We start from the raw sequence: 70,779 nt of genomic DNA on the forward strand, positions 1-70,779 counted from the left end.
AGCAATGACATCATTATCTGGTTGGTGTCATAGGGCAGGTGACATTTTCCTTCTACCTCCATTTTTTTTTTTTACTTTAAGAATTAAATTGACCTAAGAGAGATAGACAGGAGGAAAGCATATATCTGTTTAATACAAGTGTTGTGTGGCATCCAAGCCTTCGTAAGGACATGAAAAACAAATACACATACATAGTACATACATAGTACACAGAGTTGAACACATAGGTACTGAGTTAGACAAAGAGGGGTCGATTATGAAAATGTGACAAGGCAAAGGGTTTTGGGCTAGGATAGTGAACCGGGTGGAGAAGTTAGCAGAGTAAGGGTTAGTTTAAGAAGTCTGCTGGGGCCGGCGCCATGGCTCACTTGGTTAATCCTCCACCTGCGGCGCTGGCATCCCATATGGGTGCGGGGTTCTAGTCCTGGTTGCTCCTCTTCCAGTCCAGTTCTCTGCTGTGGCCCGGGAAGGCAGTGGAGGATGGCCCAAGTGCATGGGCCCCAGCACCCGCGTGGGAGACCAAGAGGAAGCACCTGGCTCCTGGCTTCGGATCGGCGCAGCGCCGGCCATAGTGGACATTTGGGGATTGAACCAACGGAAGGAAGACCTTTCTCTCTGTCTCTCTCTCCGTCTATAACTCCACCTGTCAAATAAAATGAATGATACTTTATGGGTGGGGCATTTGGCCTAGCAGTGAGGGCACTGGTTAAGGTGCCAGAGTCTTGTCTTCCACACGAAAAGAATTTCGGGTGTGCGGCAGAGACCGTGGTAAGCAAGGTAGCAGGATTAGCGAGGGAATGCAGCCTTCCGATGGATGGGGCACGTCTCCAGACGGACCTGGAGCAGTGAGTGAGGCAGCCAAGCTCAATGGAGAGAACACCCGGACAGGTGAGGTGGGCGTCTCAGCACGGAACACCCAGCTTACATTCAGACCGGAGCTGAAGGCAGTGAGGTACGGGTCCACTCCTCCACACCACTCCTCCTTCCCCTGATGCTGCTCACCCGGACAGAGGGCTTCCCGGTGTGACTGCCGACATTCCTCCAAAGGTGTCGTTCCAGTGTTGTCGGACTGGGGTGCCTGCTTGGCGCTGGGCAGAGAGGACTCTCCTGGGGTGCTTTGCCTGGGGGGAAGCTGAGACCACCTATAAGGTTGTCGGGAGCGTGGACAGGACTTCATTGTGTGAACTGCTGGGCTGCTTCCAAGGAATGCATCTGAGGCTGCTCCACTCCTTTCTGCAGGGGCTTTGCTTTCCCTAGGACCCTCTCACCCCACCAGGCTAATTTCTCTCTTCCTGCCTAACAGCTCCTCCCTGGCTCCAGCCCTCTGCTAACGCAGAGCCTAGGGGGCAGCAGGGACGGCGCCCGTGGTTGGGTTTCTATCACCCACATGGGAGAAGTATGAGTTCCCAAAACTTGGATTTGGCTTGGCCCAGCCCCAGCTGTGGCGGGCGTTTGGGACGTGAGTCAGTGAAAGGGACCTGTGTGTGTGTGTGTGTGTGTGTGTAGCTTCGTCTCTCTTTCAAGTAAATTAAAGACAATGGCATTTTTCTTCTGCTGTAGGAAGAAATTTCATCTCTCGCTTTGAAGGAGATGGAAGGCCTCCGTGTCCTTTCTGAACCTAATGCTTGTTTTAAGGATTTATTTATTTATTTGAGAGACAGAGTGTCAGAGAGAGAGGGAGTGACAAAGTCAGGAAGCCCGATGGGTAGTGGAGCAACCGCGACTGGAGCTGGCCCTTCAGTATGAATGCCAGTGTTCCAGGCAGCAGGTTAACCTGCTGCACCACGAAGCTGGCCCTGCACACAGTGTTTTTGAAGGGTCTGCAATATGCCAGAGTGTATATTGTGGGTGGCGAGTTCTGAAACCCTTTTAATATCAAACTGAATTCAGCTCATTAATGATGGACGTGGGATGTAGTTGACAAAAATGCAGTCAAGAAGTGGGTGGAGCCTTCCAGGGAGGACCACGCTCAGCTGTGTCAGTCAATGGCCCTGTGTCTTATCTTTGGCCTCTTAGGATTTATTTTTACTTATTTGAAAGGCAGAGACAGAGACAGCGACAGGCAGGCATAGAGAGAGGTCTTCCATCCACTGTTTCACTCCCCAGATGCCCACAGCAGCCAGTTCCGGGCCAGAGAGCTCAACCTGGGTCTCCCATGTGGGCAGCAGGAACCCAAATACTTGATCCATCACCTACTGCCTCCCAGAGGGCACATTGGCAGGAAGGTGGATTTGGAAATGGATTTGGGATTCAATGTGGGATGCAGGCCTGACAAGTGGAGGCTTAACTCACTGCTCCATGCCAGGTCCCCTGGAACCAGTTTCTGCAGCACAGCTGTCCCGAGCATCCCTCTGGACTGTTGCGCCTCTCAGGAACAGTGGCCTGCACTTTCCGACCCCAACCAGGTGCTTGCTGGGAGCATTGGCCTGGGCTCTCCACGCTCTAAGCTTTCTGAACTCACCTAGCACGGTATACAATGCACTCACTTGGGGCTTTGGCCTGGGCTTTGCATGCCACACCCGACCCCGAGTACCTCTCCCTGGCTGGAGGCTGGTCCCAGGGTTGCTGTGCTGCGCTTCCCACAGAAGCTGCCAGGTTTCTCTGTCCTCGCAAGGTTACTGATCTGCTGCTCATTTGCAGCGGCAGCCTGGGCTTCCTGTACCCAGCCTGTACCCCAGGCTCAGCAAGCAGCGCCTGGAGAGTGGCCAGGACTTCTTGTTCTGTTGTCGCAGAGCCAACGTCACTTCCACGGACCCGGCCACTGTCTCAGACAGTATCTGTCTGAGAGACCCACCTCCTCCACTCAGCATTAGAGCCATTCTGGTGGTTGGGAGTCCTTGAAGCTACCCGACTCCCAAAGCCAATGCTGCTCCCAGATCTCCAGCTCCTGGCTGGGCTATTGGCCGGGAGTCTGTGTGCCAAGATTACCTGTTGCACCAGGAGAGCCTGCTATCAACACCTGAAACTTTGAGCCCCTTCCTTGGGAGATGGCTGAGGACCCCAGTGATGGGGATCCCAGTGACTACACGAGCCACAGGAGCACCCCAGATCTCTACCAGTGCTGCTCTCTACCATAGCACACAAAGGTGTTGGGAGACTACCATAGACTCCAACTGCACCTAACGCCAACGTCCTCTGACAAACTGATACTTAAAAGCACAAAGAGGGCTTCATTTCCTGACGACCTTCCTCTGAGAGTGATAGGGATAACTGATCCCCAGATGCACAGAAACAGCATAGGAACACAAGAAATATGAGGAAACAAGGCGATATGACACCCCAAAAGGAACAAATAAGGCATTAGTATCAGACAATGAAGAAAGGGAGATTGATGAAATGCCTGCAGAAGAATTCAAAAGAAAGATTGTAAGGTTACTCAGAGAGGTGAAAGAGCAACCACAGAAACAGCTGAATGGAATTAGGAAATCAGAGTATGACAGAAACGAGGAGTTCAGCAAAGAGATGGAGATGTTGAGAAAGAACCAGGCGGAAATATCAGAACGAAGAACTCGGTAATGCAAGTGAAAAATACAGTGGCAAACCTTCACAGTCTAAACTAGATCTAAACTAAACGAACTAGATCTAAACGAACTAGTCTAAACTAACTAGTCTAAATTAACTAGTATAAACTAGATTTAGTCTAAACTAACAGGATGTATCCAGTTGCAAACCTTCACGGTAGATCAGCAGAAGGAAGGCTGTCTGACCCTGAACACAGTTGTTTGAAGTCCCTCAGTCAGATAAAAGAATGAGAGGAAGAACAAGAAGGAGGAGGAGAATTGAAAAACAGCAAACACAGTGCTTGGGATCTCTGGAGTACCAGCAAATGAACCAATATTTGAATTTTGGGAACTTCTGAAGAAATGGAAAAAAGGAAAATCTATTCAATGGAATAATAGCCAAAAAGCCCCCAATTTGTAGAGAGAGATGTTTATCCAAATGCAGGAATTTCATAGAGCCCCAAATAGACTCAGAAAAGAACCTCACAATTAAATCAAAGTTTCAGAATCAGAACACAAAGCAAATACTGTTAAATTTCTAAGAAAAAAAATGCCAGATCACTTAAAAAAATAAACCTCCCATTATATTGAGTGAAGATTTCCCAGTAGAAACCTTACAGGCTGTGAGAGAGTGGCGAGGTACATTCCAAATTATGAAAGAAAGAAACTGCCACCCAGACACCTTACCAAGTGACGCTGTCTTCCACAGGGGCATGTAGAATACTCGCCAAGACAAGCAAAAGCTGAAAGAATCCATCACCACCCGGCCAGCCTTACAAATGACCCTTGAGGACGTACTACATCCGGGAACAGAGAAAGGTGATCAGCATCATGAAAGAGTGAAAGTACAAAACTGAGAAGGAGCGACGTGCATTCAAAGCAAACGGGAGACATTCTAAAGGGAAAATGGCGGAACCATCACCAGGATGCAGCTGAATAAGGAATATAGACTCCTGACCGTGGGAAGCCCAGGACCAGATGGCTTCGCTGTGGAATTCCACCACACTTTAAAAATGATTTAATTAATTTGTTTGAAAGGCAGAGTGACAAAGAGATAAGTAGAGACAAAATGAGGAAGGTCTTCAGTCTGCTGGTTCACTCCCCAAATGGCTACAATGGGTGGGCCCAGCCAAGTATAGCAGCCAGGAACTCCAGCTGGTCTCCTGAGTGAGTGGCAGGGCCCACATACTTGGGCCATTTTCCACTGCTTTCCCAAGTGCATTAGTGGGGCGCTGGATCAGAAGTGGAACAGTCAGGACTCGAACTCATGCTCTGATATGGAGTACCAGCATCACAGGTGGCTATAGTGCCATGACACCAGTCCCTCTACCAAATTAAGGAAGTGCCGACACCAATTCCTCTGAAGTTACTCCAAACAATTGAAAAGGAGGGAACCCCTTCAGGCTCATTTTTGAGGCCAGCAATGCCTTAATTCCAAAACCAGACAAGGATATAACAACAAAAGAAAACTATAGACCAGCATCCCTGATAAGCACAGATGCAAAAATCCCCAACAAAATGCTAGCAAGTTGATTACAACATCACATCAAAAAGATCGTCCACCCTGACCAAGTGGGATTTGTCCCAGGAATGCAGAGGCGGTTCAATGCAAAGCATAAAGGTGATATACTACATCCACAGAATGAAGGCTAAAAATCATATAATTATCTAAGTGGAGGCAGAGAAAACATCTGATAAGATACAACATCCTTTCACAATAAAAACAAATGAAGTGTGGAAGGAACACATCTCAACACAGTAAAGGCTGTGTATGAGGAGCTCACAGCCAACAACACATTTCCACCACGATCTGGGAGCCGAAAGCATGTCCTCTCTTGCCACTACTATTTAATATAGTTTTGGAAGTTTTGTCCAGAGCCACTAGGCAATAGAAAGGTATAAAATGTATACAAATCAGAAAGGAGGAAGTCAAGTTACCCCTGTTGGCAGATGACATAATTCTGCATAAAGAGGAACCAAACAACTCTACCAGAGACCATCAGAACCAATAAGAAAATTTAGCACAGTGTAGGATACAAAATCGACACCCAAAAGCCGGTAGCAATTATACACACCAACATGGTCTTGCTGAGAGAACTTACAAGAACAGCATCACTCACAATAGCAAAAAGTTAAATAACTTGGGATAAGTTTAACCCTGGGTGTGAAAGACCTCTACAAGAAAATTACAAAACATTATTGAAAGAAATCAAAGAGGGTCCGTGTGCATGTAAGAGACCTCTACTGCTCATAGATTGGAAAAATTAATTTGATCAAAATGTCCATACTACCCAAAGCTATTTACAGATTCAACCTAATCCCCATCAAAATACCAATGGCACAAAATTAGGGAAAAATACTAAAATTCACATGGAGACACAAAAGACCCCAAATAGCCAGAACAATCCTGAACAATAAAAACGAAGCAGGAGGCATCACAATACCAGATTTCAAGATGTAATTCATGGCCATTAGAACCCAAGCAGCATGGTACTGGCAAACAAATCAACACATACACAAACCAATAGAATGGAATAAAAAAACCAGAAATAAACCCTTGTATCTATAAACAACTTATCTATTTTTTTTTAAAGATTTACTTATTTATTTGAAAGGCAGAGTTACAGAGAGGCAGAGGCAGAGCGAGAGAGAGGTCTTCCACCTGCTGATTCTCTACCCAAATGGCCGCAATGGCTGGAGCTGGGCCCCTTGAACTGAATCCAGGAGCCAGGAGCTTCTTCTGGGTCTCCTGTGCTGGTGCGGGGGTCCAAGCACTTGGGCCATCTTCTACTGCTTTCCCAGGCCAGAGAGCTGGATCGGAAGTGGAGCAGGCAGGACTCAAACTGGCGCCCATATGGGATGCTGGCACTTACAGGCAGTGGCTTTACCTGCTATGCCACAGTGCCAGCCCCCAAAAAGCTTATCTTTGACATTTTCTGGAGAAAGGATAGTCTCTTCAATAAACGGTGTTAGGAAAACTGGATTTCCACACGTAGAAGTGTGACCCAAGACTCCTACCTTACATCCTATGCAAAAATCAACTACAAATGGATCAGGACTCTAAAGTAAGATCTCAAACCAGGAACCTACCGGAGGAAATCCTAGAGGAAAACATAAGGTAAACATCTAAGGCACTGGCACAGGCAGTGACTTTTTGGATAAGACCCAAAGCACCAGTAATACAAGCAGAAATAGACAGACGGGAGTGTATCATAAGAAGAAGTTTCTGCACAGGAAAAGAAACCGTCAACAGAGAGAAGAGACGACTGACAGGATGGGAGAAAATATTTGCAAACTATGCATCTGACAGAGAATTAATAACCAATTGAGAAATGGATAGACAGCGGGGCCGGCTCCGTGGCACAGTAGGTTAATCCTCTGCCTGCGGCACCGGCATCCCGTATGGGCGCCGGTCTAGTCCCGGCTGCTCTACTTCCAGTCCAGCTCTCTGCTATGGTCTGGGAAAGCAGTGGAGGATGGCCCAAGTGCTTGGACGCCTGCACCTGCATGGGAGACCTGGAAGAAGCACCTGGCTCCTGGCTCCGGATCAGCGCAGCTCCAGCAATTGCGGCCATCTGGGGAGTGAACCAACTGAAGGAAGACCCTTTTCTCTGTCTTTCCCTCTTACTAGCTATAACTCTACCTCTCAAATAAAATAAATAAAATCTAAAAAAAAAGAAATTGATAGACATCTTATAAAAAAGGAAATACACATGACCAGCAAACACCTGGAAAAGTGCTGGGTATCACTAGCCATCAGGGAAAGGCAAATAAAAACCACAGTAAGGCACCACCTCCCACCAGTTTGCATGGCTATTAGACAGTGGTCAAAAGATAACAAATTCTGATGAGGATGTGAAGAAAAGGGAACGCTGTTGGTGGGAATGTGAATCAGTACAACCCAATCAAAGGCTCTCCCTCTGAACACCATAATCGTAGCACAAGTCCATCCTCTTGCTACCAAGAACCTAAGACTTTGGGGGTTAAACTCTTGAGCTCTGGGGGCAAGCAATCAAAACACGATAGTGAGCTTATATGGTTGATAACTAAAGTCTTGGTCCAGACCAGCCTACTGGAACCACAGAGGTGAATGTTCATCGGCTCCTGAGTGCAACTCCAGTGCCTTGCAGCGTGTCCTGTTGTGAGCAAACATTGTTCTAGATGTGAGATATGGATTATCTCTGATAGAATAGCAAGTATTTGGAAACATGGAGAAAAGGAGGTGGGATTCTTTCTACTGCTGATTCCTTTACCAGTAACTTTTAATTCTCTTGCATTACAAGGAGTCTAAAGGGAGGCTGTCCAGGGAGAGTGCAGGGGCCCGGTGGTCTGCTGAGCTGCTGTCCCTCTTTCTCTTTTTGCTGCCCACTTGCTCTGCCGTCTTCAGTGTGAGAGCTTGTCGTTTCCAGGCTACCAGTTGGCTGCTGGAGCTCCAGGCCCCAGGGCTGTGTTCAAGACACCCAAAGGACCAGAGCCATCTGCATCTTCTCCGTGGGTCAGGAAAACTAGAGCTCCCCCTAGCACTTCTGGAACAGTCTCCTTACCCTCATTGTCCACCGTTGGGCACACGGCAACTCCAGCTTTTTAAGGATGCTCAGAAGGTATGTGTTTGGCAACACAGGGCAGGAATGAAATGATAGGGGGAGGCCAAGCAGCCATGCTTAAGGCTGGGGCATTGCTGCTACAAATACAGTTGGGATTCTGGGTCTGAGAGCAGGAAGCTAGGGGAGACAGCTGTGGTGTGGGCCTCTAAGAGTGATTTCCATTTTGACCTTGTGGAAGGGAGAGCCCAGGAAGCACAGGAGACTCTTCCGACTGGAGGGAAACATGGATGGGTGAGCAGCAGCCAAGGGAGGTGGATGTGGAATGATAGCCTAAGAGTGAGCCATGCAGTCCTGAACTTGGGATTGGAGCTCAGTCCAGTAGTAACTGGGAAATAAATGGGGACTGAACCAAGGCGTTGTGATGTGGGACGCAGGCATCCTAACCGCTGGAGTAGATGCCCACTCCCCAACCACTAGGGTGCTCCCATTCTAGACATGTGTTGGCATACAGTCAACCAGAAAGAAGTTCTCCCAGCTCTTAGCTCTCTGCTTTTCCCTGCACAAACAGAGCATGGGCAATTTTTCGATTCAGTTCATCAGTCACTTATTGAGAGTGTGCTATAGATTAGGTACCCTCTCGGGAAAGGAAAGGAGGAGGGAGGAGATGAGAGGGTTCATGGAGAAGGCCAGCCACTAAAACAAATGAGTAGAGATTATAAACTTCAACTGACGCTTCTCTTCAGAGTTGGGGTGACTATATGGGAGAGAGGGGACTGTGGCAAACTGGGGAGTATATGCTTGTCTGAGAGTCCATTAGCTATTCACATCCAACTGGTTGCTAACATACAAAAACTGCAACTTAAGAGTTGTAGCTCACAGCACTGGCATTGTGGCATAGCAGGTTAAGCCACTGCCTGCAATGCTGGAATCACCCATGGCCCCTGGTTCAAGCCCTGGCTAATTCACTTCCAATCCAGCTCACTGGTAATGCACCCAGCAAATCAGCAGAAGATGACCCAAGTACTTGGGCTGTGGCACTCACATGGAAGACCCAGATGAAGTTCCTGGCTCCTGGCTTCAGCCCAGCTCACTTCTGGCTGTTGTGGCCATTTGGGGAGTGAATCAGCAGATGGAAGATTCTCCCTCTCTCTCTCTCTCTGTAACTCTACCTTTCAAATAAATAAATATATTTTTTAAAAAAGAATTGTAGCTCTTTCCGACTCTTCAAAGAGAAATCAAGAGTGCAGATTTTTATGTAAAATTTCTGAATTTCCCAATGTTAATGGATAATTTTAGAGTCAAACATGAGATCAACAGGAAAAAACAATAGATCTTCAAGTCCCCTGCAGCCTGTTGGTATTGCTGCCTACTGGAGCAAATAAATCAGGTGTCTTGCTCCGCCCCACCCCTGGGAAAGTCCTACCTGGCTCGGGTGTCCCCTCTTGGCTCCACAGCCTACCCTTCCCCCACTGCTCACCCTCCGTGGTTAAGTGTTGCTGTGGATTCGTTCCTGAGAGGATAAGCGTGGTGGGGGCGAGAGGTGCGGAGTCGCCACACAGACCCCAGGAGCCGGGTGAAAGCAGGCCTGAGGCAAGCAGCCTGCAGACTCATTTATTTCAGTTGGTACAGTAGCTTATATAGCCAAGGCAGCCAATCCGGTCAAGGGGCAGTCTATGTCCTAACCAATCACAGCCTGTTGCCAGGCAGGCTCTGCTGTCATATGGTTTCTGAAACCATCCAATCACAGACTGTTGCCAGGCAGTTTCTGTTGCCAGCGGCCATCTTGGCATGGCCTTCTCATTCCACCACAGTTAAGAGTCGGTCAGTGGTCCTCGGGGAATCTGGGGTCTGTACTTGGTTTCAGTCATCAGGGCAGAGAGAGCTGGCTGAGAGCCTGTGGGCGGAGGGTGGTCCAGGCTCCTGGTGGCTGGCCAGGAAGAGGACAACCTGCCGCACTGTGGCAGTGAGAGGAGACCGAGACTGAAGGTACCTGGGAGACTTTCTCCTCCCGATCCCATCACCCCCAGCCCCCAAGCTTAGGGCTTAAAGCTCCCGGTTGCTCTTTTGAACACCTATAGACTCTGACATCCAAGGTCCCCCAGCTCCCACTCTGTGAGTCCCTTGAGTGTGGAGGCCTCCTCTGTGTTTCTTCAGCCAGGGGTTCTCTCTCATGGAGGCTGAAGGAGGGGCACGCTTTCTGCACCTGCCATTGTCACTAAGGAATCTGCCAAAGGGGCACTTGGTTATGCACAGCTACTGACGTTTGTTGCTGGTGCTTCCTCAGGCCTCGAGTAGAATGGGGTGGCTCATACCACGTGAGGGGGAGCATACTCTGTGTGGCCTGTCTTCCCGGGGGAAGGAGGAAGGCATTCCTCACAAGGGGAGACGTTGGGAGAAGTGGAACAAGGATGGAGACGTTTATTGCAAGAGGACGTGCTGGCCCAGAGGGGCTTCAGCTTGACCCTGGACACCCCCAGCATGGTGGGGAAACCTACAACGACAGCTTGATAGCTGAGGGTCCTACAGGGATGGAACAGGAGGCAGCACCTCTAAGGGACCAAGACAAAAACCCAGCTTCCTTATGGCTCATCAGGTGAACCGAAAAGCAAGTAGAAGTGTGGCTGCCTAAACAAGGTCCCCAGAGAAGGCCAAGAGTCGAGTTGCATCGTGCCCAGTCACCTGAGGGCACCCTGGGGCTCTAGCCTGCGGTCAGAGACCATGCTGAGCCTATAGGCCTTCTATGGACATCAATGGGAGATGATACAGGGCCAGGAAGCTCGTGAGAAATGCAAATTATGAAAAAACCATGCAATATTTTTTTCTCCAAAATAAATCTTTAATCTCATTTTCCATGAGCTTTTTGAAGTTTCCTCATGTTGGGTATGATTTCTTTTATCTTTCACTGTCAGAGCTACGTAGTTCTAACAAAGATCCTATTGTCTATGAAGCCTAAAATATTTACTACACGGCCTTGTCCAGCAAAAGTTTGCTGACCCACGTGCCGGAGCCATGTTGGGTTGGAGCCAGCACACCTGGCTTCAAATCCTGGTACCGGCTTCTGTTCGCTGCAGTGGGAAGGGAGCCACGTTGGACTTAGTTTCCACATCCATGGAGCAGGGCTAATAACCCCTCGGCAGCACACAGCTTATGCAGATCATGGCAGATAATACGCGCTAAAGCCATTTGCAAACTGCAGACTGTGCCCCGGTGTGAGGAGCTGCCATGTCTTCCTCTGCTGTGAGTCCCTTGCGTTACTCCAATGTCATTCTCTTTGGTTGCTTCTGCGACCATGACTGGAGCTATTAAAACCTGCAATTTGCAGACAGAGTTAATGCTAATTTTCTAGTCAACCTACGTTAGTAAATGGTGGAATGACAAGGATAGTTTTAAATAAGCATGGATTATGGAAAAAAATTGGCTCATGAATGAAACCCACCATTACATATTTTACTCCAAAGGTTGAACACAATTCCGGCTTATATGGTGTTTGTTCAAGGAAGAAATTGCACCTGACTGGTAACTGCGTTTAGATGCTCCACGTCAACTTCTTTGGCCAAATATCCCACCGGGTTATAGCAGCAATTCTGTGCGTGCATTCAGGAGGGAAGGCCCTGAGGACTGGCACGAGGGTGTGCTGACTTGCATCATTACTCAGACGCCGGGTGTGCTGGCTGCTCCACAGCTGAGCTGGTGAAAAATAAGCAACAGGGGAAGTGATGTGGCAGAGGGGGGCCTCCAAGCTTCCCTAGGGGTTGGGAGGAACAAATAGTGTAGATTAGGGGGTGCAAAGGAAAGTCACGTGTGCAGGCTTCATTTAGGGCACGGCTGCTCCCCGCGGGGCTGAGTGATTGGTACAAGCAGCAGACATTGCTGCAGGCAGCACACTGGCGGCTCTCGGGGCAGAAGGAAGCCTGCAGACCCCCGTGGTTGGGGCTGCTTCACGGGGTGTGCGTGGTTTTATACGTCGTGTGCAGATGCCCCTACTAGCTCAGCTCCTGGTGCACACGCTCTCCAACACATTGTGGAGAGGTGGTTGGCCTCCTGAGTGGTCTGGGTTTGCAACACTTCACTGAGCAAGCATAGTCTTTGTGGTCAAATCAAATACACAAGGTGGTACCTTCAGAGCCAGCAAGTTGCTGCAAACCTATGGTAGATAACCCAGCCCGTTTTTTCCCTATTCACTGGGCAAGGGATTTTTTAAATTTATATTTATTTGAAAGGCAGAGTTACAGAGAGAGAGAGAGAAGAGAGAGATATCTTCCCTCCCCAAATGGCTATAATATCTGGGGCTAAGCCAGGCCAAAGCCAGAAGCCCAGAACTCCATCCAGGGAGTGAGTGGGTTGGCAGGGACCCAAGCACTTGGGCCATCTTCTGCGGCTTTCCCAAGAGCACGAGCAGGGAGCTGGATTGGACGTGGAGCAGAGCTCATAGGGGATGCTGGTGTCACGGGTGGGGGCCTCCAACAGGAGGTGGTTGTTACCACTGGGTAAGGAATCAGGGCTCCAGATAAGGGGACAGAGGTTCAGGTAGGGCTGTAACTGCTGTACAGGGACCAGAGCATGGCTGGGAAGGTGAAGAAATTCTAGATGGCTAGAAGGAGCTACAGGGTAAGAGGAAAGTGTGGTGCCTTTTTAAGGGTCCAGAGCTAGTCTCCGAGGCACGCTGGGCGATGCACTGGGGCAGGACCCTTCCTTCCACATTGTACCTGCTCCCGGACCTGGCCTGCTGCCTCGGGCTACGCCCGGGGGGAGCTTGGGAATTCTGCAAGGTGGAGTCTGTTCCCTCAGCTGAGAGGCGTGGAGGTTTGCAAACTGGGGAGAGAGGATTGCACTGTGCTGGGGACTTATTGTCCCTTTCCTTCCCTGGTCTGTAAAATGTCTGTGTGTGTGTGTGTGTGTGTATACGCCAAGGGGGAAGGCCAAGCCCACGCTCACTTATCATCTGCAGGCCACTGAGCTTGCGACCTGAGCAGCCCCTCACCTCTGGAGACAGCGGCCCCTCCTTGGCTGTCGCTGACAGCACTGGGTTGGTAATGAACGCGGGAGTCCATAACCTTTTCTGTTCCCTGAACGCCTTCAGCGGGAGAAATTTATGAAGCTCTGCTCTGACTTGAGGTTTCTGAATGCAGAAAAGACAGTGTATAGGGTTATAAAGCAAACCAGTGCTGAGACAATGACTGAAATGCCATTCTTCCATTAGACACGGTGACGTGGATTTTGCTAATAATAAATACCTGTGTTTTAAGGAATCATGCAAATGCTAGTTTGAAAATACCTGCACCAACTGCAGTGTGATATGAAAATATTTGTGATTGCTCTTCCTGACAAAGCCGTTTGCAATTCTGCTACTGCTGTGGTTCATGATCTACACTCATAATCGAAGAAGGAGTGACATTTCTGTTGGCGAATGGTGGAAATAAGATGCCATTTCTCCTGCCTGGCTAACGTGTGGATTAATAAGCATGATTAAGGATCTTTGCCCGTGATTTGTCACCAGGTAAAAATGCCAGCTGGAGGCTGCAGTATGTTCAAGAAATTTCCCTCCATTTTTATTTTACTGACTTTGTTAAGACGAGTTTTGAGTTTTCTTGCCGGTATCTATGGAGATGACATGATTTTTCTCACCAGCTCTATGAATAGGATGAGCTAGATTAATAGGTTTCCTAGTATTTAACTCTTCATCCCAAGATCCCGCTTCCCCAATCGCCTTTCCTGGGAAAATCGCAATCTGTTGGGCTGCTGTTGTAGCCTAGCGGGATAAGCTGCCACTTAACGACTCTGGTGTCCCGTACGAGTGCTGGTTCAAGTCCCGGCTGCTCTTCTTCCCGTCCATCTGTCTGCTAATGCACCTGGGAGAGCAGTGGATGATGGCCCAGGTGCTTGGACCCCTGCCTCCCACATGGGAGATCAGGATGGAGTTCCTGGCTCCTGGCTTCAGTCTGTCCCAGTTCCCACTGTTGCAGCCATGTGGGGAGTGAACCAGTGGATAGAAGATTCTTACTCTCTCTGTCTGTCACATCAATAAATAAATCTTTTTTAAAATATGGCTCTTTCTCCCCTGTTAGCCCAAGCATTTCTGTCCTGAACCCTTTGTGGTCCACTCTTAGCAGTTTCTGCTCAGGGTTGGGCTTGGTCCACCCTCATCCCTTCAGAATGTTCAGCATAACCCTGGGGCAACTTCCCCCAAGTACAGCTTGAGGACTCCCTCCAGTGTATTATTCTTTACAAGCTGAAAATAATTGATGTATTTGAAAGAGAGAAAGAGAGAGAGAGAGAGAGAGGGAGAGAACTCGTAGCAGGTGCACTAGAGGCCCCAGGACCTGGAAGGTCTTAGTGAGCCCTACCCATGCTTCTGTGTTGCTCTCCAATTTCTGATTCATTAAGATGTTTCTTTATTAGTAGTGGGGCAATTTTAGCATTAAACGTTGCATTGGTTTAGAGAAAACAGGTGCATTTTGTGTCTTAAAATCTGAATTCACAGCATCATCATGAACAGAACTTAAAACTTGGACGTTTCCATGACCCAGCCATTCAGAAATGGAAAGTTCAGGAAATTTTCCTAAGGACACATTTGGATAATATGATGTCCATCAGCAAGGGATTCAATAATTTATGTGCGTTAATACATTATGGAGTTGCGATTCTGCAGAATAACTCTCCTGGCCCCAGAGACCCTACCTGGGCAGATGGCTCCCTCACTTGCCGCTGCTCTCTGTCTCACTTCTAAGAGTCTTTCCTTAGGGGAAGACAAGGACTTCTATTCCAGCCGCCTCTGCATGGGCTGCTGCTGTGGCCACCAGGAGCTGGGCCAGCAGAGGACTTGGCTGGCAATGGCAGGTGCAACACAGAGGGAAGCCTAACCTGGGGCAGGCTCTGGGATGGGTGACTCCATGTCCCACTGCCCGTGCTCTCTGCTGTCTGCTCTCCACCATCCCCCACAGTGCATCGATGGATATTCAGACTGGTTCCTCTTCTGGTGACAAAGGTGGTGGCCAGTGGTGTTCAGGGTAACATGTGTCCTTCCTGGTCCATACCCGGCTGCAGAGTTTGCAAGAAGAGGTCTCCCTGCACCGTGGAAGGTTCTTGCTTTCTTCCAGTGTGCTGAGCTGGGCCGAGGCCCAGTGTTGCACCTGCTCTAGGGCTGACGTCTCGCTTAGCTTAGACCAGGGGGCCTCAGTGTTGGCCCAAGGTAACAACCACCTGCTGGAGTCATAAAATTCAGCTTCCCAGGCCTGGTGAGTCTCCGTTGCTAGGGACAGAGCCCAGGCAAGCACATTTCAGTGAGCAATCAGACGAGGCTGCTGCCAAGGGAAACGCTGTGCTTGGCCGAATCGGAGCCCTCCCTGGAGGCTAACGTGAGGTTGACCAGCAAGGCTCAGAGAAGCAGCACCCTCTGCAGGAAGCTGAAGGCCCCAGATCCTGAGATGCACCAGGCAGGGGAACAACTAAGCAGGGCAGAGCCTTCATTCATTCATTCCCACACGCCTTCATTCATTCCATCAGAATGTTCCGGGGGACACGTCCCAAAGCACTCTGCTACGGTGCGGTGGGGCAGGCAGGCAAAGACGGGAAGGCAGGGGCCTGGCCCTGTGTGCCCCCAACGCAGGGCTGACGGTGTCTGGGAGGGAGGGGGGACATCACCAGTGCACCCTTGGTGTACTCTTGCATGGCTGAAGCACCCTCCAGGGCACAAAGAGTTAATGAACTTGACCATCCTCCAGCTGCTCTGTCTTCTGCTTTCCAAAGAACCGGTGAGCAGGAGGCAGAAAAGCCAACAATTTTATCATTGTCCTTGGGGGTGGGGGAGTCTCAGGGCAGGTCCCTGGCTGGGGGCGGTGGTGGGGAGATGTGAGAGCATGGGGTTAAACGCTGTGCCAACCAGGCATGGCCGACAGGAGCGTCCCACGGACGCGGGGCATCGAGCGTTCCTAACAAAGGACATCCGTCTTGCCCAGCCCCGCGGTCTGACTCATGAGCTGTGGATGACAAATACAGAGGAGAGACGCCAGCTGTGTGTTAAACACATTTCTCATTCACCTCCGGTCCGAGAGCGTCCTCCCAAAGACAGACGGGCAGTGCGACTGATGGAGCCACGGCGGTCACCGCAATCATGACACCTCATGGCTCCCGAGTGCTTGATGCCTTCCAAGGCTGATGGACAAATGAGCTCATGTGTCTGGAAGCCGCTGGACTCCGCTTCCTCCCGTGCGGACTCTCTGCCGCCTCCTGGCGATGGAAAAAAAGCCAGGGTCCCCTCCGGCTCGGCCCCTCCTCACCCACAGGCGTCCATCCCCTCCCCTCCCCCACGGCTGCCGTTTTGTTTTAAAAATAACGTCTTCAAGCAATCAACTCAGACAATCTGTTTCTAACATTGTCTCCTCGGCTGATTTCCCTTGACAATTTCAATACCATGTCGAATTCATCGCGGGCTAGAAATGTATGAACTGGGGATATATTTAATATGAAAAGAGACTTGGGGCGTAACGCACCTGCTCGGGCTAAAAATCAGTTTATTGGATGATGTTTGACAAGAGGGAAAGAGAGGAGTGGATGCCTCGCGTCCTCCCAACAGCCTGCTCTCATGGAAGGCGCTTGGATCTGCCTCCTTTAGGGCGTCAAGTCTCCTGGGAGATGAGGCGAGGACTGCGTCCTGGGCCTCCCCGGGTGAGGACTTGCAGGATGCACTGCTTACCATCTCCAACCCAGCCAGCTTGGTTTTCCCATAGAAACTGCGGCACCGACACTGAAGACTTCCAAGACTTATCTTCCATCCCAGCTGGTACCTGCAAAACGGCCCACGGACCTGCGAGCCAGGTGAGGGGGCAGGACAGGTGCGTGGAGGACGTGATGCTGCAGGCCCAGGAAGCCAGAGGTTCAGCGGAGCGGGGGACATGAAGTCGTGGGTTGAAATCTCAGCCCTTGGAGCCCGCACTGTGGTGCCGAAGGTTAAGTATCCACTTGTAGTGCGGTCTTCCCACATGGGTGCCGGTTGCAGACCCGGCTGCTCCTCTTCTGATCCAGCTCTCTGCTACAGCCTGGGAAAGCAGTAGAAGATGGCCCAAGTCCTTGGGCCCCTGCACCTGCATGGGAGACCCGGAAGAAGCTCCTGGCTCCTGGCTTCGGATTGGCTCAGCTCCGACCATTGCAGCCAATTGGGGAGTGAACCAGCAGACGGAAGACCTCTCTCTCTCTCTCTCTCTCTCTCTCTCTCCACTTCTCTCTCTGTATCTCTGTCTTTCAAATAAATAAATACATCCTTTAAAAAAAGGAAGGAAGGGAGGGAGGGAGGGAGGGAGGGAGGGAGGGAGGGAGGAAGGAAGGAAGGAAGGGAGGGAGGGAGGGAGGGAGGGAGGGAGGGAGGGATCTCAGCCCTCCACGAATGAGCCGAGGGACTTTCGGCGACTTACACAGCCCCTCTGAGCTGCTGTGTGCGGTTAGGTCATGGTTGATGCTGTTGTCTGCATCACAAGCCTACAGTCCCTGGGTGCATGGAGAGAGAGGTTGGGAGAAGAAGCCGAGTGAATCGCTGTCCAGGCTGTCCGCAGGCCGGAGCGCTCACACAGAGCGCACTGGGCTGCGACGCCCCGCTGTTGCCCGCTCCAAGTTTCCCTCATGTTATGGCCCTGCTTCGCCAGCTGGGAGGCCCCTTGTCTTGATGCTCGTTGTCCACTACCCGCGAGGAGCTTGTAGCACCCCAAAACTCTGAACAAATCTCATTGGATTGTGTTTGCACCCGAGAACGCAACTTGCTCCGCCCCCCGACAAAGGTCTCTCCTGGGAGTCTCACGGCTGGCCCCAGGCCCGGAGCACCGCCCCGGGCTCCCCAGCTCCCTGTCACAGTGGTATGGAGCCCAATCTCGTTGAGACAGTCCCACGTGGGGCTCACCCCAGGTGCTCACTCCACCTGCCCTGTTGTGTAAAAACACTCAGACACTTAGCTCCTGCCAGCCGGCAAAGAAGCCAGCTACTGTGTGTGTGTGTGTGTGTGTGTCTGATGTGTTTTAGTGTAACCCTGTTGCTTCACTTCAGTCCACACTTCCAATACATGAATTGACCCGGAACCCATCAATAGCTCTTTCTTTTAAAGATTTTATTTATTTATCTGAGAGGTAGAGTTACACAGAGAGAGGGGGAGATGGAGAGAAAGGTCTTCCATCTGCTGGTTCATTCCCCAAATGGTTGCAGTGATCTGAAGCCAGGAGCCAGGAGCTTCTTCTGGCTCTCCTACAGGTGTAGGGGCCCAAGCACTTGGGCCATCTTCCACTGCCTTTCCAGGCCATAGCAGAGAGCTGGATTGGAAGTGGAGCAGCTGGGACACAAACTGGCATCCATATGGGATGCCAGGGTCACAGGTGGAGGCTTAGTCCACTACACCACAGCACTGGTCCCTATCAGTAGCTTTTGTTGTGTGTTTTCCTCCTCCTGAATAGTAATACTCCCTAAGTCGTAAACTTGCAGTGTGTGTGTTTAAATAAGATCATGGGGCCAGGGCTGTAGCACAGTGCTGCCTGTGGTGCCAGGATCCTATATCAGAGTGTGGGTTCGAGTCCCGGCTGCTCCACTTCCGATCCAGCTCTCTGCTATGGCCTGGGAAAGCAGTGGAAGATGGCCCAAGTGCTTGGGCCCCTGTACCCACGTGGGAGACCTGGATGGAGTTCTTGGCCCTGGTCACTGCGGCCATTTGGGGAATGAACCAAGAGATGGACAATCTCTCTTTCTCTCTATCTCTCTTTCAATCACTCTGCCTTTCTAATACATGAATAAGTTTGTTTTTGAAAAAAGAGAGAATAGGGGTTGGCGCTGTGGTACAGTGGGTTAAAGCCCCGGCCTGTGCACCAGCATCCCATATGGGTGCTGGTTTGAGCCCTGGCTGCTCCACTTCTGATCCAGCTCTCTGCTATGGGAAAGCAGTAAAAGATGGCCCAAGCCCTTGGGCCACTGCACCCGTGTGGGAGACCTGGAAGAAGCTCTTGGCTTCTGGCTTCGGATCAACTCAGTTCTGGCTGTTGCAGTCATTTGGGGAGTGAACCAGCAGATGGAAGACCTCTCTCTCTCTCTGGCTCCACCTCTCTCTGTAACTCTGTCTTTCAAATAAATAAATAAAATAAATCTTTAGAAAAAAAGAGAGAGGAGAGATCATGTGCATAAATCCCTTAACGTGGAGGCTGGAGCCTTCACAGCGCCGTCTCGGGGGTGGGCTGTCCTCAGCATCGGGACCCCCAGAGCCACTCTGGATGTGGGCTCTGGATGCCCTGCTAGAGGGCCTTAGTTTTGAGAACACAAAGCCCTTCCCGAGTGCCGATTCCCAACCTGCCGACTGGAAGCCGTCACCAGCTTGTCTCTAACTTAAATTGAATTTCTAAAAACATTACATTTGTGGTATTTTTTTTTCCAAACCTAACATTCACAGCTTAGAATTCTTCTTTACTAGAGCACTACAAGGAACCTTAATAGAATCATCTACGTAGTGAGGTTTTTTGTTTGTTTGTTTGTTTTTAAGATTTTACAGAGAGAGAGGAGAGGCAGAGAGAGAGACAGAGGTCTTCCATCTTCTGGTTCACTCCCACAAATGGCTGCAACTGCTGGAGCTGTGCTGATCCGGAGCCAGGAGCCAGGAGCTTCTTCCAGGTTTCCCACACAGGTGCAGAGAGCTAGATCGGAAGTGGAGCGGCCAGGACTAGAACTGGCGCCCAAATGGGATGTCGGCACTGCAGGCGGCCGCTTTGCCCACTATGCCACAGCACCCACCCCCATAGTGACTTTTAAAAGTAGTTGTACCAGCCATTCCCCGATTTGTTTAATCATTGAAGAGGCAGAGAGAGAGAGAGGGAGAGAGAGAGAGAGAGAGAGAAAGAGACCCTATTGGCTGGTTCACTCCTCGGATGCCTGCAATGGCTGATATCAGGCAGAGACAAAGTTGGGCGGCAGGAACTCAACCCAGGTCTCCCACGTGGGGGCAGGGATCCAGCCATTTGAGCCACCACCACTGCTCCCCCCCCCCCCCAGGGTGCACATTAGCAGGAGGATGGGACTGGGTGTGGAGCTGGGACTTAAACCAAGCACTGCAACAGGGGACCTGGGCCTTCCCACTCGTAGCTTCACTGCTAGGCCACATGCCCACTCTAATTCTTTTTTTTTTTTTTTAATTATTTAAACAGAGAGCTATGAAGCTCTGCCAAGAACGTATTCAGTGACGTGTGGGTTAGGACACGGAGGTTTGGAGCCAAGCGGGCCTTTAATAAAATTCAAGATCCATTGCTGATAAAAGCTTTTGATAACTGTCAAAGAGAAGGGGGCAGGGGAGCTTTGTTAACACGGTGTACCGTATTTCAAACAAAGAATCGATTTTATAAATAACGGTAAAAGATGATGAAAATCAGGTATCAGGACATTGACGACCATTTTTGATTTAATTTTCTAGCCAAAGCACTAACTGTAGAATAAATAAAAGGGATAACACTGGGAAGTCAGAGATAAGGTGCTTATTCTGTATAGATGTCTTGTTTTGTTTGTCTCCCTAGGAGGTCAAATGTAGGTACCTGGAGAACTGTCAGGACTTGGTGATGCCGCTATAAAATAAGCATACAAAAATGATTTCCCTCTACGCTTAGCCAACTAATTTAATAAAAATAGAATACAAAAGAATTCAATCTCCCTTAGTAAAAGACACAATAAAACATCAACTATAAAGATATTTAACACCAAATGTATAGGACCCATAGGAGGGCACTTCACCAAGTTTGTGGAAAATAAGAGTGAAAAGGTAAGTTCATTTTGGTGCAAAAAAGTTCAAATTCATGCCTACAAGTCTTTAAAAAGTTCCTGGAAAATGCATGTTATGAAAAAATTATGGCCGGTGCTGCGGCTCAATAGGTTAATCCTCCGCCTGCGGCGCCAGCACACCGGGTTCTAGTCCCGGTCGGGGCGCCGGATTCTGTCCCGGTTGCCCCTCTTCCATTCTAGCTCTCTGCTGTGGCCCGGGAGTGCAGTGGAGGATGGCCCAAGTGCTTGGGCCCTGCACCCCATGGGAGACCAGGAGAAGCACCTGGCTCCTGGCTTCGGATCAGCACAATGTGCCGGCCGCAATGGCCATTGGAGGGTGAACCAACGGCAAAGGAAGACCTTTCTCTCTGTCTCTCTCTCTCACTGTCCACTCTGCCTGTCAAAAAATTTAAAAAAAAAGAAAAAATTATGCATGGATTTAAAATCTTTTGCACCCAAACTTACCTTCTAATTCCCTTTCTCACAAGCTTTTGGGGGTCACTTGCATAAAGACAACGGCAAAAATGCCACGGGAGAACCTAAGCGATGCTCAGAAGATAGACAAGCTGTGTTCCCCGAGAAGTCTTTATCAAGATATGTCAGTCCTCACTGAATACATTTATGAATTGACTGCGTTTCCAATCTAAGTCTTAAAGAATTGTGGGGGCGGGGAGATGAGAATTATTCTGAAATTCCTTGGAAGATGGGACAAATGACAGCAGGCAAGAAGAGTTTTAAAATAATAAATGTGGGGGGGCACTGGTGCTGTGGCACAGCTGGTAAAGCTGCTGCCTGCAGTGCTGGCATCCCATGTGGGCACCGGTTCGAGACCCGGCTGCTCCACTTCCAATCCGGCTCTCTGCTATGGCCTGGGAAAGCAGTAGAAGATGGCCCAAGTCCTTGGGCCCCTGCCCCCACGTGGGAGACCTGGAAGAAACTCCTGGCTTCTGGCTTCAGATAGGTGCAGCTCCGACCATTGTGGCCAACTGGGGAGTGAACCAGCAAATGGAAGACCTCTCTCTCTCTCTCTCTCTCTCTCTCTCTGCCTCTGTAACTCTGACTTTCAAATAAATAAACAAATAAATCTGTAATAAAATAAAATAATAAGTGGGAATGCAAGGCTCTTGCATGGCGAATGTTGAAATCTACAGTCAAGAACTGTGAATAATTTTAGAATTCACCCCACCTACAAGATAGTGAATTAACCTACCAAAGCTTCCTGGATTTGTTACTTGTGGCACAGCAAGCAGCGTGGGTAGCATGCTCGTGCTGGTCCCCTTGTTTCCCAGGTGCCACCTGGGGCAGTGCGGGGTGGTCCAGGTGGATGCTGGGTGTTTAGCTGGTTTTCGTCACAGATGAGGACCCCCAGCCTTAGAGAACCTGAATCTTTTATAGCAGACAGTAAGCCAGCCCGCCTGAGCTCTGCCCCATGGGGAGACTTACTCTTCGTCATAGTGGAGTATAGCCAAGATGCCCTTGTGACCCAGAGGGACGTGCTCTGTGTGTCCCTCCTCGAACAATCAGGCCTGTGTTCACAGTGCTTCCATTCTGCAGAAATGCAAGAAACTGCAGAGAATCGCACACATCAAAAACCCAACCCTCATTTCTAAACGCTCTTGCCTTCTGGCAAGTTTGCCCATGAAAATACCATTCCTTCCACTGCTCTGATTAATATGACCAAGAGGAACTGGTACCAAATCTATTCAAGTTTTTTCACATGACATTTAATTAAGGCTACTGTCATCCGGACTCTAAGCATCAGGCTGAGGCCAACTTGCAGGAATGACCTTCATTAAATCCCTCAGATACCAGACACCACCAGCTGAACGGATCCCACAAGCCATCAGCAGCACCTTACAAAACCAGTTTGTCTTCTGAGGTTTCTGTGTTCATCTTTCCACTTGACCAGGCTTTCATTCATTTGTGGCTGTTCTATTAGTGGTTGCAGGGACTCCATCTTGGCACTCAAGAGGAAGTCTAGGGAGTTTTTTTTTTTAATTATTATTATTTTTATTTAGTTGGGAGGTAGAGCTACAGAGAGAGAGAGAGGGAGAGACAGAATGAAAGGCCTTCCATCCTCTGGTTCACTACCCAAATGGCTGCAGTGGCCAGAGCTGGGCCAATCCGAAGCCAGGAGCCAGGAGCTTCTTCCAGGTCCCCCACATGGGTGCAGGGGCCCAAGCACTTGGGCCATCTTCTACTGCTTCCCCAGGCCACAGCAGAGAGCTGGATCAGAAGAGGAGCAGCTGGGACTTGAACCGGGGCCCATATGGGATGTTGGCACTGCAGGTGGAGGCTCAGCCCACTGTGCCATCGCACCAGCCCCTCTAGGAAGATTTTATTATCCATAATGAAGCTGGCAAGTGAGTTGGGGTCAAGTTGACTGGGCGCAGCAATCCAAGAAGAGAACCCGAGGCTGCACAAGAGGCCTGAATTCCGTGGAGCCCCTCGTGGCTGGGTTACCATCAGGAGTGGCCAGAGTGGAATCATGGATATTATTATTATTTTTTTTTGACAGGCAGAGTGGACAGTGAGAGAGAGAGAGATAGAGAGAAAGGTCTTCCTTTTGCCGTTGGTTCACCCTCCAATGGCCGCCGCGGTAGCGAACTGCGGCCGGCGCACCGCGCTGATCCGATGGCAGGAGCCAGGTGCTTCTCCTGGTCTCCCATGGGGTGCAGGGCCCAAGCACTTGGGCCATCCTCCACTGCCTTCCCAGGCCATAGCAGAGAGCTGGCCTGGAAGAGGGGCAACCGGGACAGGATCGGTGCCCCGACCGGGACTAGAACCCGGTGTGCCGGTGCCGCAAGGCGGAGGATTAGCCTAGTGAGCCGCGGCGCCGGCCGGAATCATGAATTTTTAAGATAGGTCTCTGTAATTCCCACTCCTTTTGTTCTGACCATTATCTTGGAAGTGGCCTCCTCTACCAGGAGGCCATTGTGTCTGGTGGCCAAATGGACTTACTAAGGCCTATGGACGGAGAGAAGATGAAGGGAATGAATGGTCAGAAATCTTCCAGATTGATTGAAAACTCTTTTTATTTAAAAAAAAAAAAAGATTTACTTGAGGGGAGAGATAGAGAGAATCCCATCCACTGCTTCACTCCCTCAAATGCCCATAAGAGCCAGGGCTGGGCTGAGCTGGGCTAGGCTAAAGCCAGGAGCCAGAATCCAATCCAGGTCTCCCATGTGAGTAGTACCTACTACTTGAGCCAACATCAGAGTGAGGAGCCAGAGCAGGACTGAACTCCAGGTGCTCTGATATGAGACGTAGATGTCTTAGCTGGTGTCTTAGATGCTCAGTCAAACACTCACTCCTCTAGCTAGTCTTTTTTTTTTTTTAAGATCTTATTTATTTATTTGAGAGGTAGAATTATAGACCGAGAGAGGGAGAGACAGAGAGAAAGGTCTTCCATCTGCTGGTTCCCAAAATGGCTGCAGTGGCTGGAGCTGAGCAGATCCGAAGCCAGGAGCCAGTAGCTTCCCACAGAGTCTCCCACACAGGTGCAGGGGGCCACGCACTTGGGTCATCTTCCAGTGCTTTCCCAGGCAGAGAGCTGGATGAGAAGAGGAGCAGCTGGGACACAGAGCAGCATCCACTTGGGATTCCAGTACCATAGGCAGAGGCTTAACCTACTGCGCCACAGCGTTGGCCCCCAGTCCATTTTTGAATAGCGTCCACTGGGCACCATTGCCAGGGAGCAGTAGGCTGGAAAGCTGGCTCCATGATACAGATTAACCCCAGAGGCCCCAGTGGGCCCCAGCGGATCGGGCAGGCCCAGCCAAACTGAAACCTGGGAAAGTGTCAGTGGTGCTGAGACACCAAAGTCAAAGACCCTCTTGGTCAGTCTTCCGGAAGCAGGCAAGGCCATGGCCCATGCAGTGTGGCCTCTCTCCTCGCAAAACAAGCAGGTCAGCTGCAGGAGACACAAATCTGGCACGCAGCCCTAGGCCTGCATCAGAAACGTGGTGTCCTTGGCTGGGTGCACTGTCTGGGATGGTGGGTGTGTGGCCACCTCCAGCAGGTTGATGGATCCCAGTGGCTATGGTAGCAGCATGAGCAGTGCAGGCCCAGTCACCAGGGTCATTCCAGCTGGTCTCCTCAGAGAAGGGACATCTCCATTCTCCTCTTCCTACAGAGGAAACCCAGCCCAAGAGTTAGGAAAAATATGCACGCTTCCTCGAGGAGAGGGTTTCCCAGAGTTACGAGGACAACCTTGGACGTTGCCGCCTGGCAGAGTGGCTCCATCATTTTCAGTTCTGAACACCCAGGGCAGCCCCAAAGACACCCCTGGGTTTCAGCTTAGCCTGAGCAAGGCCCAGGCCTCTAGAACATTTCTGTGAACTTAAGGCCCCCGTTGAACTAGCAACTTTCCTTCAGGCAGTGGAGTGGGAGAAATGCATAGATAGATGCCACTTCTTTGCATTCCAGAACGTTCTATTTCCCTTGTTTGTCACTGACTCTGAGTTGACTCTGGATGGACCAGCAAGTCAGATACTCACAACACCTCCGAGGGCCAGGCGTCCGGTTTGGCCACGAGCCCAGTGGCGAGCCAACAGTTGCACTGGGAAGGTGCAGTTATTTCAATAGAGTTTTGCCAGCTGTTACTTTAGGGGACGCTAGTGGCGGGCACATGGGCTCTCTCTATCGTGTGTGAATCTACAATTATCTCCAAATAAAAAGTTCAATCAAAACATTTTTTTAAGAAAGAGGAAGGGATTTGCCCAGCAACCATGTGAGGGAGGCAGCGGTTGCTAAGGAGGACGCCTCCCTTCATCAGAGACACCAGCGGATAAAACGATCCATGCCAGAGACACGGATCTCTAAGGCATCGTTAGGGCCGTGGAGCTTAAAGGAGCTAATGGTTTTCTACCTCTGACTACTCTCCATACAGACAGTTCTCTCCGGCACTGATGAACATAAGAACAGACGCGGGAAATATCAATCCAATTTTACACTTAGCAGTAGCACCTTGCATCACCCCTAAGGACCCCACTCACATGGTCACAAAAGCTTCCCGAACCTCCTCCATTGATTCTGGGGCTCCCCTTCTCTCACACGCCAGGTAAGATGTTTTCTAAGGTGCCTGCATCCCCCAGAGCCATGCAAGTGTGGGTCCCTTCTCTCCCCATTGCTCCTCAGCGTGCTCAGATGGATGCACGTGACCTTCAGTCCTCCTTGGGCGCAGGGTTCGACAGCTCCACCCCTCACCGTCGTTTGCCTTAAAGATGTTGAGGGTAGAGGATAAGCAGGGGCTTGCGGGTGCACAGGGGGACAGCAGCCTCGTACTAGTGAACAAGGCGTGAGTGCCGCCATGTTTGAGTAACAGGATGACCGTACACGCCTCGTCCAATGACCCTGCAATGCTCCTGTTCCACTCAAAGCCCTCTATCCTCATTGCTGGCACCATCTCTTTGGTTCGTAGCTGCAACCATTGTGCTGGTTTGCTGGGGTAAAGGGCCTGTCGCCCCATTGTTGTGAAAACAGCCCTCCCTTCTTCTGCTCAAAGGAGAGTAAGAACCAAGGCATCACTGGGGATAGCTTGATTTAATTTTACCTTTTGCTCCAAGTCCTCCTTCCTCCCTCTCGTTCACCCCTTGGGTGAGAGCAATGACAGCTATATCTATATCTATATCTATCTATCTATCTATCTATATATATATATATATATATATATATGACAGGATGTCTTATCTCATCCCCTAGCCTGGCCCCAGAACGCAAGGCCATCTCTTCTAGAAAGTCATGTCTTGGTCTGCATCTCACCCCCGTTGCCCAAAGCTGTCAAGGGTCTGAGATTTTACCCTTTTCCAGACCAGCAAGGCAGCTGGCCATGGTTTCAGAGACACCTGTGGTAGACAGGAGGCTCCCAGAGCAGAAGCCAAGACTTTTTTGTTGATGGATGGCACGGCACACAAAGTGAGCTTTCTGTTGGCATTGACTGGCTTTGCCCACAAGGCCCGCAGGGGTGCCGTGGAGGAGCCCAGGAGCCTGCAATGCATTTAGTGGGTTAGTGTCACAGCTGAGGATCACGGAACCTAGGGAATCCAGCTCTTTCCTACTAGACAGTGTGCAGATCTGCCTGACCTTAGCCCCAGAGAGTCATTATATATATAATGTGTGTGTGTGTTGTATATGTATATATATAGTGGTGTCCCTCATCCCAACCCCCCAGTGCATGTCTGAATTGTGACTAATTCTGAACTCTCTATACTCTTTTTATTCCTATACATACTTACATAGTTTAACTTATAGAGTGGGCCCTCTAAGAGATTCACAGCAATAACTAATACTGTGAGAGAGCTGTTATAACAATATACCGTAATGAATATGTGAGAATGTGGGCTCTCTCTCCACCGCCACAGAGCGGGCTGTACTCACACAGGGCTATGCCGGAGAAAGGGACAAGGGGACAGAGACACTGTAAGATTTCGTCACGCTGCTCAGAGTGCATTGTTTATTTCTGGAATGTTCCATCGATCTTTTCCAACTGCAGGTGACTGTGGGTAAGTGGAACCGTGGACTCTGGACTTGTGGATTCAGGGACGACTCCTGTGACGGACAGTGATCGAATGTCCCCTTTCCTCTGTCTTCTGAGGCAGCTGCTCGCTCTGCAAGTATTTTTGAAAAGACAGTTTGGAGCCATGGGATCCATGCCATGCTACAGGTCATTTAGCAAGGTGAGAGAACACGTCTCCCTTGTGTATTGTTTGGGAAAAAAGAAAGGTAACACGTCCAGAACCAGCCGCATTGTATTTGGGTTTCCAGACAACATTCCTGATAGGTCTCATTTTATTAAAAACTTAAATGCAATAGGAGGAAAAAAATGAATCACTCACATTAACAGCCAGAGACAATTTAAGCTTATATGAGGGAACTTGAAGAAGTTCATGGAAAAGTGGGTTTAAAAGGTCGGTTTATTTTGGTGCAAAAACTGTTGAAATTTGATGCCTACAAAGGATCTTCAAAAAGCTCATGGTAATGCATGTTTTGAGAAAACTATGAATGAATTCCAGCAATTTTTGCACCAAATAAACAATTCCATTTTCCACTAACTGTTTGAAGTAACCTCATATAATCTCTCTCTCTCTCTCTTTCTCTCCCTCTTAGTATAATGCTATCTTAAAATAATCTCTTACTCCAGTTGGTGCAATTTTAAGTTAATATTAATTTTCATATTCACCTTCTATTTTAGCTTATACAATCGTCCAAATCACATTTCAGAAACATTCAAACCAAGGAAGCAATAAAGGTGATGTATGATCTACTGGCTCTAGAAATAGTCATTTTTTTCAAGAAAATATTATTACTGCGCCCATGAAGATTGGCACCTGTTGAAGGTACTGTAGAAATGCATTCACTTGAAAATACATTTTAAAAAAATTTAACCCTCAAGCCTTCTGACAGGCACTAGACAAGTTAGGGAGAGTGGAGACACAGACTAATTCTATGAAATTTCATGCATGACAATCATCAAATTTCAAATCTGTAAGATAAAAATTGAAAATTTAATACATTTTTAACAGTTGTGGTTAACTATTTTAGGAGAAAATCAATGAGAATCATAACGAGTTCTACGGTGGTTCCTATGTGCAGATAAATAGATTGAAAGTTCAAGATAAAATGAGCTTTAGTTTCCCCCTTTTACCACCCTTCGAACCACCTGTGTGCTGTGAAATTTGCTTTATAAAGCATTTCACTGTTTGCAGACTGTCTTGCTTGCCCGGTTACAAATTCTCTGTGGGGTCTGAGTGGAGATCCTGGCTCTGGTTACCTGAGGTCTGTTTTCAGCAAGCCCATGTGGGGTCAGAAGATCAACCCAGGGCACGCAGGTGCAGTGCGCAGTTTCTCCCTGTGTGTGCTTCCTCCAGTGTGCAATCAAATCAAAGATGGGCTCCTGCCTGATGCTTGGGCTCTGGGGGCGCTGTGTGGCTCCAAGTTGGGTGGTCCTTACACAAAAGCAGGTTTCCCATTGGCTCCCTCACGTGGCTCATCTCTGGTTCATTCAGGGCCAGGCCAGGTGAAACCAGGAACCAAGAACTCCATCATGGTCTTCCATGTGAGTGGCTGGAACCCAAGGAGTTCTGCTGCCTCCCAGTGCATCAGCAGGAAGTTGGATCAGAAGCGGAGGTGAGACTTGATCCTGGGCACCCTGATACAGGTTCTGGGTGTCCTGCGGTGCCACAGCGCGGGCCCCCGCCACTCCTTTCTAACTTGCGTCCCCGTGTCCGGCTTCTCTTCTTTAATTCTTCCTCTGTGTCTCCCTCAATATCATTTTCAATCCACTGTAGACCCAGTCTCTTTGCTTTCATGTTCGAACCATCTGATGGTCCATCAGGGACTCCAGAATAAAGTAGAAGTCCCTTCTCGGGCCATCCTAGCCTTCCGTTCTCCTCCCCTTCTCTGTGCCTGACTTGTGAACTGACAAGCTTTAGGACAGGTTTGTGCGGGATGTTGGCAACAGAGGCTTTTACTGTTTTTAAATGAATACAAAAGTCAGGGACTGGGTCGAAGGCGTGATCATTTGCCGCGTGTCAGTGCCGGCTAAAGATTCGGCTTCAACCATTGCTCGCCTTGAAGCAAATTCCACTTGCATTTATGGTTTACTGAAGTCCTACTCAATGCCAGGCACCAACCCAGATCTGTTTGGCACAGCCATCCTTCCGAGTGTCTGCAGTGGGTCAGATCCACCGCGGTTACCACGCGAAAGTCGCCTGCATGTGGGCACACACGTGGACGTCCTTATAGACCAAGCTGCCGAGTTCTGTCTTCGTTTCACTTATTGATTTCCTCCTTCTTCTCTCTACTTCTTTGTCTTTGATTGTCTTGCTTCCCTCAGGGTCTGACCGCAGCCAAGGCCTTGAGAGGAAAGGGTATCATCAATTTGCCCTCGAGTGCCTTGATTGAATACAGGTAGCGAGGATCAGGAGCCAAGGATAACGGCAAATAGCTTGGGCTTGAGCAACCCGGATGCCTTGCTGGCTGGCAGCAAATGCATTTTTCATAGCCCGTACCCAGCATCTTTGAGTCAGATTTTCTATGAGATGTTTAAAAAAAAAAACCCTGAGCCGAGGTAACTTATTTTCCGATTAAAAATAAATGATGGTAAAGTAAATGGACATGGAGACGCCAAGGTGGATGGGAGGACGGGAGTGGGATTAATGAATTCTCCCCGCTGATGGCCCGCAAGGCCTTCAGCTCACGTCCACGGCCGCACACACGTGTTTATTCTTCACAATTTGCCCCAGGAGGCTGGGATGAATAGATGAGGCTGAAGGAGGCTGAAGATGAATAGATAAACAAAACACTGGCAAGCATCACTGGCCAGACCCCGATGGATTTCCTCTGAGATTTTGGTGGGGGGAGGTGGGTTTGTGAGTCTCATCTGTGAGCCCCCACCTTGGCTCGTAAGAGAGTTAAGTTGCCAGGGGACCTTATCAAAGGATTTTTTTTTTTTAAATTTAGTATGAGTGCATTTATCAGATGAACTTGCTTGAACCCAACCAGCTTTTGGCATAGTTAAGCGTAGCCATTAGCTACCTGCAAAAGCCAATTAGCTCCCAGCAAGTGTTTTCACCAGCTGGTCAGCACTGGCCATCTTCTGATGGATACAGAAGCAGCACAATGCACGGGCTTCGTGATCCCATTCATGCCATCTGACGCGGAGCTGGCAACTCCCAGCACCTGTGCTACCCTTTCCGACTCTCAGGCCCCAAAGAGTCTCCACTAATAAAATCCCAGCTCCGTCAGCCCGCAGCCCCAGGCACCTTCTCAACGCAGCTGGGCAAGCAGACCCTGTGAGTAAAAGCTGGACGGCTCGGGGAGACACGTTTGCTATGCCGGATGTAACTGTTCATAAATTCCCTGGGCGGATACGTGCCGCGTGTCCACGTGGGCCTGGGGGACCGTGGAGGACGAGAGAGCTGGCTCGACCCCACGAGCTGGGAGAAGCGCTGGTGAGCAGATCCGCCCACAGTAGAATATAGAATCAGCGTAGCCAGAGAGGCAGCGGAGGAGCCGCAGAGGGTGGAGAGGCTTGGTCCTCTCTCCCGCTGAGATGAGCGCTAACGTGGTCGTGAAGCAACGCAAGCGCTGTGTGATGCAATGATGCCTGGTGCACCACAGGCTGCAGTTGGCCCCTCACTGTCATCAAGGACGCACGGTTCTGTGTGTGTAATGGGCTCTTGGTGTCCCCCAAGCCCAGCCCACTGACAGTTAGAACTTCCGAATGTGTAGCAGTGAGCAGACTGACTGTGACGTCACATGTCGTGGGATGTATCTAGACCTTCTTTCCCTCCCCTCTAGTCCGGGGATTCTTTGAGCATGGGGGTCTTTTTTTCCCCCTCTTGGAGTCTTAAGTGTCCAACAAAAGAGTCACAAGCCAGGGGAGTCCGAGGGACAGCACTTTCTCTTGGCGCTAGATGAAACATTGCACCTGAATGGATTTGCAATTTATAGCACTTGTTTTTATTTTATTTATTTTTTTTGAATTTTTGACAGGCAGAGTGGACAGTGAGAGAGAGACAGAGAGAAAGGTCTTCCTTTGCCGTTGGTTCACCCTCCAATGGCTGCTGATCCGAAGGCAGGAGCCAGGTGCTTCTCCTGGTCTCCCATGGGGTGCAGGGCCCAAGGACTTGGGCCATCCTCCACTGCACTCCCTGGCCACAGCAGAGAGCTGGCCTGGAAGAGGGGCAACCGGGACAGAATCCGGCCGCCGACTGGGACTAGAACCTGGTGTGCCGGCGCCGCAGCGGAGGATTAGCCTATTGAGCCATGGCGCCGGCCTTATAGCACTTCTGAAAAGGCATCATAACCTTACTTTGAAAGAATTTGCTGGTGATAGGAGTGAGGTTGAAAGCAAGGCTACCCGGTAGGTTTGAGAGAGGTTACCACAACCCAGGGTCCTTCTTCCGTGGGGGACTGTGCCCTCCATCAGAGGCTCGGCTCCTCCCCCTTCCACCCACGGGAAAGGAAAGAGGGTGGGACACTCTGTGTGGGAAACTGTATCCTGCTAGCGGGAACTCAGGTCCACCCACGTGCAAGGGAGGCTGGGAAATCCAGGCTGGGCAGGGCTAGGTGAAGCCTGGGTCCGCTCAAAGAACCTTCTTGGGAGACAAGGTTCTTGCTGCCAATCACAGCTGAGGTCCTGGATCCTAGGCTCCCTCCCCCCTGAGTGCACCTGTCGGGGCCTGGGGCCTCTGCCTTTGCACCCCATGGTGCTGTGAGAAGGTGTCAAAACTCCTTTTTGGTCCAAAGAACCAGTGTGTGCTCTGCGTGGAAGCTTTGTTGGACAGACACAGGGCAGACAGGACTGCTGTGTGTATGCTCTACTCGCCAGCCCCTGCCTAAGAAGAGCGGCTCAGGACAGGCTGTGTGATCGCATCACGCCTGAGTGGTGGCACTGGGACAAGGAAGCATGCATGCTCTCTCTGGCCGGGCAGGTGACGCCAGCCAGGAGGAAGGTGTAGGAGGTGGCGGCCGGTGGGTGATTTGTAACTGATGGCAACCGATTCTTTAAAAAATGCTTCAAAGGCCAAAAAAAAAACCTGCAAGCCATACAGCTACCACTGGGCGACCTCTGGTTTCTAAAACCATAGCCAATCTCTGGTCCTGATTCCTTAACACCCAGGCAGTCTCTTTTAACTGTTTTCTAAGACACAGCTGACTGTCTCCTGGGAGCAACCCTTCAGAACTTTCACCGTCAACCAGAAAAGATCAGCAGCCGAACATCTGGCTCTGGCTGCTCCAACAGCTGCACAGCTTCTGTGCGCGCCTCCTCCACCCGGGCGTCATTAGCCTCTAACCTGACCCTCGGGGCCCTGGGTGTGTGAGAGGCCTACCAAGCAGCGTGCAAAGGGGGGCACAGCGTGCTCCCCATCTGTGGGAGGCTCACAGGCACCTGCAGCCACCATGCTGTGGGCCCAGCTCTGAGAATGGGGCAGGCAGAGCAGCTGAACTCCTGAGGTGTGGGCTGAGTGTCCACAGACCCAGCAAACGTGCAGGACCATGAGACCCCAGACCGGGAAGTCGTTACCGGAAGCAGAAGGGATCCCAGAGCCTGTTGTGGGTGACGGCTTAGGCAAAACGCAACACACGTCAAAGCTCATGTACTTGAAATGAGGCGAGATCCGCTGTCTTTCTTCTTCACTGATTGTTAGCTTTCAATTGTAAAATATACACAACATAAAAGTTACCATTTGAACAAGTGTATGATTTAGTACCATTAATTATACTAGTACTTTACCGACATTTTTTTTTGACAGAGTTAGACAGTGAGAGAGAGAGAGAGAAAGAGAGAGAGAGAAAGGTCTTCCTTCCGTTGGTTCACCCCCCAAATGGCCGCTATGGCTGGCGCACTGCACTGATCCCAAGCCAGGAGCCAGGCGCCTCCTCCCGGTCTTCCACGCAGGTGCAGGGGCCCAAGCACCTGGCCCATCTTCCACTGCCCTCCTGGGCCCTGCAGAGAGCTGGATTGGAAGAGGAGCAACTGGGACTAGAACCCAGCACCCATATGGGATGCCGGCGCAGCAGGCGGAGGATTAACCAAGTGAGCCACGGCGCTGGCCCCACAAACGTACTTTAGAAAGCTTCTGGAGAAATGGCACTAAAAGATAAGTTTAGGGACTGGCATGGTGGCCTGGTGGGTAAAGCTTCCACCTGCACTGCCAGCATCCCTTATGCGCACTGGTTCGAGTCCCAGCTGCTCCACCTCTGATCCAGCTTCCTGCTCTTACTTTGGGAAAGCAGTGGAAAATGGCCCATATGTTTGGGCTCCTGCACCTGTGTGGGAGACCTGGAAGAAGCTCCTGGCGCCTGGCTTGGGCCTGGCCCAGCCTCGGCCGTTGTGGCATGAACTAGCAGATGGAAGATCTTCCTCTCTGCCTCTCTCTCTCTCTCTGTAGCTCCGCCTTTCAAATAAATAAAATAACTTTTTTTTTTTTAAAAAAAAAAAAGGAAGTTCATTTTGGTGCAGAAACATTTTGAGGGGAGGATGTGGTGGTGAAAGCCCTGTTTGCGAAGCCTGCATCCCATATCTGAATGCTGGTGGGAGTGCCTGCTCCTCCACTTCCCATCCAGCTCCCTGCTAAGAACATCCTGGGGGGGGGGGGCAGCAACGATAGTTAAAGTACTTGGCACCCATGGGGGAGACCCAAGCAGTATCCCTGGCTCCTGGTTTCAGCCTAGTGCATCCCAGGCTGTGTGGGCATTTGGGGGAACGAACCAGCATTTGGAAGTTCTCTCTCTCTCTCTCATTCTGTCTTTCAAATAAAATGAATAAACCTAGAGGAATTTTGAATCCCATGCACGTTCTCCGTGATGTTTCGGATACCCCTCATACCTGCAGTGTGTGGGCATCGCCGCAATTTCCAGAGCTCTTCCATTGCCCTGAACAAAATCTGTGTCTGGGCCGGCGCCGCGGCTCACTAGGCTAATCCTCCGCCTTGCGGCGCCGGCACTCCGGGTTCTAGTCCCGATCGGGGCTCCGGATTCTGTCCCAGTTGCCCCTCTTCCAGGCCAGCTCTCTGCTGTGGCCAGGGAGTGCAGTGGAGGATGGCCCAAGTGCTTGGGCCCTGCACCCCATGGGAGACCAGGAGAAGCACCTGGCTCCTGGCTTCGGATCAGTGCGGTACGCCGGCCACGGCGGCCATTGGAGGGTGAACCAACGGCAAAGGAAGACCTTTCTCTCTCTCTCTCTCACTGTCCACTCTGCCTGTCAAAAAAAAAAAAAAAAAAAAATCTGCGTCTGCTAAGCAGTGCTTCCTCCCGCCTCGCCCCTGCTCTGCAGCCCTGGGAAGTGCGCACAGGCTTCCTGTCCCTGTGGACCTGCTTATTCAGGGCACTCTGTATGCACAGAATCACGCAAGATGTGGCCTCGTCTGATTCGTGAGGAGCCCACGTTCACTGATTTTTTTTATTGTTTACATTTTGGTGTCTTTTTCATCTTCATTTGAAAGGCAGAGAAAGAGAGATGGAAACAGATGCAGCGAGAGGAGACAGAGACACAAGGAGACCGCCCATCTGCCGGTTCTCTCCCCAGATGCCCACAATAGCAGGGGCTGGGCCAGGTCAAAGCCAGGAGCTCAGAACTCCATCCAGGTCTCCCACGTGGTGGCAAGGACCCAGGTATTCCTGCTTCCTCCCAGGGTGTGCATTAGCAAGAAGCTGGAGTGGGAGTGGAGCCAGGCTCAAACCCAGGTGCTCCAACGTGGGATGCGGGTTTCTTCCCCACTGCCCCAAACACCTGCTGTGGAGACGCCCCCACGCATCCAGTGTTCACATCTCAAACTGACGGGAGAGTGATCCCCGGGCGGGGTGAGCGGGTGGAAACTGGGCTGAGTGTCCTAGGCTGGGTTCTCCCAGGGGCCTACTCAAGACAAGGATGGGAGAACAGCAGACTACTTGGGGGTCATCCGGGGAATGGCGGTGGGAGCCTGGGGAAGGGAGTGGCACAGGGCCCTGTGCCGGTCACCACGGGGGCAGCTCTTGTTCTGTCCTGCTGGGCCCCCTGAGGGATGGCACAGGTCACCCTGGGAGCTGACCTTCGATGGGTTGCTTGTATTTGATTGCCGGCGATAGACATTAACTCAGGCAAACGGAAGCAAGAGGGAAGGTGTTGGGAAGACACGGGAGAACCAGAAAACCGAGGGCAAGCTGTAGGAGCAGATGTGGAAATGAACAAGGGATGGGGGCAGCCCCGGAGTTAGAGATGCAGACGGACAATCACAGAGTGGCTAAGGACCCAGCCCTGGGCCGAGGGACTGTCCAACCGTTTTCAGCCTCTTTGTCGTTCTTTTCAAAATTCACCGAACAAAGAGGGAGCATCCAGCCCTTCTCCTGGCCGTGTATACGTGTGCACACGTGTGTGGATGTGCACACGTGTGAGCCTGCTGTGATTATAGCCCAAGCGGTTGGGGGATTAATTGTTCTGAAGGTGTTTGGGTGTGGTTTGGAAGGGGAAATGGACGCCAGGAGCCCAGAACCCAACAAACAATTGCAGATCTACAGCAATAGAGAAGTGGGGGTGAGTTAGGAGGTTGTCAACGCCAGACTCGGGAACGAATGAGAAATTAATTTTCAGGAACATTTCCCAGTTCTGAACGCTGAGAAATTATATCATTCTTTGCCTTAGGAAACCTCAGACCACAGAGGAGATGATGTCTCCAAAGCAGTTTTGCAAAAGCAGGTGCAGGTAGTGAAATGTCAGGGAGGTCAGAGCGGTTTTGGAAGGAGCCGCAGGAGCCCAGCCCAGACTGTGGAGTCCTGGGGACCTGACTCCAGGCAAGATGAAACCTAGGAAAGTGAACACCGGCACACACCCTGCTGTCCCTCCCCCACGGGGCACAGGAGGGCTTGGCATGGAGTTTCTGAGGCCTCGGCCAAGGCAGGGTCCGATGGGGGTGACATCTCTGCGGGACACTCCTGACCGAGGAGCCGGACACAGACTGCACCACTTGGCATCCCCTTCACTTGCCTACCACGCTCCATTTCCTTGGGGGAGATCCAGGTGTCCGGCTTCCCCACTTGGGAAACTGGGAGTTGACCCAGGAGGGTCCCTGGGTGTCCCTTCTGCCAGATCCCGCCCCGCCAACCCAGTGCAGCCAAGGGGTAACTCACACTGAGCTCGGCCCTGCAGGCTTCTCCTCCTGTGTTGTGGGACCTTGAGGGTCGAGTATTTCCAACCTAGTTTTTACCCTGTCTCCACGTCTCATGGTCCAGCCTCCCAGCTAACTCTGTGAGCTCCTTAACAGCATCTCCGTGAGCATGTTAAGGGAGTCGTAGACGGTCTCTACTGCTTGTGACCAGAAACAATGCCTGAGATGGCAGGCAAAGGTCCGTGTCTCTAGCAGCGTCCGATAACTTCAAGTTCAACATCCAACAGGTCCAGTCCCTGGAGCGTAGCTTCAAGAGCCAGAGAGGAACTTTGGGGAGGCTTTGGGACATCGCCAAGGTAACCTCTTAATTCTTGTAGTCTCAGAACCGAAATGGCTGAAGACCAAACTCAGAGTTCGATCCCCTGGGTTGCTGAAGGGCATTGTTCGTGGAATAGATGGCTGTGCCAGGGCCCTTGTGAAAACTGAACAATTGTCAGGAAAAGGGGCGGGGGCAGATCATTGACCCCGGGATGTCCGGGTGGATTTAGAGTCGCGAAAGCCCTCGGAACCTCCAGATGGCTCTGAAGCCTACACTCAGCTGTCCAGGCCACCATTGCGGGAGCCGAGGGGGTTCCTGACGCTTCATTATATCATACATGTGTCTCGGCCAAGGGCTGAGCATGGACCTGGGTTGAGCTAACTGCACGCGGCCTAAAACTGACCCTTGAAAGGAGGCAGCCAAGAAAGAACAGTCAGGAGTTCATTCAGTCCAGGCCCCGGTGCTCAAGTGGATATGTCCCCCACGGTCAGTCTTCCAGACAATTCCCTGAGTGTGGGAGTATCCTTCCACCGAGTTCCTTCTTGGCTTACACCTGCAGGGTTGTGTCCATTGCTTAGGACAGCTGAGCTCCTCTACATCCAATCTTTGCTACACTGTCTTTATCTGGCTTCAGGCAGGGTTGCGTGGTCTCTCCAGGAGCCCTGCTTATCCTATGCTTATTAAAGGCCCTAGGCCAGGGCCTTTGTGCTGTATCTTGTCTTTTCTCACGAGTTAAGAATGGCGTCTTTAACTTTTTAAATCCATTTGGCTACTGGTCAGTGAGCCCTTACCAATTGCCAGTCTGTGCAAGCTGCTTTAGGACACAGGGATTAACTGGTCCCCCGGGCGTCCCCCACCTGGAGCAAAGGTGACTCCTGCACAGAGCTAATTCTGGGTAGGTTTGGCCCTGATACTGCCACGGGGCAGAAGAGAGGTTAACTCAGGTTGTAGGGGGTCAGGAGCACGGTACGATGGGGGCTTCGAGAGCCGGATTGAGAACTTGGCCTTTATTTTGTAACTTGAAAGGGAGAAGCAATGTGATTTTCTGAGCGCCAGAGTTAGATGAGCCTCGTTAGGTGTAAATTGAGTGAAGTCACTGATCCATACACCAATTCGGGGCTTTTTCTGGAAGCTCAGCTCTCGTCCTGGAAGATTAAAATTAGTGACGGGTGGAATCTCTGAGTAATAGAAATTAGATCAATGGGCAGATGCACGGGGCTTGGCACACAGTAGGTAGCTGACGGACACCCATGTCTTCACGTTGCTTTCCAGTTGTCACAAGGAAGTTTTTAGAGAAAACCCAACAGGTGTCATGTATAGAGACAGGAGAGCGTCGTGGTTAGGAGAAGCACTTGGGTTTCTGGAAGATTCCTGGGTTTGAATGCAGCCAGGCAGCTTGTGTGCGAGTTTTTTCCCTGTGCTGATTCTGTGTAGTAGTGCAGGCACCGATGTGTGGAAAGTGCTTAGCGCAGCGCATGTCCCACGCTGTATGTTCAGCTCTGTTACGTGCAGTGAAAAATCAACATTGGCCTTCCCCGTGGAGTTCCTTCATGGCCTTTGGTCAGCAGACCAAGCCAAAGGGACGGGAAGATTTAGCCTGAGATTCTGGCATCCTCAGCACTTTGTTCAAATATTTGTCATTCAGGCACAAAAGAACACATTGCATCTCTGATGTGGATCATGTTCTAAGCCAATACTCTCCATCCTGGCTGCCAATGCTATGCAGGCAGTCACCGTGATCGGGAATCAGACCTGCCTGGCTGTTCTCCATGGGCCTTGGAAGCCCCGTTAGAAACATGAAGATTCTGGCCTCGGTCGGTGGTTTTCAGTCCTCATTATTATCAGAGTCATTACTTGCAGCAAGAGGGGTTGTCTTCAGCCTAATTGTATGTGGCAGCCCAATCTGTGGATGGGGTGGAAGTAGGGGGTGGCCTGGTGGAGGCGGGTGCTCCGGAGTGCACAGACCGGGTCAGTGCTGGGAGCAGGTGCACAGCTCGCTGTCTCTCTTCATCCTTCTCCCCTCGAGCCCGCAGAGTCTCTGTCAAGTCTAGGGTGCGGGCATGGGTTCTTTGATCAATAAATCACGCACCTTCTTGTTTATGGCATAGCCCTTAGCCAGCCTCTTGGACTCGCAATTCTTTTCTCACCATCACGGCCTCTGTTGGGAATTCCAGAAGTCTCACTGGGAAATCAAAAGCTAGGGTCTCCACCTCTCTGTTGCTCGGCTTCGGTCTGCCTGTCCAGATACAGCGAGAGCAGACCGCTCAGCTCTGCTGGGAGTCGCGAGGTAAGGGGGGGAGTTGAAAGGAATGACAAGCAGGTGAGTTACTATCAGATCCTATTCCAGCACATGCCCACCGGCCAGCACCTGGGAAGAGGCACGAAGAAGCAGCTTTAGGGGCTGGGGTTGTGGCACAGTGGGTTAAACCATTGTGCTGCATTACAGCTCTCCTTCCAGTCTGGCTGCTCAGCCTCTGATCCAGCTCCCTGCTGATGCTACTGGGAAGGCGGAGGAAGATGGCCCAGGTACACGGGCCCTGCCACCCATGAGGGAGGCCAGCTGGAGTTCCTGGCTCCTGGCTTTGGCCCAGTGTAGTCTTGGGTCTTGAGGCCACTTGGGGAAGGAACCAGCAGATAGAAGATCCGTCTCCCTCCCCTTCTCTAAGTCTGCCTTTCAAATAAATGAAATAAATCTTGGGGGAAAATAAAAAAGGAAAAGGAAACAGCTTTTGCCCTTGGAATGAGATCACCTCTGTATCACTTGTCCCCACACAAGTGCAGCCACGGATCTCGGGGAAAAGCAGAGATACCAAGTAAAGCTACCACCGGCTAGAGGTTGAGCTGTGTCCCCCATCCCCACCTCCCCTCCAGAAAGAAGAGGTGTTGAAGTCCTAACCCCAACACAGCAGAGTGTGAGTCATCTGGAGTAGGGCTGCTACTGACCTCATCAGCTACAATGGAGCCACACTGAAGCCGGGGACGAGGGTGGGCCCTTAACCCCCAACTCACGCCCTTATGAAACAGGGAAACGCGGACATGGCCACACAAGGGGAGAATGCCATGTGGGAGCGAAGGCAGAGACAGCTCCAAGGGTTGTCAGTGAAACTGGAAGCTGAGAGAAAGGCCTGGAACAGACCCTTCCCCCGGGGGACGAGGAGACTTTGCCCACACCCTGACTCCAGGCTCGCAGCCCACAGAGCCATGGCCCATGCACTTCTATTGTTTGAAGCCTCCTGCTGCGTGGCACCTTGTTACAGGTAGGAAGAGAGTGCGCCACTCCCCCTCCAGCCCTCCCAGCCCTGGCGCCCCTCCTCCTGGGCAGCATCTCCTCTGAGCTCTGGATTCCCTCGCTCCCACCTTCTAGGGGGCCTCTGTCTCTCTCCAATCTGCTGTGTTTTCCACTTTCGTCTCCCCTGGCAAATGGGGTCTCCCTTCTCCCACCTGGAGTCTCTTCGGCACTCCTGAATTTGTCCAGGCCCCTCTTCCACCTTTTGGTTCTGGATGATGCTTCTAGAAAGAGCAGTCTACTCTTGGGTTCCTTTAGTTCATCCCATTCACTTCTCGAACTTCTTGTACACAGTGTTTGTGACACATGGCTTCTCCCCAGCTCTTCTGGGAAAAGCACTCGGACAGCCAGGTCCACGGCGGCCTTTGTGGATCTCACGGAACACTGGGGCTTGGGAATCAGTCTCCTTGAAGCGACTTTTTTGTTTGACTTCCGCGAACTCTTGGTTTTCTTCTTACCTCTCAGAGTAGCACGCTCTTGTTTTATTTGCGACTTCTCACTGTTTCTCTTCCTCCACTCACTAAAATCAATACATTTTATGATCTCTCTAAATGTCCTCCAAAGGCAAGGCAGAACAAATGACAGCTTTGGATCCTGGGGCTGTGAATCACAGCCAGGCTCTGGACCAAGACTGCCAGGGCGGGAAAAGACCAGTGAAGCAAACTCAAGTTTTCTGAGTGCTTAGAAAACAGTCCAGGGGCAGGCGTCAGGCCGCAGAAGAGAGCGTGGACCAGCAGCGGGGTGGGACTGTCCAACTCCAAGGTCGTGTGGTCGCTGATTCCTCTGTCTCTCCTTCAGTGTCATTCACTAAGTGATTGTCCAAGCAGTTCACGTTGCTCACTAAACAAGGCCGGCAGGAAGGGGAGGCAGTCCGCAGCGATGACCAGCACTGACACAAAAATGGCCACAGCACTCCTTGGTGGCTGTCAGCAGTGTGGTGTAGGGCCAGGCTCCAGGGATGTCACGAGTGGGTATTACCCGGGATGGGTATTTAGCCTAGTGGTTACATCTGCATCCCTTGTCAGAGTGCCTGGGTTCAATACTCATCTCTTCCTGAACCCAGCTTCCTGCTAGTGTAGACTCTGGGAGGCAGCAGGGACTGGGTTTCTGTTACCCACATGGGAGACTTGGATTGAGTTTCCAACTCCCAGCTTCTGCCCTGAGCCCAGCCCCGGTCACTGAGGGCATTTGGGAAGTGAACCAGTGGATGAACTCTCTCTCTCTCTCTCTCTCTCTCTCTCTCTCTCCCTCCCCCTCTCTCTCTCTCTCTCCCTCCCTCAAAAAAATAAGAGTGATTAACCCAGGATTCTATCCTTATCCTCCCCACCAGTACACACACCTGGACCAGTATAAACATCCACTCTTGCGGCATGACCCGTCATCGGTGACTAGCACTTCTCAGACGGTGGCTTCCATGTTTGGCCGTCATCCGAAGTGTTCTCCCCTTGAATGAGTCTGGACCACATGAGATCGAACAGGTGTGTTGATGGCAGGATCCCTTGGAGCTCTGACTATGCTATAGTGCATTGAGGTCTCCGGGATGGGGGAGTAGTTTGAGGGTATACAGCATCCGTGGTTTCCCAATCTCATGTGTCAGAGGCCTCCCTCTGATTGTGAGAAACTGTTAACTCATGAACACAGCTGGGAAAGTGGAAAGTTCTCAACCAACGTGATTGTCTCCTGCAGCGTGTGCTGTGTCTCCCCCAGACGGTTCCAGGGGAGGTCTGCTGAAAACCAACCTGGTCTTCTCCTGTTTGCCTGCTTGTCGCGCAGCCCTTCCCCTCTCCGAGCACAGACTGACTCAACCATCACCCGTAGCCCTCTGCCCCACTCCTCTCCTCCCCCGCCCGTATCTAATCCGATCCCTGGCTTCACTAATTTGGTCTGTTGTGTTTCCTCTCTGTGCACCTGGGTGAATGCATGAGCTCTGTTGTGTTGTCTTGCCTGCTGCCTCTCACCTGTGCAGCTCCTGGTGGCTTCCTACGTGGTCTTCCTGACCACAGACCCACCCCTCTCCAACCTCTTTGCCATCCTTGGATCGTGACGATCGCTGTAAAAACAGAGTCCCTAGTACGCCTGCGACCCTCCCGCGGCTCCTCGCTGGATTAAACCGGTGCACATGCTCTTACATGACGCCTAGGGCTCCCGAGTCACAGGCTGCAGCCCCTCTAGCCTTCCAACTCTTTAAACAGCTCCCAGACTCATGCACACTTTATCGCCCTGTTCCACTTCCCCCGGAGGGGTTCACGGCGGCAGCCCAAGGCAGGCGAAACTGCCAACGCGTGTAAATTCCAATTTCTGATGTGTTTAAATCCAGGAGCTGAATCTTCATGTCCCGCAATCCAATTTGGGGAGCTTCTATTCAGCGCCCTCTATGCAGGGTATACTGAGTAGCCAGGATGGAGTGGGGCGCACCTGCCCTCTGCCAGCTTGGCATTTAACAGGGAGGCAGGAAGGAGGGAGGAGCCCAGGCAGAGCCGAGAGTACCAACAACCCGGCCAACCAGGGTCTTGCTATACATTGAGTGTGCCCTCCCCAGATCCGCGTGCTGAGGTTGGATTGCCGTTGTTTCGGTGTTAGTCGGTGTTCAGGGTATTTGGCAGGGGCCTTTGGGGAATACCTAGGGTGAGATGGGGTCACGAGGGCGGGCCCCTCATGGTGGGATCCATGGCTGTCTGAGAAGACAGGAGCTGGCCTTGTGCTCTGGCCCTCTCCCATGGGGCGCTCCGCACCTGTTGCGCCACAGCAGGAGGGCCCTCGACAGCCGCGAGAAGGAGCAGTTACACACTCTCAGATTTGCCAGCCTCCAGAATCGTCAGCCCCTTGAACCTCTGTTGTTTACCAATGATCCAGTCTCTTGCATTTTGACTGCGACAGTTCTGTATGGTACAAGGTAGCAGGTAGGGCAGTCAGAGGGGAGAGGGGTCCTTTTAAAGCCCATCTGAAAGGCACAGCTAAGCAGAAAGAGAGCAGAACCAAAGGAGGGGGGATTGTAACCCAGGGCCATGGTGCCCTGTAGAGTCCCAGGGAAGGGCCTCGCTCGGGCAGGAATGACACAAAGCCTGTGTGTTTGCTAGGCCAGGCTCTTCTTCTACAGCTCCAGTTCGGGCTGCACGTGCAGCGCCTGTGTCTTCCTGTTCTGCCGACGTGTCCGGACTGCAGTCTCGGAATGACCTGAGGAGCACTGGGCTGTCCCGAAGGCACAGAGCCCGGCGCTGGCAGCGGGCAGCGGCCCCTCTCCAGGGCCACGCGAGACGCTTCTGTATCACTCACTGTCCTTTATGTCCCTGCCTTCCCGTCTGCACAGTCTGCCTCTTGGGAAACCTCCTCACCCAGATGGGCCTGGATAATGCATCCACGGGGCCTGGTGCCAGCCTCTAGCAGGTGGCACTCTGCTCTCCTCCAGACACTGAGGCGTCTCCCATCCCTGACGGTGAACGTGTGCAGGCAGGAATCCCGTTCATTTCAGGCGCTGGTCCCGGGCTCAGGTCCTACTCACGGTAGGGGTTGGATGAGTTGTACGTCTAGAGTCAAATTTAAAAGATTTATTTCTTTATTTGAAAGGCAGAGCATTAGAGGGAAAGCGAGGGATGGGGAGGGTGGGATCTTCCATCCACTAGTTTACTCCCAAACACCTGCAATAGCCAGGTCTTTCTAGCCTTAGCAACTCCACCAGCCTCTCGACTCCACCCCCACAGCCTCCTTTGCTCTCTCAAGAGACAGCTCATGGGAGCTGGTGCCATGGCTCACTTGGCTAATCCTCCGCCTGCGTTGCTGGCATCTCATATGGGCACCGGGTTCTAGTCCCGGTTGCTCCTCTTCCAGGCCAGCTCTCTGCTGTGGCCCGGGAGGGCAATGGAGGATGGCCCAAGTGCTTGGAGCCCTGCACCCGCATGGGAGACCAGGAAAGAAGCTGCTGGCTCCTGGCTCCTGGCTTCAGACCAGCATAGCTCCGGCCGTGGAGGCCATTTGGGGAGTGAACCAATGGAAGGAAGACCTTTCTCTCTGTCTCTCTCTCTCACGGTCTGTAATTCTACCTGTCAAATAAATAAATAAAAATCTTTAAAAAAAAAAAAAAAGAGAGATAGCTGATGGACACATGGGCTACCCAGTGCCCTCCTAGGGTACACAGAAGTCTAAGTCTTGCAGGTGGAGCTGTGGTTCCTGGTGGAACACACTCTAACCCCTAGGGGGAGCTCAAGACTCCCACAGAGGTGGACCATGGGGTGTTAAGCTGGTTGGTCAAACAGGAAGGTCATGGGACTTGGGCACACTCCTGGGGGCAGAGGGCTCAGAGAAAAAAAGTTGGAAGCTCTTGCTTATTGCCTTATTCTTTTCCCAATATCTGTGCTGTCACTCACCAGTGTCCGGTATTCTCTCTTGCCCTCTCGGTCACTGTCAGGGACAGTGTCCTGTGTCCTTTCCCTTGGCCCGGAAGAGATGTCTGCAGTACGGGGACAGTGTCCAGCCGAGGAGGGGGACGGATGCCGACAGAAGCCACCCAGCCTTGCCCCAGGCAGTGCGTCTGAACCCCAAGGATCTTAAAAGCAGCTATTTTCAACCGTGGGCTGTAAACGCACATTTTGAATAACAGATCCTGCACATGACCCCACACCGAATCCATTAGAACGGGAACTTGCGGTTTATTTCTGAAGCCTTCACTAATGCTTTGGTTTGGGGGGAAAAAAAATAAAAAAGCCAAAAGTCCTTGTGTGCTACGCGCAGTACAGCATTCCAGTCCCTTCTAGGTCCCTATCGGTAACACCTGCTCAGGCTGTACTTCGACCTAGGTAATCGGTCCCTCCCTGGAGACTGCAGGGAGGAGAGGAGGGGAGGGGAGCAGGCTGGGAGGCCATCTGCACTGCCCCCGACCTGGCCAGTGTCCCCTCAAATGTCACAGGATGCACTTCGCCCCCTCCTGGGCTGTGGAGGGAGCCTTCCAGGAGGCCCCCTGCCCGGGCATTTTGCAGCCCGAGTGCACTGCTTCTAATTATTGCCTCGCTCAGTGTGTCCCCGTGAGTCATCTCTCGAGAGGTGAGGCACCCACCCACCCCGACACCGCTCCTGGCTGTGGGAACAGCTGTCAGAGACGCTGCCCATCCAGGTGTCTCGGACATGATTTATCATACGCGCTTGAGCAGCCTGGTGATATCTGATTAATCAAAATGTCAGATAATCTAATGGCAGTGTGTCTGCAATAGGACTCTACATTTTCAATTTGTTTAAAAAATAAACATTTTGGCTGCTGGCTTTGGGTTTCTATTTAAAAGATAATATCGGGAGATACTATTAGGGATAATGTCCCACATGCATATTAGGGCATGATATTAGAGAATTTGTCCCTCTTCTAAAAAAAAAAAATTATTTGGGCCGGCGCCGCGGCTCACTAGGCTAATCCTCCGCCTTGCGGCACCAGCACACCGGGTTCTAGTCCCGGTCGGGGCACCAGATTCTGTCCCGGTTGCCTCTCTTCCAGGCCAGCTCTCTGCTGTGGCCAGGGAGTGCAATGGAGGATGGCCCAGGTGCTTGGGCCCTGCACCCCTTGGGAGACCAGGAGAAGCACCTGGCTCCTGCCATCGGATCAGCGCGGTGCGCCAGCTGCGGCGGCCATTGGAGGGTGAACCAATGGCAAAAAGGAAGACCTTTCTCTCTGTCTCTCTCTCTCTCACTGTCCACTCTGCCTGTCAAAAAAACAAACAAACAACGAAAAAACAGGAAAAAAAAAATTATTTGAAAGGCAGAGAGCGAGTGCTCCCATCTGCTGGTTCATTCTCCAAACGTCCACAACACCCAGAGATGAGCTGAGGCCGAAGCTTGGAGCCACGAGCTCAGTCCAGGTCTCCCACGTCGGTGGTATGAGCCCAACCAGCTGAACCATCACTGTTGTTCATTAGCAGGAAGCTGGAGTCGGGAGCAGAAGCAGAAGTGGAACCCAGGCTCTCTGACGTGGGGTAAGGGCCCCTTAGCGGCGACGCTGAGTGCCCACACCTTCTGGGCTTTTTTAACCAACACTGCAGCTTTAATCTGTGCACACAGAAGCCATTCCAAGCAGGTGTCATTCCGCAGAAACAGGGCCCATTATTCTTGCTTTGGATCTGGGAGAAATGAATATTTCAAAGGGCGCCTTCACGGGTAATCGGTGAGAAAGGCTTTCAATTGTTTGTTTTTCACGGTTTTAAAATGCCTCTCACATACCCTGACTTGCAGGGTCCTTTCCAAAAATGCTATCTCCGGCAGCCTCATCGCCAGCACGTTCCCGAGTAATAGATATGTAGACATCATCACCTCCATTCCGTGGATAGGGAAATCGAGTGTGTAACGCACAGCGTGCAGTTAGAAAGTTCCAGAAACAGGGTTCAGACCCAGCTCTCGGGCTGTGCCGCACCGCCCATCCCTCTTGTAGACGGCACGCTCTAGGGCTCCCGTCTTCACTCACTCAGCCAACATCTCTGAGTGTGTGCCTCCTGCGTCCAGCTGCCGTCTAACACACCGCAAGACACCGGGCCCGCCCGCGAGGATGTCCCAGTCGGATCGGGAGGCCAAGCAGGCTCCTGAGAGGGTCGGCTCCACCTGCTAAGACACCTGGTATAACTGTAAACTTCAGATTGTTATTGGCTGCGCATTCACGGGGCATTTGCACGTGCCCAGTACCATGGGAGACTCTGGAGATACGTAGAACAGGACATAGCCCCCGTCTGGTTAGGTAAGGGGCACAGAGAGGCAGCTCATCTTACACGGGCAAACTCAGGTGTGCAAGAAACACGCCTGTGTGTCATGACTCAGTTCCCGTTTCCGACGTGTTGTGCTGGTGCAGGGGACCCTTAAGCCCAGCTGAGGGTGCAGCAGAGGTTCATACGCGTATGTGGATGGAGGGAGTTCTGGAAGAAGGGACCACACAGGTTACTCCTCCCGAATCACAAGCCACGGGCGGGGAGGGGGGAGTCCCTCGGCCGAGCATGACTTGGGGAAGCTGGCTGAGGTTCTATTTGCTGAGACGCACGCATTTGCTCTCTGAGGGTAGGGGGGCCAGGCACCTCTCTGCCTCTCCTGCTGCAGGAACCCACACAGCTTCGACTTCTCCACCTTTTCCTCCTGCCCCCATCTGTTGGTTCCCCCCTCAAATGGCTGCAACAGCTGGGGCTGCCCTGGGCTGAAGCCGGGAGCCTGGAACTCCAGTCTGATCTCCCACATGAGTGGCAGAGACCCAAGTCCTGGGGCCATCATCTGCTGCCTTCCCAGGCGCATCGACAGGGAGTTGGATGGGAAGAGGAGCAGCCAGGACTTGAACCGGCACTCAGCTATAGGATGCTGGCAATGTAGGTGGCAGCCAAAGCTGTTGTGCCAAAAATGCCAGCCCCTGAACCAGAGTTTTAAGAAAAGGAAGCTGAAAAAGTTGAGTACTATCTTCCAGGCCCCGTGCGAAGTCATGGAAGTGTGCTGTCCTGACTCCGAGTAAACTATTTGTGTCCCGTTCCATCACCTGCATCTGGTGCCCAGACTGGGATATCTGCTGAGTTTTCTCATGCCACACCCTTTCCATACAACCGTTGAATCTGTCAGTCACAATGCCCCATCTCCCTAACCCCACTGCACTCCCTGACCATCACCAAGGGGCAGACAGGTGACCCAAGCAATGCCTTCAAGAGTCTCGCCTGGAATCTGAAGATGAACACAGGAAAACAAGCTTCCCTGCAGAAAATCCTTGTGCTCCCCTAAGCCAGAAGCAGCTTCTGTTCCTGGAGGCCAGAAAGGACCCCGCCAGACAAGCACACAGCCCCGCATTCTCAAGCCTTACTTCCTGCAGAAGCAGGGAGTGGATTTTCCACACTCCTTTATCTTAATGTACTGTGGGCAGCGTGAAAAGACGTAGCTCAAATCTGTGTCCCAGAGCCAGACAGCTGCAGTGCGTGTCTAGACTCTGCTTAGAAAGGTGGACCCATCATTTCCTGCTCCTGTCAACAGGCCAGGCCGCGTGGGCAGCTCTCCGCCCTCCGCTAAGACCAGACGGGAGCACCCCAGGCATCCCTGTGAGTCCATTCCTTTCTGGAACTCATGCACACGCCTCTTTCTTCAAGCTGTCATGCCCTTGGGAGTTTGAGCTGAGAGTCGGAAAATAGGAGGGTTAAGGATCTGTCTGTCTATCTGTCTGTCTATCTGTCTGTCTATCTGTCTATCTATCTATCTATCTATCTATCTATCTATCATCTATCTGCTGGTCCACTCCCCAAATGCCTGCAACAGCCAGGGTGGGGATGCAGCCCGAAACTGGGAGTCAGGCTGGGTCTCCCATGTGAGTGGCAGGGACCCTCCCCTGCTGCTTCCTGGGGGGGGGGGGGGGCATTAGCCGGAAGTCAAAGTGGAGAGCAGAGCCAGGGCTGAAACTCAGGCACTTCACCACGAGACGTGAGGACTGCAGGTGGTGGCTTACCCCCCTGTGCCAAACACCCACCCCAACGCCTGGATTTTAAGTTTTACTTACTTTTAACCAATTCAACTTTCAGTGTACACATTACGGCCATGTAAACTATATTTCTATTAAATAGGGTCTTGTTTAATAAGAATATGTTTTGCATTCATGGCTACATCATGGAAGGCATCAACGTATTGTAACGCACTTGTTGGCCAAATGTCTTGTTTCTTTTTCTTTCTTCTTTTTTTTTTTTTTTCTTTTGACAGGCAGAGTGGACAGTGAGAGAGAGAGAGACAGAGAGAAAGGTCTTCCTTCCATTGGTTCACCCCCTAAATGGCCGCCACGGCCGGCGCTGCACTGATCCGAAGCCAGGAGCCAGGTGCTTCTCCTGGTCTCCCATGTGGGTGCAGGGCCCAAGCACTTGGGCCATCCTCCACTGCACTCCCGGGCCACAGCAGAGGGCTGGACTGGAAGAGGAGCAGCTGGGACAGAATCCGGTGCCCGACTGGGACTAGAACCCGGTGTGCCGGCGCCACAGGCGAAGGATTAACCTATTAAGCCATGGAGCCGGCCTTAATGTCTTGTTTCCAACATAAACACGAATACACAAATTGAACTTGTCGGTACCAATCACAAAACCTCATCACATATTTATTTAGAATCAATGGACCTTCAGTTTGAAAACATTTCTTCTTAAGTGCGGATGCAATCTTGTCGTGAATTGGGTTATTTTGTGGCAGTAGCACAAGTCACAGAGTTTGAATCTGTAACGTTTTTTGCCCAGCTGTGGCTCCACAGGCTTGGTTTCTTGCACTAAATACAAGGCCATTCCACGTGGAATGATGACGAAAGAAATTTTTGTTGATTTCAGTTATGGTTACATTGATAGAAAAGCATAAGGAAAATCTAAAAATAATATTTTACTAAAAGTGAAAAATCTTTAATTAAGCCACCAAAAACTCCTGATAGGGCAGAGACCTTTACAGCAATATAAAACAACAGCAAAAATCAATTGACTCAAAGATGGAAAAATTTTAAATCATTTTTCTTTGGCTTTGTAAAAGTTGTGCAGTGGGAAACCTTGTCTAGTTAATGCTTTCTGTATATTTGATAGCAAAGAATTCCCAAATTTTTAAAGAAAGGTCAAGTAGTGGCCTGAAAAATCAAACTTGCAAAATAAATATTTTTGAATATTTTAAATTTGTCCAAAAAATCACTTAGCCAAGAGATCACTCAAGCTATGTAAAATATAATCAATATTCAAAGTAAAACACCAATGCTTTGCTTCCTGCTTCATCGCACTGGGGATACATTATTGAAACATATCTGTGCTTGTTTTCAGGATACAGACTCTATGAACAGCGTTCTTCAGGAAGCCTTCAAAATCATGCAGTCTGCACATTTGAATGCTGTGAATTTAGTCTATCAGACTGTTGAAACGGACAGAAAACAATACATTTAGGGATCACTTGTGCGTTGTCAATTTTCATTGGCTGAGTTATGAGAGAGTCTTAACAAATATGTAACCCAAATTCAAGATTTTCTTAAAATAGAAGAAATGCTTTATAAATACTCAAGACACTTCTCCACTGACCTCACACTGTATGTAAATGAGATGCATTTGGAGCTCTAAGGAAAATAAAGTTTCTACTAACGAAACAGCTATAAGAATTTGTACTGAAATTGAACCTTTTAATAATACAAATCAGTAGTAATGATCTTACACGTTTTCCTAACTTACAGCATTATATAAATTGGATATAAAACTGTAAGATAAATTTTAAGAATGACTTGTTACTATTTGATAAATTTATAGTTACTTTCAATTTATGCGATACCCTCTTTGAATTAGATGCTATTAATGGTTTATACAAGAGTTAGTGAGCTTACTCAATTTGGAAAATGTAGTTTTGAAATCAACATGCTTTTGCCTCACAGACAAATTCTTCTAGAAAGGTTGAATCACTCTTGTCACTGTGGATGCGAATGTTGCAACTTCTGTTTTGGAGTAAACAACGGATCCAAAAAGAACTCTCAGGAGAAATTAGAAAACAGTGTGAGGTTAATGGGAGCAGACATGACACACCCAAACTTATATCAAGCAGCAAATAACGGTTCTGGAAAACATGTATAGTAGTAGCATTTACATGCAAAAATAAGAACGATTCCAAGCCAACAATTTAACTTTATACCTTAAGGAACTATAAAAAGAAGAACAAGCTAATCTAAAGCTAGAAAAATGGAAACAAACATACAGTAGTCTCCCGTCATCGACAGGAGCACCAGCAGGTGCTTGGAACTGTAGAGAACACTGATTCCCACGCTGTCGTTTTCCTGTGCATTCATATTTGCGGTCAAGTTTGACTTGGAAGTTAGGCACGATCAGAGACTTAACAAGAATAACTAATAGAATAATTACAACAATTGACTGTAGTAAGAGTTACATGAATGTGGTCCCACTCTCATCCACTCTCTCTCTCAAAGCCTCTGAATCTACTCTGTTCGCCATTCCTCTAGCAACGATGTGAGCTGCTGTAACGCCCACAGGACGGTGAGACAGACGCCAGCTTTGCCACGTAGCAGGGGGGCCGCGGCACAGAGGTTCCTGGGCACGAGCGCCGTCCTCCCGCTGCGGTTGGCCTGATGGCTCAGGTAACGACTGAGTGATGTGCAGGCAGCAAGGACAGGGCGCACACAGGGTGCGAAGTGAGGACTGACCTCTCGGGGCACAGGGTAAGATTTCAGCTGCTACTTAGCATGGCACACGATTGAAACCTATCAATTATTTATTTCTGAGATTTCCCATTTAATTTTTTCAGACCATAGCTGGTGGATAAATTCCTATAAACACACACTCATTCATGAATAAACGGAAATCTTAATAGAACCAAAATGAACAAAGAAATTGAATCATAATCAACAATATCACCCCTAAAAAAGGCATAAGACCGGGGCCGGCGCTGTGGCGCAGTGGGTAAACGCCCTGGCCTGAAGCACTGGCATCCCATATGGGCGCCGGTTCTAGTCCTGGCTGCCCCACTTCCGATCCAGCTCTCTGCTGTGGCCTGGGAAAGCAGTAGAAGATGGCCCAAGTCCTTGGGACCCTGCGCCCACATGGGAGACCTGGAAGAAGCTCCTGGCTCCTGGCTTCAGATCAGCGCAGCTCCGGCTGTTGTGGCCAATTGGGGAGTGAACCAGCAAATGGAAGACCTCTCTCTCTCTCTCTCTCTCTCTCTCTCTCTCTGCCTCTCCTCTCCCTGTGTAACTCTGACTTTCAAGTAAAATAAACAAATCTTTAAAAAAAAAAAAGAAATTAAAATAATTCCATTTAAAATGTAGCATGAGAAAGGTTAAAATTCTTAGAGAAAACCCAATCCACAGAAATGAAAGACTTGTCCTCTGAAAACTCCAAAACATTGCTGAAAAACATCCAATGGGGCACAAAGCTAGCCCGTGCGCATGGATTGGAAGACGTCATATCGTTAAAAGGTCCTCGCTTCCCAAACAATCTACAGACTCAATGCCGTTTCTACCAACATCCCAATGAGAAGACAAAACACATCCCAAAAGTCTGTAAAGTCTCAAGGGACCTCAAATAGCCAAAACAATTTTGAGAAGAATGGTGTTGGAGGACTCCTGTTCCCTGTTTTCAAAGCGTGCCACAGAGCAACAGTCATCAAGCTAGTGTTATGCTGGCATCAAAGCAGCTCTATGGATCAATGCAATAAATCACAATAGAAGAGAGAGCCTAGGGATAGACAATTGCATCCATCGCCGAAAGTCTCTTCAACAAATAGTGCTGGCAAATTGGACACCCATACACAGAAGAGTGAAGCTGGACTTCCCTCACACCATATACAACAGATACCTCCAGGCGGAGCAAAATCCCAAATAAGAGCTACAACTCTGCAATTCTTAGGAAAAATGATATTGGATTTAGCAATTATTTTTTAATATGACACTAACATCACAGGTAACTAAAGTAAAAATAGTTAAGTTGGACTACATCAAGAGTATAAACTTTGTGAGGGCTGGTATTGTGGCCCAGAAGGGAAACCACTGCACCATTTGGGCAATGGTTCGTGACCTGTAGCTCCACTTCCCATCCAGCTCCCTGCTAATGTACCTGGGAAAGCAGTGGAAGATGGCCCAAGTCCTTGGGCCCCTGCACCCATGTGGGAGACGTGGAGGAAGCTCCTGGCTCCTGGCTTCGGATCAGCGCAGCTCCGGCTGTTGCGGCCAATTGGGGAATGAACCAGCAGATGGAAGACCTCTCTCTCTCTCTCTCTCTCTCTCTCTCTCTCTCTGCCTCTCCTCTCTCTCTTTGTGTAACTCTTTCAAATAAATAAATAAATCTTTTAAAAAGTTATAGAAAATGTGCACAGTGAAAAAAAACTATCCATAGATTTCAACAATTTTGAACCAGCATTACATCTTTTAATTAAATTTTTCATGACTTTTTTGAATATATTTATCTAGAAGAATGGCAGAAGAGCCAAATGTATCACCCATGTTCATAGCATTACAACCACCAAAAGGCCCAAGCCCATCAGTGGATAAATGGACAAACAAAGGACCATGGAATAGTACTCAACCTCAAAAAAGAAAAAATTCTGGCACGCGCTGCAAGATGGATGAACTTCGAAGACAGGATGCTGCGTGAAAGAAGCCCATTGCAAGAAGGCAAACACCCTGTCATTCCGTCTGTAGGAGGCGCCTGGAGCAGTCAGACTCAGGGGAGCAGGGAACAGGCTTGTGGGTGCCACGGGCACTGCGGGGCAGAAGGGAGAGTTGTCATTTCTGGATATAGGGTCTCAGTTCTGGAAAATCAGGAAATTCTCCAGATCATTACACACACAGTGAGGATATTCCCCATGCCGCTGAACTATACACTTAAAATATTTTACCACGGTTAAAACTTTTTAAAAATCTTAATGATATTTTTCACTAGTCAACTCAATAATTGAAAAAATGTCCAAATGTCTTTGGAACAACTTGATATATGGAAAATAATTTTTCAATCGCAAAGTTTATAAAATCTAAATAGAAATCCATTATTTCTGATAAAATATTTATTGTCTGAATGAAGTTATGTTGTAAATATACACATCAAATCTGAAAAACAATATTTAAAAATGTATGACTCATATTTTTATATTGATTACATGTTAAAGTGATGTTTTGTATATATTGGCTATGTAAATCACATTATAAAAATAATTTTAACTGTTTCATCTAATTTTTTATATTTGGCTATCAAAAACTATAAAAATGCATATCTTTCAGATAATTCCTAAGAGCAATCACCTGGAAGAAGGGAGGAACGTGATTGAAGTTAATGTGTCCTGAGACCTTGCATTGTTTGAGAGGAAGGCAAAGGTATTGGTTAGCTTTAGACTTTTCTTAATTATCTCTCTGTCATAAAAACTGAATACCTAATTTCAAAATTAGCAGAGAGAACTCAAGTAGAATAAAGAAAATTTCATGAGCCCAACTCAAGATACACGAGAAGGAAAAACAGAAAACTCAAACAGTCCAATGGAAAATATTGAAAACAAATCAGAGTAAGAGGGGCCGGCCTTGTGGCTCAGTGGGTGACGCTGCCACCCAGGAGGCCAGCGTCCCACATGAGCACTGCTTTGAGTCCCGGTCGCTCCACTTCTAATCCAGTTTCCTACTAATGCCCCTGGGAAGGAAGCAGGTGATGACCCAAGTCCTTGAGCCCCTTCCACCCACATTGGAGACCCAGAAGAAGCTCCTGGCTCCTGGCTTCTGCCTGGCCCAGCCCTGGCCAATGCAGCCATCTGGGGAGTGAAACAGTGGATGGAAGATCTTGTTCTGTCTCTGTCCTTCTAGTTCTCAAATAAATAAATAAATAAATACAGATTTAAAACAACATCAAACAAACAAAAAAAAAAGCCCAATAAAAAGAAACTACAAAATAGGGAAACACACAGTTCCAAAAATGTCATTAATCTTAATAAGTATAGCAGTATTATTTTTATCTGTCAAAAGATATAAATTCCCACATTGGGCTAAAAAATGCATTTAAAGAGTAGCCAGATGTTTTTTTTAAAAGATGCATCTAAAATAGTCGGGCAGAGAGACAAGTCAATATAATTTTTTTTTAAAAGATTTATTTATTTATTTATTTGAAAGAGTTACACAGAGAGAGAAGGAGAGAGAGACAGAGAGACAGAGAGAGAGAAAGAGAGAAAGATCTTCCACCTGCTGGTTCAATCCCCAAATGGCAGCAACTGCTGGAGCTGTGCTGATCCGAAGCCAGGAGCCAGGAGCTTCTTCTGAGTCTCCCATGTGGGTGCAGGGGCCCAAGGACTCGGGCCATCTTCTGCTGCTTTCCCAGGTCATAGCAGAGAGCTGGATGGGAAGAGGAGCAGCCGGGACTTGAACCAGCGCCCATATGGGATGCTGGCACAGCAGGCAGCGGCTTTACCCGCTGCACCACAGCACGGGTCCCAATATAATTTTCTAGACAAACACTCACCAAACGAAAGCTGGTCTAACAGCGTTCCTCTGTGAAAGGCCTCAGCCGTGAGCAAGGGGAGCCTCTGCTCTCCAAGTGTTTATACAAAACCACGTTTACTGGAGGATATTTGCCCAGGGAACCTACAGGAAGCCAGAGACTCCAGCTTGGCACTCAGCAGCAAGGAGCATCCCACTTCATCATGTTGACAATCCACAAAAATCCTGTGCAGAACAGGCCTGGGAAGGTCTCGCTCAGATACCGGAAAGTGCCCCACCCACTACTCAGATGCTGCGCTACCCTGTGCCTGTGCCCCGCTCGCCTCCTCCCTGCAGCCATTGGAGGCGCTGGATGGTCAGAGACAGGTGGGATGAACCCAGGACCCAGGATGCTACCTGCTCAGACAGAACTCAGAAAGCTGACCACGCTGGCCTCAAAACCGAAGGCTCCTCCACAGTTTTGGGAGATCCGGGAAACACAACATGGATCGACAATCTATGAACACATCATGTAAACATGCATGCCGAAGGTGAACGAGAGTCACACATGGATTATTTATTTCTCGGGATAAATACAAAAGGCTTCCAAGGCTTTAAGGCTGTCAGAGCGGGGCAGGCATTGTGGCATAGCAGGTTAAGTGGTGCACATTAGCAGAGAGCTGGCTAGGAAGCAAAGGTGAGGCTGAAAGTTCAGACAGTCCTGGTGGAATGCGAGCATCCGGCAGCAGGTTAAACTCTCCTGCGATAGCACCCAGCCCCGAACCGGCATCTTAACCGCTACACCAAACACCCACCTCTGTTTACAGCTTCTCGAACATGTCTGCATATCCTTGAATAATGTGCATGGCTGTTCTGGAGTATTTTATGACTACACATAAATAATATGCCGCATTCCCGATTTGAAGATGGCTTTTTAACACTCGTGCTTTGAGATTTGAGTATGTCGGTGTATACAGATCCAGTTCGCTGTTAACAAGGCACGTTACCCCTCTGTGTGAATAGACTTCCATCTACTGATGCATTTCTCTACCGACTGACCCCGGAGCTCCCCCTAACTCTCTCACAATGACTGCATTAAGTCAGAACCCATATCCCCACGTACACATGCGAGAATTAGACGCCTGGAAGGAAGACTGCTTATGATACACACAGATTACAACCGCCATACGTGTCATAACACATCCGTCACAGCGCTAAGACGCTTGGAGACCTACGCGTGCCAAGCACCGTTCAAGGGGCTCTGCTGTGTTAGCCCATTTCATTCTCCCAACTTTACCTGCCAATGATGAAACTCGGGCACGGGCCGTGCCCAGAGGAGCTGGGAGTCCACTACAACCCCCACACCCCAGATGTTGTTTGCTTCCTCTACGTATTCTTGAGCTCTATCCAGGGCACAATGGAAACATTCACTTTGAAGCTTGGTTCGGTGGGAACAGGGTGGCTGTCGGACCTTGGGTGACACGGCGTCGCCCTCTGACTGGGGGCACACACTTGCCAGTCTTGTTTGAGTCCTTGTGGTGGCACTCACTGCTTTTCAGCTACTGCTCCCAACAAGACGTAAATCCCATCACTATGATGCCATCTTGGCCAAAACGATGATGCTAAATTCCTTCTTGCAGTGGCCAAAGCAACACTCAGTGGTGTGGGAAAGTTTCAGGTTCTACACATTTCTTCTGTTATTAATCTTCTTCTTCTTCTTCTTTTTTTTTTTTTTTTTTTGTTTGACAGGCAGAGTGGACAGTGAGAGAGAGAGACAGAGAGAAAGGTCTTCCTTTGCCGTTGGTTCACCCTCCAATGGCCGCTGCGGCCGGCGCACCGCACTGATCCAAAGCCAGGAGCCAGGTGCTTCTCCTGGTCTCCCATGGGGTGCAGGGCCCAAGCACTTGGGCCATCCTCCACTGCCCTCCTGGGCCACAGCAGAGAGCTGGCCTGGAAGAGGGGCAGCCGGGACAGAATCCAGCGCCCTGACGGGGACTAGAACCCAGTGTGCCAGCGCCGCAGGCGGAGGATTAGCCTAGTGAGCCACGGCGCCGGCCCTGTTATTAATCTTCTAACATCTTCAATAACCTAATGGTACAGATGTGTATCTCACAGTTTAGTTTTACATTTCTCTGATTACGCCTGGGATTGGGTGTCTGTTCGTGTATCGGCACCCTTGGATGTCTTTTGTAAATTTCCTACCCACTGCTCTGCCCATTTTTATATTGGGTTGTTCATCTGCTTCACATTGATTTCTATAAGTTAATTCCTTATGTATTCCAGATATTGATCTTTTTTCAGGCAAATGCATTGTAAATGTTTTCCCAATCCATGACTCGCTTTATGCTGTGTTTATAGTGCTTTTGGTTGTATAAACTCACCATTTTTCATGTAGTCCAATTCTTCAGTCTTTTCTTGCCTGGTTTGTGCTTTTGTGCGCGTTTTGAGACAGCCTTTCCTCCTCGGATGCAATGGAGATATTCTCCTGTATTTGCTTCTAAAGCTCTTGAACTTGAGCTCGTCACACTGCGCCTGTAGCCCAGTCTTTGTCGGGGCAGGAGTGTTATCCTGTGTGGAGGAGCTGCTGTATGAGCATTGCCCCGCCCTTTCCTTCTGATCTGAGCGACGAGTCTGTCAAATACGCCGTGGGCTCCTGATCCTGCGTGCATCCCTGGCAACACCACCAACTTGTTTTAACTGCTCTGTCTTTAGAAAGATTTGTGATGCCTGATAGGACGATAGGACCTCTAGGTCCTAGTAGGACCTCTCCCATAGCTTTTCCAAGTTTTCTTAGCTAATCTCAGCCTCTTCATCTACTTTCCCAATCAGCTCCTCAAGTTCAACGGCTGCCATTGACATTTCTATAGACCTATAAATGCGTAAGTCAACCGGCATTAAAATATTGAGCCTTTTCATTCATGAAACAAGACACCTCTTTCCATTTGAGTCTTTCTTCTCTGGCACCCCTATTTATGATTTATTTTATTTATTTGAAAGGCAATGTTAGAGAGAGATGTGAGTCTCAGGCACATGAGTCCCGGCCACCTGTGTGGGAGACCCAGCTTGAATTCCTGGCTACTGACTTCAGCCTGGCCCAGCCCTGGCTGTTGCAGCCATCTGGGGAGTGAATCGGTAGGTGGAAGATCTCTCTCTCTCTCTCTCTCTCTCTCTCTCTGTCTCTCTGCCTTTCAAATAAAAAAAAAAAAAACTTTACAAAAATGCATGCATCTCATAGTGGAGAGCCTGGGTTCAAGTCCTGGTGTCAGTTCCTGATTTCGGCCTCCTGCTAACACAGACCCTGGGAGGCAGCGGGGATGGTTAAGTAGTTGGGTTCCTGCTACACTGTAGGAGACCCCGATTGAGATCCTGGCTCCTCGCTTCTGTTGTAGGCCCTTGGGGAAGTGAACCAGTGGAAGGCAGCTCGTTCTCTCCCCCTCTCACAAATAGTTCTTTAAACATTTAAAAAGGAAGTACATAGGGACCTGTGCTGTGGCGCAGCAGGTTAACACCCTGGCCTGAAGTACCAGCATCCCATCGGGCGCCGGTACGAGAACTGGCTGCTCCACTTCCAATCCAGCTCTCTGCTATGGCCTGGGAAAGCAGTGGAAGATGGCCCAAGGCCTTGGTCCCCTGCACCCATGTGGGAGACCTGGAGGAGGCACCTGGCTCCTGGCTTTGGATCAGCATAGCTCCGGCCGTTGCGGCCAACTGGGGAGTGAACCAGCGGATAGAAGACCTCTCTCTCCCTCTCCTCTTTCTGTGTAACCTTGACTTTCAAATAAATACATAAATCTTTAAAAAAATGAAAAAAAAAAACAAAAAGAAAGTACATAAACATATTACATTATAGCACTATATGGCTAAGATATGTAGAGCACCTGTATGTGCCAAGCATGGTTTAAGGGACCTAAATATTACCCCTCATTTAATTCACCCAGCTTTATTTTACAGATGATGAAATTTAATTAGTGATTAGAGTCCTGTCTCAGAGCCTTGCTCCGAAACTCATTGTCGCTCACGTATTAGAACGATCCGTACCGACTCCGGGATTAAATGAGGTGATTGCTCCTGGGTAGCGGGAGAAGGGAGAGAGAGGAATGATGGGTGCTGTGGCTTTTCTTTCTTTCCCCAAACAATCGACAATAGAGAACTGTCGATTAAATCTAGGTGGCGAATCTGAGTGTAATTTTATTTCCCAAACTTTTTAATAAGTTTGAATTATTCTGTATTGGATTTTCTTAATTGAAAAAAAAAAAAATCTTCGTAGAGGAGGTGGAGGAATTTGTAGATTGGCCAAAGGAGCCTGCAGGGGGCGAAATGCAAAGCCAAGCCTTGGCCGGCTTCCTATAAACTAAGGATTTCTCTGGCCGGTCGTGGCGGTGGTGCGGGGTGGGGGACATGCAGGAGACGACACGGAGCCTCCCCTCTGCACCCCAACCTTGGCTCCTGACTTCGGATCAGCGCAGCTCCAGCCATTACGGCCATCTGGGGAGTGAGCCAGCAGATGGAAGACCTCTCTCTCTCTCTCTCTCTCTCTCTCTCTCTCTGCCTCTGCCTCTCTGTGACTCTGCCTTTCGAATAAATAAATCAATCTTTTTTTTTTTTTAAGGAATTATCCTGGAAAACAGCAAATGGGCTTTGGTGCCGAAGGAAACTAACCTCGAGTCCCAGCAAACCCTGTGTTCATTTTAAGCTGTGTGGCTTTGGGCAAAGCGATTACCTTCTCTGAGCTTGAATTTCCTCAACCATGAAGTGGGCACAGCCTGGCGAACGGGCTGGGGTGAGGACCAGAGAGAAAACACGTAGAACACACATCCCACCGTAGCACACAGTAAGTGCTTAATAAGTGCTGACCTCGTTCTGTTTCCCCTGCACTTTGAGAAAAGCAGTCATGTCCCCTGAGAGGCACGACCAGAATAAAACAGTCGCCTGTGTCCTTGGTCTGATCGCAGGCCCCAGCCTCGGGGGGACATGGGACAAGGCTGGGCCTGACCCTGGCCCCTGCCAGCAATGCTGCAGTGCCTCTGGCTTCCTCCCTGCCCCAGCCTTGAATTCCTTCGCTTTTCCCCTTGGATTCCAAAATGACCATTTCCAGACAGGCTGCCTCGCAGCCCGCCGCCCCTGGACTGGCAGCCGCGAAGATTGCATTTGTCAAGTGACATCCTCGGGGAAGAACAAGGCACGGACTCGCGTGTGTTAAGGAAGGAATGGCACTTTCTCGGGCACAACATGCCACAAAACCCAGTTCTGTGCAGCCGGGCTCGGGGAGATGGATCTCTGCATGGCCTTCTTGCTGTCTCGCTCTGATACTTCATCCCCAGAGGCCAACAGAGTGGGTGTCGCCATCAGCACGCTCCTCTCTCCTGCCACAGGTGCATGGTGGGCTGGGGCGCCTGGGAGATGCCCCCATCTGCTCAGGAGCCAGCTTCCCTGATGCTCTATTGCGGGAAGATTCAGCTCTGTGAGTCTTGGGCCCTCACCCACCTGTGGGAGTGAAGGTGGTGTGAAAGGCAGGGCATAGGAGCAGGTGCAGGAAGTGTTCAGGTCTATCCTGGGCATTGGGGGTGGGGGGAAGGGCAGGTGAGGTTGCTACCGCCCCAGGGGCTGCACAGGAAAGACCTGAATCCCGCACTGGGTTCTTGGAAGCCCGGCTTTGTTTGGCCACGTAGAGGAGCCAGCCTTTGGGGTAACAAGTCTCCTTTAGCCCAGGGTGCCTGCGGTATAGCCGGGTGCAGGGAGGACTGCAGGTGCTGTCCTGGGGTTCGTCTACAGGGCCGCCGCCAAGTGCAGCTCACTGGGCCCTGGGGAAGGAAGTAGAGAAACCTCAGGGGTGTTCAGTGCAGAGAGCCCAGGTTAGGAGAGGCGGCGGGGAAGACAGGTGCCAACTATGTGGGAGTCCACGCCCAGGTCCACCAAGAGCAGAAAGGGGCAGGTCTAGGAGTGGGTTTGGTTTCTCAGACACGCCCTGAGGCTGGGGAGCTATGGGCAAGCGCTAGGGGCTCGCCAACAGCACTTTCCTGAAATCCCTTAGCGGCCGGCAGAAGCCGCGTCGCCTGTCGATCGAGCTCGGCTCCTTGGCCTGGCCCAGCAGGTGTTGGAACCCAGGTTGATCAGCGAGATCTTACAGCTCCTACCTGATAGCACATGTGTCCCTTCAGGCCCCTGACCCAGACTTCAGGGGCTCCTTCATCCGCCCAGGGTCACACTGGCGTCCCTTCAGGTGGGTGGTTTCCAAGGAAACCAACTTCATCGATCCCAGAGTCATTCCCCTGCGTGCCGATGTTGGCAAGTGACCACCTGCGGCTGTGCCCCTGATCCACATGGGGTGCCTAGTGATGGGTGGGACCTCTCCAGTCCGACCTCCTCCCTGGAGAAGGCGTCCGTGTCTCCTACACCGTGTGGGTGGCTTCGTGGGGTGGAGGGGGAGTGAGCTCCATCTGGAAGTCACCTAGGAAGGCACTGCTACCTGGCTGCAACCCTGGCCTCCCCACCTTGGGCCTGTGAGATGTTTGCAAAGCTGCCTGGGTGCTCGGAGCCTCCACATCCCCATCCATAAAATGGGGAGAAGCCCTCACTCACAAGGCTGCCGCAGGCATGAGGTGGGAGGGAGATATTGGAAGCAGGGCAGCCGTCAGAAACTTGCAATTGCTGGCATGGTCACTGTCACTGTGCCAAAGTGGAAGTTGTTAAAGAATTTATTTGAGAGGCAGAGAGATAATGAGAGAGAGAGAGAAAGTTTTCGTCTTCTGGTTCACCCCCCCCCCCCAAATGCTTGCAATGGCGGGGCTGGCTGGGGAGAAAGCAAGAGTGGGAGCTCAGCCCACCGTGGCTGCCTCCCAGGGCCCGCAGTGGCAGGAGGCTGGCGGCAGGCGCTGGAGCCAAGAGCTCACCCCCAGCCCTCCCCTGTGGGAGTGGGGCACCTCCACCGCCAGGCTGCACCTGCTCCCTACAGACACCTCCTTCAGTCTCTTGCTGCGGCTCCTGGTTCCTGTTAAGGTTTTTATTTTCCTTTTACTTTACAACCCGTGGGAGGGAAGGCAACCTGCGTGCATTTGCATGGGGCTCTGACTATAAATCCTGCGAGGGATAATGAGCTTCCCACAGGCCCTAAAACGGAGCGTGCAGCCTGGGGTCCTGTTTCCTGCGCACGGGCGGCAGTGGCTGGCTCCTTCTCTCAACCACCCAGGGATCCTGGTTTTGCTTCCTCCCTTCCTCTCCGCCCCCTCCCAGGGGGCACTGACAAAAGCCTCTATGTTTTTTTCCCTCTCTTTTCTTGTCAAAACTGAACAGCTGACGGCCCACCATTCCTCTCTGGTGCCCTGTTGGTCTTGTCTTTTGCCCAATGTGTGCTTTTTATCGGGAGTTTTTTTTTTTTTTTTTTTTTTAAACTTTGGAGTAGGGTGGTTATTGCTGTTAATTTAGTAAGGATATTTTGTGGCCTAATTTTCAAAAATGTCTCCCTGTTTGCTTCTAACTGGGAAGTATTTTGCGTTCAATTAGGTGATACGCACATACGTACAAATTGTAAATATCCAAAGGGATCCGTGGTGATAGGAAAGGCTTCCTCCATCCCCCGGCCCCTGCAGCCCCCCTGCCCCTCTCTGCACGGCGGCTTCGCAGCAGAATCTGGCACACTCCTGAGATATTGCATCCATGGGTCTATGCTTCATTGTGTATCACAACTATACACTTTGTATCACGCGGTGGACCACAATGTACTTAACCAGTCGCGGACCAAGGGACAGTGTCTGATACTTGTCTGTCCCAACACTGCTCTATGACCACATGGATAATACGTGAGTGCTATCTGGGGGATACATGAGGTGGACGGGCACTAATGAGGTCACCGTTTGATGGATGCCGTCCCAGCACCTGCCAGAGAGGTGGCACGGATTTGTACTTTCTAGAGAAGTGTTGGAGAGTACCTGAACAGTGCAGAATTTGATCAGTCTTCGTGATGCTTATCAACCCAGGAGGTAACAAAAAATACCCTTGGCATCATTCTTATTCCACTGTTCTAATTAGGAAGCAGGTTGATATGTTTTTCATATGTAGAAAAGATACTTGTTTTCCTGTTTGGGGAAAGGCACCTTCATATATTTTGGCCACGTTCCTATTCAAGCTTTTGCTTTTTATTGTACAGTTCTGCACTTTTGAAGGTTCTTCATAACATGTGTGGAACGTGGAATGAAAAGATAAGTTTAGCTTGCTGGAAAAAAATGTTAAAGTTCAGGCATATGACAATCTTCCAAAACTTCAGGGAAAATACACGTTATGAAAACACTAAAGTATGGCTTTAAATGGTTTAATCTTAGCTTTATTTTTAAAGACTTATTTTATTTATTTGAAAGACAGAGTTACAGAGAGAGGTAGAGCCAGAAAGAAAGAGAGGTCTTCCATCTGCTGGTTCATTCCCCAAATGACCACAATGGCCAGAGCTGAGCTGACCCGAAGCCAGGAGCCAGGAGCTTCTTCCAGGTCTCCCAGGGGGATGACTCAAGGACTTGGACCATCTTGCACTGCTTTCCCAGGCCATGGCAGAGAGCTGGATCGGAAGTGGAGCAGCCAGGACTTGAACCCTGCTCGATCCCATATGGGGTGCCGGTGCTGTAGGCTGTGGCTTTAACCCGCTGTGCCACAGTGCTGGCCCCTAATCTTAACTTTTAATTCAATTTTCATGAGCTGTTTGCTGTACCCTGGTATATAAATTAATATACTCACTTGTGATATAAATCAAAATTTTTTTTTTGCGGTTTGTTGTTTGTCTTTTTTAGGAAAAAAGTTTTTAAAATTAATTAATTTGAAAGAAAAACAGAGAGGAGAGAGAGAGAGAGAGATACATATCTCTTGTTCGCTGGTTCACACCCTAAATGCTTGCAACGAAGCCAAAACTGGGAACTGGGAACTCCGTCCGGACTCCCTCATGGGTGGTAGGGACCCAGGCAACTGGGAACTCCGTCCGGACTCCCTCATGGGTGGTAGGGACCCAGGGGACTGGGAACTCCGCCCGGACTCCCTCATGGGTGGTAGGATCCCAGGGGACTGGGAACTCTGTCCGGACTCCCTCATGGGTGGTAGGGACCCAGGGGACTGGGAACTCCGTCCGGACTCCCTCATGGGTGGTAGGGACCCAGGGGACTGGGAACTCCGTCCGGACTCCCTCATGGGTGGTAGGGACCCAGGGGACTGGGAACTCCGTCCGGACTCCCTCATGGGTGGTAGGGACCCAGGGGACTGGGAACTCCGTCCGGACTCCCTCATGGGTGGTAGGGACCCAGGGGACTGGGAACTCCGCCTGGACTCCCTCATGGGTGGTAGGATCCCAGGGGACTGGGAACTCCGTCCGGACTCCCTCATGGGTGGTAGGGACCCAGGGGACTGGGAACTCCGTCCGGACTCCCTCATGGGTGGTAGGGACCCAGGGGACTGGGAACTCCGTCCGGACTCCCTCATGGGTGGTAGGGACCCAGGGGACTGGGAACTCCGTCCGGACTCCCTCATGGGTGGTAGGGACCCAGGGGACTGGGAACTCCGCCTGGACTCCCTCATGGGTGGTAGGATCCCAGGGGACTGGGAACTCCGTCCGGACTCCCTCATGGGTGGTAGGGACCCAGGGGACTGGGAACTCCGTCCGGACTCCCTCATGGGTGGTAGGGACCCAGGGGACTGGGAACTCCGTCCGGACTCCCTCATGGGTGGTAGGGACCCAGGGGACTGGGAACTCCGTCCGGACTCCCTCATGGGTGGTAGGGACCCAGGGGACTGGGAACTCCGTCCGGACTCCCACATGGGTAGACCTGAGCCATCACTGCTGCCTTCCACGGTGAGTGTTAGCAGGAAGCTGGACTCTGGAGTGGAGCTGGGACTTGAACCCAGGCCCTCCAGCTCTGTTCTTCTTCTTCTTCTTTTTTTTTTTTTTTATTGGTGCTTGTATCATTCAGAAAATGTTTTCTAAATGAATCTGTCTGTATTTTTCCTGCATGCCTTTTGGGTTTTGTGTTACAGTTAGAAACTCCGCTTCCGGGCCAGCACTGTGGCGTAGCAGGTAAAACCACCTCCTGCAGTGCCGGCATCCCACGTGGGCGCCAGTTTGAGTCCCGGCTGCTCCACTTCCGATCCAGCACCCTGCTATGGCCTGGGAAAGCAGTAGAAGGTGGCCCAAGTCCTTGGGTCCCTGCACCCATGTGGGAGACCCAGAAGAAGCTCCTGGCTCCTGGCTTCGGATCAGCCCAGCTCTGGCCGTAGCAGCCAAATGGAATGAAAATGGGGAATGAAATAGGGAGTGAAGCAGCAATAGAAGACCTCTCTCTCTCTCTCTCTCTCTCTCTGCCTCTGCCTCTCTGTAACTCTGCCTTTCAAATAAATAAATACATCTGAAAAAAAAAGTAAGAAAGCCAGCTTCTGCTCTCTGAAGCCCCCCCCTCCTTTTTTAAAAGAAACTCCTATTTTTCTGTGGTGTTTAATGATTCGGCATTTTTTAACGTACATTTTTGGTCCATTTTAAATGTTTCCTGTAAAGGGTGAGTTATTGCGGCAATTCTGTTCTCCTTCCAGATGGCTGGCACTGGTCCCAACTGCTTCTCAAATAATGCCTCTTCTCTCCAATTATTTTATTTTTATAAATTTGTATTTATGTATTTGCAAGGCAGAAGGAGGGAGGGAGGGAGGGAGAGAGAGAGAGAGAAAGAGAGAGAGAGATTGAGTGAGAGCATTCCCGTTTGCTGCTTCACCCCTCGGATGCTTGCAACAGCAGGGACTGGGCTGGGCCAAAGCCAGGAGCTGGGACCTCAGTCCAGATCTCCCACGTGGGTGGCTGGAACCCAATTACTTGAACCATCACTGTTGCCTCTCTGGTCTGCTTTAGTGGGAAGCTGGAGTCAGGAGCCGGAGCCAGGAATTCAACCCAGACTCTCTCGTACTGGTTGTGGGTGCTTTAACCACTGTGCTAAATAGTCACCCCTCCTGACGTCCTTTAAATGCTAAATGTTTGAGTGCTTGTGTGTTGGTTTCCATATGTTCTGTTCCTTTGATCTGTCTGTGGACTCATGCCTCAGTACCACAGGGTTTTATTTGCTAGAGCTTGATAATCCAAATGTTGGTGGAAAATGATTACTGTGAAAAGCTATGCAAAGATTTCAATGTTGTCTTGCCCCCCACCCCCAGATAACCTTCTCTCTTAATTCATATTTTCCACAAACTGAAGTGCTCTCATAGCTGGCAAGGTTTATCTCATTACAATTCCACTTCAGACTTTCCCTGGCTATCGTGTGTGTTTATTTTTCCCGATGAAACTTAGAATCACTTTAAGCGATTGTCATTTATCCACATGCATAAACTAAACGGAGTAACTTCAGAGCAATAAGCGTTTTGTGGTAACTAATGCAGGTTTTATGACACGAACAGTCCTGTTTGGGGTTATGCCAGATCCTCCCATTTGCTGAAGTTGTCTTTTGTGTCTCTTAGCAGCATTTAGAGTTTTCTGTCATAGCTCCTGCATATTTCTTCTGAAGTGTGGTTCTAGGGTTTTGTTTTACTCTATTCTAACTGTTAGGGTTTTTTTTTTTTTTACCATATTTTTTTAAATTATTTTTTTATTTGAAAGGTAGAAAGAGAGAGAGAGAGAGAGAGAAAGATTTTCCATTTGCTGGTTCACTTCCCATTTGCCTGTAAGAGTGGGGCTAGGCCAGGCGGAAGCCAGGAGCCAGGAGCTCCATCCTGGTCTCCTCTGTGTGTGGCAGGGGCCCCAGCGCTTGGGCCATCAGCTGCTGCCGCCCAGGTGCATGGGCAGGAAGCTGGCTAGGAAGTGGGGGTGGGGTGCAGGCAGGTGAGGAGGCTGTGTGCACGGCTGTGCCGCAGCACCGGGCCGGCGACTGCTTCCGGCCACGTGTCTTTTATTATGGTTGCTCTGCTGTGCCGCGTGGCCCAATCTAACACTTCCACTTCCTTCAGAGTACCTATGCTTGAGTTATGTCTAGAACATTCTTTCCCACCTTAGAATTATATTAAAGTTCACCTTAGGCCATTTTCTAAGTTTTGAAAAATAATTTAATAATTTTGCTTTGAGTACGTCACCTGGTGTTTAATACCTGTTGTTAAATAGCATCTCACGTATTTTCCTCCCAAGCTGCTCCTAATTGTTCAAGTACCACTTTTTGAGTAAAGTTCCTTTTCCCTACTGATTTGAAATTCATCATTAGGCACGCTCAGAAACATGCATTTGTTTCTGGATTTTTTTCTCTTCCGTGAGCTAACTGCTTCCTGTTTCAATTGTTTTATTTCCTGAAAACCTTTAAACTACATCTTCAGATCTGGCTTTGTACGTTCTTCCTGTTTGTGGGGAGGGAGTCATTTCCACATTTAAAAAAAAATCTTATAATTACTTAATTTGTAATTATTTATTTAAACACGTCTTGTAATTACGGTGTAAAATTCCCAAAAATCTTTGGGATGAAAAGAATGTATAAGTAAAAGTGGAGAAATTGACATGTTTTAAGAGTTGTATCATAACATCTGGAAAACGGAATTCTTTCTCCACTTACTCCAATCTTATCCTCTATCCTGGGATTAAATCTCCTACTTGTATTCCCCGATCCTGCAATTTGCTTGCTATCTTTATGAGTCAGAATTGCCGACTTGCAGCAGGTGTATGGACCAGCAGTGAGGCCGGAAGTCAGGACGCCTGCCTTGCACACCGGAGGGTGTGGTTCCAGTCCGGGCTGTTCCCGATTCTGGCTTCCTGCACACCCTGGGGAGCAGCAGGTGGCGCCTCAAGTACTTGTGACCCTGCCCCCGGCGTGGGAGACCCCGGTTGAGTTCCTAGTCCCTGGCTTTGGGTGGCCCAACCCGAGCCATTGCAGACATTCGGGGAGGGAACCAGTGCATGCAAGCTCCTAAAGTGTTGTTAAAATTGAGGGAAAAAAGAATGACCCTTCTCTAGGGCGAGTCCGACAGGGGCTGTCATTCCTTTACTTGCCAGGACAAGCCAGGAAGGCTCTCTTGCCATCTCCATCTTGCTGGAGCTCCGTGGAGCCCTGGTTGAAGACCCAGGATCCCACAGGCTGAGAAGACGGCGCAGGGGACGAGGGCACGGCATCTCAGAACTGAGGTCTCTTTTTCTCGCATACGCAGTCCTAATTTTGAATAATTTTTGCTTTTCCTGGTTGCACTGGTTTTACATAGTTTCTGGGTTTAATGAGCAAAGCAGCCTCTGGATGAATTTATCACGTTTGCACTTTGTTTCTCCTAATTCTTAATTTCTGTTTGCATCATTAGTTTTTCCTCCTCTTGTTTAGTTTTTCCCCCTGCCTTTAATATGTGGAATTAAACACTTAGTTTATATCTTCCTTCTTTAATAATAAACACATTCAGTGCAATAACTTTGGTTTTGATCACTGGTGAGCCATTGATATATTGCAATTCTCATTTCTAATTTTCTAAGCATTTTGTCATTGCTGTTCTGATTTTCTTTTTCCCTGGCTACTGATTTAGGACACTGCCTTTTAAAGTGGTCAAGTTATTGGATTTTAAAAATAAATATTTTATAGACTTGGAAAGTGAGTCCATGTGGTTTTTTTTGTTGGAGAGACTATTGCCAAAATTTTTGTTGTTGTCCAAGACACACTGTGTCTGTGGGCACTAAAAGAAAAAAGGCACAGAGTTTATAGGGCCTGGATTATAATGGATTATAATGTAACTGTGTTAATTCTTACTTTTATGAACTTTATTATTTGAGTCCTTTATGTTCCTGTTTATTATATGACATCCGGAAGCTTTGAGAGAACTCTATCAATCACTTTCAGTGTATTCCTTCATTTCTTTCTCTCTTTAAAAATATATTTGGACACAATGTTGTTTGTTAATTTTTATTTTATGTATTATTTTATTTATTTTATATTTATTATATATTTTATTTATTTATTTATTTATTTTAATTTTTTGACAGACAGAGTGGACAGTGAGAGAGAGAGACAGAGAGAAAGGTCTTCCTTTGCCATTGGTTCGCTGCTCCGATGGCAGGAGCCAGGGGCTTCTCCTGGTCTCCCATGGGGTGCAGGGCCCAAGCACCTGGGCCATCCTCCACTGCACTCCCTGGCCACAGCAGAGAGCTGGCCTGGAAGAGGGGCAACCGGGACAGAATCCGGCGCCCCGACCGGGACTAGAACCCGGTGTGCCGGCGCCGCAAGGCAGAGGATTAGCCTAGTGAGCCGCGGCGCCGGCATTATTATTTTATTTGTTAATTTGTCAGGGCTCATCCTTTATGAATTGAACTTCACAACCAAAACAAGTTACCCTTTGCCCTGTGGTGTTTCACCTTTGACCTCTCCTTTCCCTGATGCTGAGGCACAGTCACCAGCTTTTTTTTTTTTTTTTTAAGATTTTATTTATTTACTTGAAAGTCGGAGCTACAGAGAGGCAGAGAGAGAGACAGAGAGAGAGGTCTTCCATCCACTGGTTCACCCCCCCAATTGGCCACAATGGCTTGAGCTGCGCCGATCCGAAGCCAGGAGCCAGGAGCTTCTTCCCAGTTTCCCACGTGGGTGCAGGGGCCCAAGCACTTGGGCCATCCTCCACTGCTTTCCCAGGCCATAGCAGAGAGCTGGATCAGAAGTGGAGCAGCTGGGAATAGAACCGGTGCCCATATGGGATGCTGCCGCCTCAGCCCAGGGCTTTAACCCGCTGAGACACAGCGCCGGCCACTGCAAATGTACCTTAGTCACTTGGTCAAGGGCACGAAACATTTTCAGAAGAACTAGTATGTCCCAGACACCGTGCTACTCCTTGTCCACACTCGGTATCGTGGCTGGGCATTGGGGACACCCACATCTCATGTCTGAGCACCCGGGGACCAGTCCTGGCTCCCCTTCCTGCTCCAGCCTCCTGCCGTTGTGCACACTGGGAGGCCACAGGCGACGGCTCAAGTGATTGGTCCCCACCACCCACTCGGGAGACCTGGGTTGCACTCCTGCTGGCTGCGTGGGCGTTTGGGGAGTGGATCAGCAGACAGAAATCTTCCGGTTTGACATCTGAGAGAGTCGTTGGTCTCTCCGCCTTTCAAATAAAAAGAAAATACATCAATTAATAAGAATTTTTAAAACCCTTAACACACCACCCCTCCCCGCAGGAGACAGACCTAACAATGCCATTAAGATGGTATAAAAAGTCATTTAGGATAACTTTAAAATATTAGAATAATATTTCTAAGGCAGCATATAACAGTGGGAACATTAGTAAGAGAAGGACAGCGACTTCTCTCGGGGAGCAGGGTCAAAGAAGGCTCCAGAAGAGAACGTTGCCCAGGGATGGGTCCCGGACTGGGTTTGGGCAGGAGCACCAGGAGAGAACAGAGGAAGGCACAAGACCTGGGACAGCGCCTGCACTCCCAGGCCACCCTCGACCTGGAGCAGCGCCCCCTGCTGTCTAACTCCCTGAAGAAATCTCTTCTGTCCAGCCAAGTGCCCTGGGAGACCTGACCCAGCCACTCCCGTTCCCGGCTCTTCCCTTTACTTCCATGGAGAACCACATCTTGGGCGCTCTGGCCCGGCCAGCAGTCCTGTCTGCTTCGGAACGCACATTAGGATAGACCTTGCACACCGCTGTCCCTGTCAGCCCCGAGGCATGTGTGCCCAGGCCCCAGGGGACGCCTGGAAGTGCAGACAGGACCAGCATCTGCTCTGATGCTCCCCACGCACGTGCACACAGCTGCGGGGCCGTTTCCACCTTCATCACGCGCGCGTCGCACTCAGCGGCCAGAACTTGTGGAGCTTCGGGTGCGACAGCAAAATGAGCACACGTTTCTTTCTTCCTTCATCACAGTTTCATAGCTGCATGGTTTCCTTAGCGAGGTCTTAGCGACCTCAGCGTGCAAGGTTTTCCTTTCCCCGTGAGTTCACCGACAGAAGCACCTCA

General features: G+C 50.2%; 1 long non-coding RNA gene across 1 annotated transcript; it reads left to right on the forward strand.

Annotated features, from left to right (window-relative positions):
* The first annotated feature begins 27,371 nt into the window (after positions 1-27,371).
* Positions 27,372-39,476, forward strand: LOC133769656 (uncharacterized). The gene is made up of 4 exons (XR_009867219.1): positions 27,372-27,483; positions 27,999-28,143; positions 28,813-28,933; positions 39,162-39,476. It is a non-coding gene; the product is annotated as an uncharacterized LOC133769656 (long non-coding RNA).
* The last annotated feature ends 31,303 nt before the right edge of the window (positions 39,477-70,779 follow it).

Source organism: Lepus europaeus, chromosome 11 (assembly GCF_033115175.1).
Source record: "Lepus europaeus isolate LE1 chromosome 11, mLepTim1.pri, whole genome shotgun sequence".
Lineage (NCBI taxonomy): Eukaryota > Metazoa > Chordata > Mammalia > Lagomorpha > Leporidae > Lepus > Lepus europaeus.